The sequence below is a fragment of the Styela clava genome, chromosome 2 (genome assembly GCF_964204865.1).
Source record: "Styela clava chromosome 2, kaStyClav1.hap1.2, whole genome shotgun sequence".
Taxonomy (NCBI): domain Eukaryota; kingdom Metazoa; phylum Chordata; class Ascidiacea; order Stolidobranchia; family Styelidae; genus Styela; species Styela clava.
Window position 1 is genome coordinate 19,074,606 of NC_135251.1, and position 52,836 is coordinate 19,127,441.

A 52,836-nucleotide genomic window follows, 5' to 3' on the forward strand; every position below is an offset into this window, starting at 1 on the left:
CACTTATGTCAAAAGATCAACGTAATTCAGAGAGATAGAACTCGTAAGTCGGGAGTTCTTTGTTCTCGAGCTCGTAATAATTTAGCAGGTTTAGGTTTTTGCGCAAATATTATAAGTGAAATCACCAGTCGCTAAAGTTATTTATTTCAGTCACACGTAAAGCTGCGTCATATTAACCAGGACTGCCATTTAAGAATTATTGATTGGTATAATTCGGTTGATTTAGTGGTCGATTTGACTTTAATACTTCGTGTTGTTTGAATAAAATTACTGTTGGCAACGTTCAATTTAAAGCGTTCTCCAATACCAAGCCCGGATTCGAAAGTATCGCTCGACTTAAAATTTTAGTCAGTTTCCGTAGTTAAATCTACTTAGAAAAGGTTCTTATGATATCAGTATTTTTTGACTTGCCATTTTCAACAGTCTCTAAATAAATATGTCGTGGTTGGGTAGCGAAAATATTATATACATTGCTTCTACAATTTGGTGGATTGCTTTCTTTCAATGGATATATCATGTAGGATCAAAAAAGTTTCTGATGTGGACTATTCCAAATGAATATGGGAAATTATCAACACAGAAACAAAACATTTCAAGATCCGGGTAAACTTATGAAACCTACATGTAGATGGTAGATATAAGTTTCAAATAAAAATATTTATTGCACTATCAGACTGTGTACCTGTACATTTTAGATTCAATCTGATATGGTAGGCCTACTGTAATGTGGGTTTGTGTAACGAATATACAGCATCGGTTATTGTTTGAACTAGATTTTTGATGAAAAAAGTTTTTATACCGGAAATGAATGTAAAGTTATTAGCAAGCAAATAAGCAGTATTCAAATAAATGATTATAGTTTTTTCGAAATATATATATAGTTTCCATCTTTGTTATATCTACTTCACAGTATTAGAATATGATTCCATTCATAAACATTTCTTTTCCTATATGTATACGTTATAACGCGCTCTTCTCGACTAAGAGTTTTGCTCCTCCCTGGAAGCTTTTTTTTCGATTTACAAAATTGATTTTTGTTGTTGTTTCTCACTTCCATACAAAATCTATGCGCTTCCGTTTACACCTATTTACATCTAAGTTTGACTTTCTCCAGCCTTCTTTAGGCTGAGCGTTTCTTTGACAATGAAACATGAATTTCGATTGTGCTCTTTAATTTCATATATAAATTCTAATTTCTTTATCTTTAATTACAACTTTTCAGGGTCAGCTCAGCAGTCAATGGAATAATTATGTTTGTTTGTTCTTTATATCTACTTCTCAACCACAATTTACATGACGATTTATGCTGGTATGTAGTTGTTGTAAAAAATATTCCTAACAATAAAGCAATGCACAAATTTACGGACACAAAATCCTTGTTGACAATTTATTTGAATTCGGTCATTTTCTGGAGTACATAACGGCCCCAGAGATCGCAGACAAAAATATAATATGTAATCTCGTGAACGCTCTTTGCAAGGTCACTCTAGTTTAGTGGCCAGCACTGCTCCGTAATTTATATATTTGATTGTACGCTGCATCTGAATAGGCCAACATCCATTTTTCATAGTTTACACTTTATATTATTAATACTCATGTGTATGACAACTTTTTTCTCATTCTTACAGGAAAGATGACTTCTATGTTCGGCTGCTGGCTTGTGTTGAAATGGGTTGCTATTTAGCAGGTAACAGATATAAAATTTAATAAAAGTTCTGGGTTATCAAACACGGACATCATATTATAAATCATGTTTCCATAGAATCCTTTATACATTGTTAATTGAGTTTGAGTGCATCAATCAGGTTTGTATTTGCACTAAAGCCAGGATTGGGCGCAAGCCTTTTGCGGATAAACAAAGAGAAGCGAGAAAGTAACCAACAGAGAAAACTCATTTTGCTTTCCTTATTTTTTTCAGATACTTTCGTGCTTTTGACGGGTGAGACTGTGGAAGATACTGCATTTTATATATTCCATCATTTATGTATTGTATTTGGAAGCTATATTGTTATAGTAAGAAACTTGTTTAACTTTAGTTACATTATTTTTGTTTTATTCTGATTTTAAATGGACAGTTAGATGGATTTATGGTCGGTGTTTTAATGCCTACTCGGTGAACGTATATTGGCTGTCATTTAAATATTACATCACACGAATCCAAAGTCAAACGAAACAGGTGCGTCCATATATAACTTATAGTACAACTGATATTTTTTATAAACAAAATAATTACTTTCAGGTAAATAAAGTTTTCCCGTTTTTTATTTGTCTACGAGGACTGAATGAAATTTCGGTTCCATTTCAGCACTTGAGGTTTGTAGAAATTATTTCATTTTGTTTAAACACGAGACTTATAGATGCATTTATTACTATATAACTATAGTGATTTAAAAATAAAACTAGTTTAATCGATGAGGCAGCGGACCTCATACACAGTATATTTCATAGTATCAATCGCGAAGTGGACAATTTTATCAAAATTTATTTCATATAAACCCGCACGTTTGTTTTGACAAATATTATAGGCCTACTGCATTTGATAAAATAATTGGCATCCTTAAACTTGATACAATAATTCAGATACAAACTTTTGAAAATTCTGTAGAGATCAGCTTTTTTAATGCTTTCGAATGTAAAAAGTTATTGAATATTTTTCGCTCGCAAATGAAAAATTCCTTATTTTGATTCAGACGAAATAACGTCTTATTTTTTCCCTGTTGCAGCTAACACGATTTAAAGTTAAGTAGCATATTCACAAAGCGACTCGCGAACACTATAGTTTTATCTAATTTTTACATCCAGTTATTTCAGTCGTTCGAAAAAATGTGTAAATATTCATTTAGGCAAACGTTTTATGACATAGGATGGAAAAATAATACAATATATCTTGTCAATGGACTGGCTTTTCTCTTCACTTTTTTCTTTGGAAGAATTTGCGTCATTCCCATTACGATGTATTTCATATCCCAGATAGTTGGAACCGCAGAACTTGCCAGGTATAACAAATATGCATATATGTTTATATATATAGCTCATATATAATAGCATATATTAGCATTTGTCTTAATCAGATGTCCCGAATAATCTTCTGAATAATCGTTTGAAGTCAATAAACGTGTTTCTTCATATGATCTTATATATATTATTATGTAGTAATAAGTCATCAATGACATCAATTTTTGGTACTCCCGTAGTATGGTACCAGGTTAGGGTCAGGGAATAATTTTATTCCGATTTTCCTCATTTTAGTTCTATTACGAGTTCGGGGACTGTCTGTGTTAGCCAAGTGAATATACCCCCCCCCCCCCCCCCCCCGTCCATAGGTTTCAGTCCCTTTACACAACTTGATGTAAAATAGGCGAACAGTTATTAGTCACCTCCATATTGGTACCACACTATTGGAGCGCCAAGTTTTTTGCTTTTCTATTATGCATGCAAAGCTCGATTACCTCTTAAAATTATACCTGCGGACTTTAAGGGCTACCGACCACCGGTAAGGAAGCGTTGGTGTAGGACAAGCGCAAAACAAATTCAAATAATATTATTTACGTTTACATTGGTGTAATTTATTTTTTATAGACAAATATTAGCGTTTACGTCAGAAAACAAGTCTAAACATAGTGACTTTAGCTTTGTCGAAGAGAAATGGGAGTGTGGGCTGTTGCCATTTTATTGTTTTCAGTGCTTGAACTTGCGGTCTTTCCACTTTTTTCTATAATCCTAGCTCTAGATAAAAATAATTCCTTCCCAGTGATTTGTAAAAATGTTTATCCGACATTTTGCAGCGTCAGTCTATTCTGCAAGGTTGTTTTCCTCGGTGGAGTTGTCATCATCGACGCCCTCAATATTTACTGGTTCTCACTGATCTCGAATGGAGCTTACAAGATATTATTTAAAAAGAAACATGTGTGATAATGCAAATTATCTAGCATCGCAAATTGTGGTTCTTTTTCCAGTATATATGGGTATCTGGACTTTTGCAGTTTCAATAATAAGACGGTCGAATCGAATCAGTGAAGTTGATGCTGCTGTGGTTTCACTTTTAGTGTTCATATTTAAACACATGATAATGAAATTTTATTTTTTTGATGATCAGTAAACAAGTTATTGATGAACTTGTAGGCTTGCTTCGGCCCAAAATATGATATTTAGAATGAAAGGAACTTATATACTTCATAATAAACACAAATTTAATTTCATTTCAGTGGCGATGTCCGTTTATTCTGTTTGTTGTAATTATATTGAAACATATCATTATAAAGCAAATGGTCTTTTATTTAAAACGTTAGCATACATCACAAGATACACTCTTATATTTTCACTCGGCTCGGCGATAAGGTACGAGAAGACTTGTGTGCTGGACTCCAAGCCGTCGTAATTGGCTCGCCCAACCACTCGTCGGCTACAGCTTCCCCATCACCAAGCTCGTGCGTATGAAACAAAATACTGTTTATCTAATTCCATACTCGAAATGAACTGGTAAGCGGTCGTGAAACTGTAGTATGTCATGCAATTGAGCCGTCTAATCGGCTTTCCTCTCTCTAGAATATAATATGGAAAATCACATTCCAATTTCATTCTTTCGTGCACAAACCAGCGTCACGGCGTCAAGTCTTGATATATATAGCATGATGACCGCATTTCTCCTTACAACAAAAATACGGTAAAAAAAACTCGTGGCTAGGGTTGCCACTTCTGGATACATTTTTTTGGAATCGAATGTCGAATCAAAAATTTTCGAATCGAATCTTTCCGAATCTGATTCCATTAAGCTTTTTTTTTTGAATGCGTACGTTTGCTCAAAGTCACAAAGAAGCTCAAATCTAGAATAGAAAAACTTGGAGATGGAATATGCTATATAACAAGGATGACAAGGGTTTTTCAATGAATAAGCCACACTTATTTCCATCATGATGAAAAGATGTAGGTCATAGATATCACCAATAAATGCATTGTTGGAAAACATGCTGTTGCAACTTATTTGTGAGTCTTACAATACTAGGTTATTACTCTGTAGCTTTACACATGCAGTACTTGTATCAGGACTGAGGCAATTTGATGGAATTCATATAAGAAAATAAGCAAACACAGTTGTACTGGTATGTGATAAACACAGAAACAGCACTGCTTTCCCTAGTCCCACACCAGTATATCGTCACGCTAATAACCGAATTGCGTAGGTCATTTTTAGCGGTTTTGAGAAAAACGTAAAAAACTTCCTAATGATATTGTTATGCCATTGAGAGTCAATAATTTGCCATGGATCAATTTTTTGATCGTAGCCGGATTTAAGTTAATTTGTATGGCGCAGTTGAGTGACGTCATAATGGCGCACTGTGACTTAGGCAGAAATGTGTCTATGACTTGGAAACATACGCAATTTTGCAACTTTACTATATGCACCAGTCCTGCAAACTAAACATTCCAAAAACGAACGTAATTCTCAGTATCTACAATGTCTAATCCCCAAAATAGCTAATCAGTTTCATTTACATTATTTTTTATGTTTAAAAATATATATTTCATCAACATAACACGTTCTGCACACCCACCGGAATAAGACTAAGATTAAATATAAAGAATAAAACAGCAATGCACCCAATATAAAATCCAACCAAGGTGAATTGGACTCGGACAGTGAATATCACAAGTGCAGGCCGTCCAATACTGTAGTATAAATTCAAATTAATACGCGCTAAACTAGAATCCGAGATGCAAAAACTCGAAAATACTCGCAGAGTTTATTTTTGCCTTTGTGACGTCACAATAGTCCTGCGGTAACAATGATAATTCATTATGACGAAACAATTGCACAAATGTTCATGTCATACTAAATCTCCATTTTTATGAGTTTCGGAATTCTCAAAATAAAATCTGAGTTAACAGACAGGTGCGCAGCATTACATAAATACCTATTTTATAAAAAACTCAAAATCGCCAAAAATGACTTACGCAATTCGGCTATTAGCGTGACGATATGTGACTGTGGTATTTCACTTCTTGTTATATTAAATTAAGACCGGCCTTATTACCGATTTTTTATCTATAGAATTTTAGTACAATATTTTATATTTATGCTAGCAGCATAGAGTAATACGACAAAAACATTCTAATCGCATCTGAATTACTATAAATGGGAAATGCTTGAGGACGATAAAATTAACCTCGATTGAATTAAATTTATTTCGAGAAAAACAATTGTTCAACCGACTACGATTGCGAACAAAAATTTCCATACATATTAGAGATAATATTATATGTGGCTAACAGCGTTATTGGCTAACTCGGTCTTTATTATTATCGTGGACTACGTTTAATTTCGTAATTCAGAAAGTCCAAATGTGCATAAGGGGCGCCGCGCTACGGGCGATAATTTGTCGACGCCGTATCTCGATCAAACATGGTCGCTGGGGCTGAAGTGTGACGGCATTCGCACAGTATGCTTGGTCTGGTATAAAACCTGGCACGTGGTTATTAATGTCTTGGTTATATGTTAAGTTCTACACCCAAGCTATTATAGAATAAGGGTTCAACTGAAACGCTTACACTTCTTTATTACACCAGCATAACACACAACATAAGATGCTTACAGCAACAGAACATACTAGCGAGTGACGCAACTGCGACACGTTAACTCTAAACAGAAAATCAATTATTAGGGTCGTTACTCGACAAGGCATTATTAGCCATCATAAACACACGTGTTGATGTAAAACGGTGCACAGTTGCCATTCCTCAAGTATTATCTACTCGTCCGTTATGACATTTGCTAGAAATAATCCGAAATGTTTTATTCCTGCTTGTATCGCGCTAACAAAATTAATTTTTTTTTATATAACAGCTGAAAAAAGGCTTATATATATGTACTATTACATCAAGTCCCTCTGATTTCGTTTACCGCCACTCGAGTGGAAGCCTGACAAAGGCAAACAAAATAAATATATATTTTAGGGTGAGAAACATGATTGTCAATTAACATTGCCGGCCGATGAACTCATTCAGTAGCAGTTCTCTTCAAATGTATGCGAAATATTTCACTCAGAACAAAGTTTAAATTAAATTTCAATTAAAATTATATATTATCTAGAGTTAGACGTCGGTAGCTAATTCTTTATCCAATCATGTCAGGGCGTACAATAACTTAGTCGCAGCGCAAGTGTTCTGTTGAAAATTTTCATCAAAATTGTCCTGAATTTTCAGGTATACGATTTATTTAAATTTGCGCAAAATAGAAACTTAGGTCATTCAGTGGAAAACTGAACTCGCAGTTTGGGGGAAATTACGCCACACATCATCTCGAGAGATGCTCAATATTTTTTTTCGGCCCGTAATTTAGAGTGGCGATTAACAAACGTTCAATGCTTTTTTTTCTCGTAAATCGATTCGGAAAAGATGCGATTCGAAAATCCAAAATTGGCATCCCTACTCGTGGCCATCAATTTCTGTCTAGTTAGCGTCTTAGTCAACATGCTAGGATTTGCAACGGTAGTTTGCATATAAACTTATGTGAATGTAAGAAACTAACGCCAGAAGTTAAATGATTGATTAGCTTGTCTAAACGCTATCATGGGTGCAATCTATTAACACATAACAACCGTGATATGCCAACCCAACCCACCTCTATTCTTGAAAAGCAAAAATGTAACAAACGTCAAATTAACACGATATTTATTATAACTGCATATTTTCACAATGATAAAATTCGTTGTATATTGGAACAATTGTATCAAACAAAAAAACGAAATTACAATATATATTTATAGAAGTTTTATATCATCATAATCAAAGTTTTACAGTCAGTAAAAGCTATATTATATTTCAGGGCAAGATCATCGTCAAAATATATCTCCGTATTTGTATAGATCAGGAGTGGGCAATTATTTTTCGAGTAAGCCAGCTACAAAAAATAGACTTGGTTACTGGACGTCCAAACTCAATATGAAAACTATGAATAAAAAAAGTTTATTTACAACAGCTATGCTAACGTTTATATAATAATAATAAGAAGCACACTATAACAATCTGGATCAATATGACGTTTTTCCATCGAAATTTATATCCATAAAAACTATTTCAGCAGACACAAGTGGGACGGATCCAGCACATGATTTGCCCACCCCTGTCATAGATGGCTAAATGATTATATAGCTCATGCCGTGACATATAAAATCACCAACGCTTGTGATGCACATTCCAATAATTCACTCATTTAAAGCGAATTTTGAAAAAATGAAAATAATTTTGAAGAGCAGCTGAGGTATGACTGCAAATTACTGCACAATATACTACATATACAGGCTATATCACTTTAGCAGGAATATAAAGACTAATTTTGGATGAGCGAGAATATTCCCTATTGAGCATAGCACAGTGCAAGGGGTGGTGGGCTTGGATAAAACGAAGGTCTAATTTTACTGACAAAAGTTTACAGTTTAATAATAGTCTCCATTAAAACAACTGTTCCAGGATAAGAAATTCTCTTTATCAGTGGAGCAAAATGCTTCATTTCAAGCCTATGTCCAAAACAAATGGAATAATCTCATACATTTCAAATTGGGTATATTCAATTTAGCTATCTATGATTTTAGAAAAATATTTCAATTTGTCTCATTTCCATCGTTTAACATTCGTTGGTAAGTTCTTACACTGTAAGAATAGAATATCAATCACAGAATATTTATCTTATATATCGGTATTTTGCAATACATAGTTCAAATTTTATCAATTTACTAAGATTTAGATGTTGAACATTACACACATTACCAATATATTTGACAATGCATATTCATATATATTTTTTATGTATTCAGAATAGCACATTATTCGATTTGACCTTCCTGTACTTATAATTTCAAATTTTTACTCAGTCCTGATAATTCTGCAATACCAAATTCCATTTCTGTCAATTTACAGTGATTTCTGAGATTTCTCTGTTGAGCATGACTCCTTTTATTAATATATTCAATATTCAAATATACTAATTTATATGTATTCAGAACAGTAAATTATTCGATCTCAACCTTTCATAATTTCAAATTTTTACTTTGTTAAGACAGATAACGAGGAAAAGAAAAAAAAATCATGCTTCTAAACAGCAAAATAAATTCAATCGACTAAGCAGGGGTTGATGATGGGTCATGCCGACTAGGCATGCCCCATCATCAGCCCATGCTTGGTAAATATACAGACTTTGAATGAGAATTCAAAAATTTCGACCTTAAATTAACACTTCAAATATAAGCAACAAAAAAGTGAATAAATTACCCTGAAATTATATAAATATTTTAAAATAATAAGAACATTATTTTTATCACTTAATTTATATAATGAAACAAATCAGTGTTAACATTATTACTATTCTTCAGTGAATATAGGCTTTGATTTGAGTACGGAATCCTCTCCCAAAATAGAACACAATTCGTCCAATCTGCTTTGCATCTTCGGTATACCAGCAAGCGATGCTTCCAATTGCTATAAAAAAAACACAATTTGATAATATTTTCAGGAGTTTCTCATGTTTTTGCCGCTACTGGAGTAAAAGTTGCATTTCAACTCCCTGGAGTTAAAGAGTCAGAGCGACAATAAGAATTTTTTTTCAGACTTTTAAATTTTAACGAAGGAAACCGAACTCAAAATTTCCAAAGAAATCAAAAAAATAATGAGATGATGGGGTATTCTCAACTGTTAAAGCAGGCTCTCCTATGCCGAGTATTATGATCAAAATTTAATTTCAACAAAATTGTGAGCTAGCGTCGAAATTCAATCCTTCAATTTCTCAAAGCTAGGAGTCGTGGACCAAGGTTGTAAATGGTTTTCAAAATACCATAATACAGGCATATCTAGATATATTCCTATGCTTGATAAGAGGACTTGACCTGTGATCACCATGTGATTGCTATAATGTTCAAAAAATAATGAAATTAAAAATCTTCCAACTGAAAAAATTGTTTTAGGGTCTCAGTTAATTGTGATGTAAATAAATAGACGATAGAATAATCGTCAATCTGAAATCTGAATTCTATAAAAAATGATAGGATAGCAAAAGTATTGCAAACCTGTTTTTCTTCATTCAGAGACAACCTTGTATCAGTATCGAGTTCGCTAAAATTCCATCCGCCTTCACCATCAAATTGAAGTATATGAGTGTGATATTTCCTAAGTGAATAAAGCATAGATAAGAGAAGTACAATATGCAAAAAATTCAGCTAATGTGGAAAAATGTATTACACAAAGGGAAAAAATGCGGTTACTGTATTTTGAACAGAACCAAAATCTTCCAATTCCTACATAATGTATGCCAAGCAGTTTAGTTTACACTAGTGGGGGTAGAGAGCATGAGTTTGAACATGATATCTTAGGCGTGGATCTCAACATAATTAGGCAAAATATGCTAAAATCAATATCTTTTTAGACACCAGATTTTGCGTAAACAAAGATCTTTATGATCTTGTATAGGAATAGCACTTTGATTTTACGTAACAAAACCATCACCCAATTTTTGTTTAAATAAAGTCGGTCTGGCTGACTTTCTTTGAACATATAGAAACTAAATACTCACCAGAGGGATGGTCTGTGAGAGATAGATAGCAACACAATTCCGGCATCTTTGGCAGCTTGAAATATTTTTCCTTCGACATCAATACTAACAGCAGATGTGCATTCATCGAGCAATGCATAGACAGGTCTATAAAAAGAGAATCAAAAACTGACAGGACACTACATGATTTACAAGAAAAATAAACTTTGACAAGACAACTTTAACATGCTTCAAACAACTGCCCCAAGTACAACTACCAATTCAGGTTAAGTAAATATGGTAACACAGGCAACATTTATTTTGAGAACTCAAGAATACGCACTAATATAAAATGAATTTTTAAAAATTAGCAAAATCCCTAACCAAGTTTAAAACGCGAGAAATTCCATTCTCCGATCCACTCTCGCCAGCATACAAAGAATCAAGCAAATTAAGACGATTAATTTAAACTTGTCCCAGTACCATACTATCTAATGTGCAGATGTACAAAACTTTTCAAACTGGTTTACTCTTTAAAATACTAGGGCAGTTGATACTTTCTTTGACTCTGATACAAGGATAACAATTTGAAAAAAAGATCCAAATATACCAGAGCAATATCGATAGAATAGAAACACTATCCAATTCTAAATACAGATGCATGGATTTGGATAGTAGAGGCAGTCTGTAGCAATTACATGGGTCGTATTTAGATGGCAAGCAATCCCAAAATTCACTCAGACAAAATAGAATAGAGAACTCAAGAAACTGTGATTAAGTATTCAGTAATATGTTCGCGAAGGTGTTATTCATGCTCAAATTCACTAGTCTAGACAAGCATAACCTTATATTGATATTAGAACAGTCAGAGGCAAACATACTTATGATAGAAAAGTCTTGCCATTCCCATTCTTTGCTTTTCACCTCCAGATAAAACATCTTTCCAATCAGCTTCTGACTCCCAACCTAGAATGGATAAAGGCTTATTTGTTGATGCATCGGGTATAAATTATCAAAATTTCCATTTACGGTAGTTATAATGTTTCTCCACACAATGCTTTATAGAAGCGAATTCCATATATGTACAGAGATACTGGGGGTTTATTAACATAAAAGTTTTCTTTGAAGTTTCATTTCTGGTTTGAAATATTATAATTTTTTATATTCCAGGAAGTTCAGAGCCTAAGATTTATGCAATCATAGCAATCAGCGTTCTAACATTGTTTTTTGGTTTCAAATCTGGACCACTGCAGCAATGGAAACGTGCACCACAGCTAACGACAGCATTCAACATTTTAAAAGTTGTGTATTAGATTACTGTAAAGTGTGTCATGTTAACGCAGATTACGTAGTGACATACACAAGTAAATATGATGTTTACCTAAATTGTTATATTAACATAAACTTATGTTGCGTTCTTGTATTGTTATCGAGAAAGAGTTTAGTATGGTTTTGTAAAATGAGAGAACCTGTTTTAGTGAGATTGATTGATACAAAAGAAAAACGATTCTTAAAATTTTGAAGTTCACATAATAAGTTAATCGTACCTCCTTCTCTTTGTACAATATAATACAAATTGACAGTCTCTAATATATGTCTCAAATCATTATCGGTGACTCCCTTTTCCTTCATATCTTCCAATGTATCTGGATAAATTACTTGACTACGAAGTGTACCAATGGACATGTATGGCCTGAGATAAAGAACCAATATTAACAAGAGAGCAATGCTCAAATATATGGTCATGAAAGCCAAAAAGAAATCAAGTCTTTCACAATACAGATTTTGATCGGGCGTCGGAATTGGGTGTTATCTGTATCATACATAGCAATTTTTTGGAACTTGAAACGATTTTTAGCCCCTCAAGTAGGGATGGGCAATGTAGAATAATTTACTATTCTAGAATATTCTAGAATAGTTAAATCGAATCCAGAATACCGAATCCTATTCTATTTTTATACTTATTCAAATATTGGGAATTTCTACATTGCTGGATTTAGATGGTAAAAAATTGCAAATGTATTACTTACTATAAATGTATTATCTATTTGGAAATGTCCTGAACATTGGATTTCATTTGATACTAAACAGGCAGTTCCCAGGACAATAAAATTTAGGAATATTACAATATTTTTTGCCTTCAATTGTTCCAAAGGTGTATGTAATCCCTAAATACTAATAAATACTGATATGCTAAATTAAGACACGCTTTACACACTTTAATAGTAAGCGGTTAAATACAAAATAGACATGAAACGGCGTTAAATCATTATTAATGTAAGTCTGCCGAGTATACTAAAACGCTGAGAACCATGCGCCGTTGTAAAATATTAAATTTAACCACTATCAATTAAAATCAACCTTTTATTCTGTGAGAGCAAGACACGTAAAACCAAATTCCCGTAAACGCGATTTCGTACTTAGTTATTAGGTAATAACATCTGAAGACGAACTCATTTTTCCATGATTATCGTTACATATCATTATCTATCCAGACTTGGCCTTACTCAAATTCAATACGTCACTATCTTCGCCAGATGCGGCAACTTTTTTCAAAATTCATCGGCGACTAAAATACTACAGACTTCCAATTAAACGTGCGTCTATCTTGAACGATAGAAATGTTATCATTAATCATTATCTACCCAGACTTAGCCCTACTCAAATTCAATACGTCACTATCTTAGCCAGATGCGGCAACTTTTTTCAAAATTTATCGGCGACTAAAATACAACAGACACTCAATCAAACGTGCGTCTATCTTGAACGATAGAAATGTCATCATTAATCATTATCTACCCAGACTTAGCCCTACTCAAATTCAATACGTCACTATCTTCGCCAGATGCGGCAACTTTTTTCAAAATTTATCGGCGACTAAAATACTACAGACACTCGATCAAACGTGCGTCTATCTTGAACAATAGAAACGGACCGAAAAATATGTAATCTTTTGAGAGTGAAATTTAAATGTGAGAGTTGTTCGCGTTTTGCGATATAACTTTGTATTTCGGAAAATGGTATAATAAAATTATTCGTAAATAATATTTGATCTAAATTAATGGCGAGTAATGTTATAACATTTATAACGCCTGGCTTTTGGTTTACGTGCATCATTTTTTGGGGAAAACTCGTAGGTCGCGAAAAATCATTTAATTTAAAATGAGGCAAGGCACGTCTGTAATCAATTAAAGATTGTTGCATTCAGATTATCGGAATATCACCAATAAGTCGGCACAAATAACGCTAGCTGGGTAGCAAAGAAGGAAAACGCAAAAATGGTGCAATAACGAGTCTTCGCCGTGAGGTTATATTACCGACTTCTTGTCCTGAATATGCCGATTGAAATTACAGTGTTTGATGTTTACCGATTTACGGGTTCTTTGCGAGCAGACGCAAGTTTAATTAAACGAGAGAGATTTCCACGCGAGAAAAACGCTCGTCTATTAGAAACCCGAAATACAAAAATTGACGCTTGGCGCCAGAGAGGCGGAAACCGAATCCTGTTATCGGATCCCGTTGGATTCGAATACTTTGGGATTCGAATCCTCCGGATTCGGTATTCTATATTGCCCATCCCTACCCTCAAGACTCTAGAAAACCCACGTTTTCAGAACCCCTCCCTCTCGAAAATTCCTAGCTTTGGCACTGGTGCGAGACACCAAAGTACCAGGACTGTGGAGTGGAGTTTGACTTGTTTTATTTATGATGTATTTGCTGCGTTGTATTTTCAAGCTCCCATAAGCCTGTTATTATGCTATTCAGAGTCAAATTTTTCAACATTCTCTATAAATGAATTAATTTAATTGGGCGTTCAATTAAATAAACCTTGGATATGCAGAAGTATTTGTGGAAAAAATTGATTTTCTCGAAGTTATGATCTGAAGTCGGAATAACAATTTTCTTCAATCTGAAGCTGTAGTTGCCTCTGGACCAAAGTCATTTTCAAACAACTCCGAGTCTACAGACAGGTGTAAAATTTCCCTGACCTCACAACTTCATAGAGTTGCATAAAATGATCGATTAATAACATGCAAGTTTATTACTAGTTAGCACAGCTGTTTCCAAAGTTCGCCCCAAAACTTAAATATAACTAATATATGACTAAATACTTCAAATATTGTATTTAAGTTGTATTATGTTATGTTTGTTCGCTGATAATTTGGTGCCACATGAACAAAAACTGAGAATCGCTGGGTTAGCCGATTACTGGAATGATTATTATTATGAAGATTTGAAAAATACCTTTGTGGAATATAGAACATGCTTGAAGGAGGTGGTTTTGACAATTTTCCATTGTAGACAGGCCACAATCCACTCAATATCCTGAATAACGAACTCTTTCCACATCCATTTGGTCCAGTAATGAGAAGATGAACTCCAGAAGTAACCTAAAGCAAATTACTTATACTCAGGGGAAACTTGGTCTGTATTATGATCATTCAGGAAGTCATTATGTTGAAACCAATGTAAGAAAATTGTATTTTATGGTCGTTCATAGGCCACTGTTCCAATTATTTGGTACGACTACGAGATTACTTAAACAAACATGTCAAATGTCCACTTTTGGTGCCAAATACATAATTAAAAACATCTATTTCGAAAATCCACAAGGTCTTAAAAATAGTTTTTCCAATATCTTTAATTTTGGATTTCATTCATACTGAATCCTTAAACATTCAATAACCCACCTTTAAATAAACCCAAACACAAACAAAAACACTATTTAGTCCTTACATATTGTGCAATATCAGTGTCTGCTCGTAAGAAGAATTGTCAAGGAGAAAAGTTATAAAATATTCACCAGCTTCAATCCTTACCTGTAGATTAAGCCTCTCAACAACGATATCACCATTCGGTGTAATAATAGGAACATCTTCCAATGATATATCTCGCTCTGTTTCAATGACATCACCTGGAATAGTGTATTGAAAGATAAATTACAGAAAAATATAGACAGTAAAAAAACTTTTTTGAGCAAATACATATTCAGTGAATTGTAATGTTTAAGTAGTGTCAAAACCAAGTAGTTCGCCATTCTATCAATATCACTATTGAATAATATTGTAAATTACATTGTATATACACACTTGAACACAATTAAATCATATTAAATATAAGAAATGACCTTGAATATCCATAGACTGAGCAACATTTTCAACTTTTTCTCCATCCTTTCCAGAACCTTCAACGACAGTTTTTACATAGTTTCCTTCACTGACGTCTTTGAAAACCTCAAACATTTCCCAAACACGAGATGTATATCCAGCCAATTCCGTGATCTAGAAAAATCAAAATAAGATATTTCATATCAATCATATGACATTATTTAATTTATCTTTCACTAGTATTTCATATTCATATTTTGAGGCAAAATTTTAAACTATGGCTTAAGGATATAGTTACTGGTATATACCTATGCTAACCCCAATTAGGATATGAAAATCGTAAATAGTTCAAATACCAGATTAAAAGATCCGGATTAAGAGAAAGAGTAGATGAGACTGACTGCCCAAAGAGGAGTACACAAGATAGATTTTAGTGGATCTGTAAACTTTGTATTCAAAATATGAAAACAAATCAGCAAAACGAAACTACTTGGCATAGTAACTTGGCAATTTCCTGTAGAAAACTCTATAAACCGAGCTGTAACAAGAGTACTGAGAGAAGAGTGGGGGTAACAGAAGAATGAGAGAAGTTTTTGACAGAACATATGTTATATGATCCATCAAATTCTGTTCTCAGTTTGAATGAAAAGCATTGTTACTAGTTAGGACAACTCAGACTTGTACATATAAGAATAAATAAATAAATAGTATTGGGTGGGTTGAAGTTCCCTCAACATTAGGCAAATCAATGGCAATGTACACAAATTGTTCACAAACAAATTGCAAAAAAAAACAGAAAAATTCCGGTCTTTCAAACAATAGTGGTGCATAACATAATTTTAACTACTTAATAAAGCCCTGGTCTAGCTAGTAATTTATGAATGATGTTTATAATGGATGCCAGTTGTACTAATACAGTAATAAATATAAGTTTGATTAAAGTTTCTTCTACATTGCGACAAACTATCGATAGGCCCCATAGGGGTGAAAAAGTTAGGGACCACTAGTCTCACCTCAGCACTGTGTACCCAATATTTACACGATATTCCTGTTTGTCTAACTAAATGAATCTATTTAATTTTTGTCATAGATTGCAAAAAATCAATTCTACAATTTGTGAACACGGATAGCCAATGCCCAATGTCACTTAACAGATTTCTTCAAGAATGATTAGGAAACTCACTTCTTTATATGAACTCATTATCCTTTCAATTGCGTCTGCTGCATTCAGTAACAAGTTACGAGTCGCCATAAATGATTCCGTCCTTAACCCCATAGCTTGATCTTCCGTAACAGCTTCCCATTCAGCAATTTCTTCTTCAGTAGCTGGGATACAAAAAGAGAAAAATTAATACAAGATCTCCATTTGCAGTTCAGTATTGAAATCTGATCAAAATCAAAACTTGTTTACAACACAAGACAGGAATGAATATGAACAAAACACAATAAAATGTTTTTCTAGGAAATTACAGTTGTTCAAAATAATCAAATTGTTGCTTTGTACATCGTGTTAAGCATTAAAGAATACTTATGACATCGCACCTCTGATAACCTTACGCGAGTTTGCAATCTAGGTGCGAAGGACAAAATAAGTGCGGGAGGATTGCTGGATTGTGGTTCACATAATCTGAAACAAACAACATAATACAAAAACGATTCACATGTACACTTTCACACCACAAAACCAAAAATCCACACCAAAAAAATCTCACCCTTATCAGAATATCCCTTAGCAGTCAAAATAGGGATAGCGGTCATTAACATTCCTGAAGCCCCCCAGACGTATTTCATAAAAAATTGTTCCACCATGATGTACCATAATCTATGAAGATAAATTTTATGAGTCTGTTTCTCCAATGATTGATAGCATCGCTGTAATAAGTTGAGTTCTGCCTAAAAAAGAAACAATATGTGAGTAATGATAACAAAACTGAGAAAAGGAAACTGATTACAATTGAAAATATTGGCGCCATGTTTTATAAGAGATGCGCATGGACTTGCTGGTAGAGAAAATCGTAACTGACCAGCGGTTACGCGAAAAGACCCCACAACAGCGAGGAGTTTAGCAATCCTCTTGAATTATCGGCCAAAGAATTCAAACCTGCGAACCATGTAGGGTAATTAGAGGTGTGATAGCAAGCGTATTCCTAACGCTGGGCACGGTGTGGCACACTGCCGAGACGATTCATGGGCACATAAGGGCATCCAAAATAGAAACAGGATATAATATATCATAAAGATTAAAAATTTTCATGTTGAAACCTGAGTAGTTACCCCTTGTAGAAGGCCTTGGTTAAAGTGGAAACCATAAACATATAATAAAAACACTGATTAGTATGGAAATATAGCATTATTTAATGAAGCATTGAGTTCACAAATGATTTTCGATTTATATGTTACGGTATTTACAGCAATTTTGTCAATACATTCATGTGACTAAGCAATTAACTATGTAAATGTCATATATTGATTACGTTCTTTTAATGATATATCAGAGTGTTTACTATATTATCAGATACGCACCTTTTCTCCACCATAAAATGCAATTTCCTCTGCATTTTGTATTATTCTTGAATGAATGTACCGTAAATATCCCTTTCTCGATGCTCTTTCAGCGATCAAAGTTCCAAACTTTGGAGACACAGCTCTTAAAACTCGAGCAGTAACAAATATTGTAATTGTTGAAATTATTCCCGGTAACCTGTAATAATGGTATAGTAAAATTTAAATTTCTATTTTTCTATTTAACATGTTCCCTAAAAAAATTATCTCTTCCCCTGTTGTGGAATCAACTTACATATTTCAAGTAACCGAGTAAATGGTTGATCATTGATTCTAACATTTCGACAGTTAATCCTAATTATACGTATTTGCTATAATATATATGAGTATACTTCTACCTGCTGTTGGCTCCTTTCTCAGCAGCTCTTGTAGCAAGAGTGTGTGAAATCAAAACAACATCAAGAATCGGTTTCGTCAGATGAGAATATAAATGAGCAACAGAGGATGTGAAGTCGTTGATATCTTCAGTCAGACTGTGATCAGCATTTGCTATTCTGCTATCCATGTTGCTTATCCTAATGAAAAAAAATCAATAAAAAAATCAGCCAGTATATGTGTAAAATTAAAATTTGCCTGTACAGGTATGTTTTTCAATATTATTTACATCCACGTAAATATGTCAATTAGTATGTAATTATACTGAGAAGGTGACACCACTACTATTATTCGAAAATGCAGTTGATGTTTCCCAGACCCTTGACTCCAAAAAATTCTCCTTATACTTCATTATTGCAAAATTTTCGATGCCTATTTTGACAGTGTGTTAGAGAGTTGGCGGTTTACATGTTCAAAACAATCATTTTTTCATAAAAATATTAGGCCGTGTGCCACCTACAAATACTGATAGCTATTTTTATCCCAGTTTACTACAGCTTTTCTGAAACTATTTTTTGAATATTGCGAATACACTAAGCTTTTCGAAATACATGATTGACAATGCAGTTATTTGATTTACAACTAATTTTTGGAAGCACAACTTTATAAACATAAGAGATCATACTGATGCTGGCAAGAATCGAAGGACAGCAATTCACACCAGCTGTAATATATTGAAATTACCTGTAATAAGTCTGGTTTTTAAAATACATTTTGTATGCTTTTTTCACGAGTGTTGTGCTGAAAGCAAGAGCTTGTTTACTCTCACAATATCGAATTGCACTGTTGGTGAATGTAGCAGGAATAGCAACTAGAATCCATTTCCCGAGCTCAATAAGGAATTGACGAAGGTCCTTTTGCACTAAAATGAAAAATCATGAAATTGTATAAAAGGAACCAGATCGCATATTTGAAACAATTATTTTGGGAAATTCACGATGAAGTCAAATTATCAATCAATGTGGCTGACTTTGAGTATTGGACTTTGAAATTTAAAACTTTTTGCTTTGCTAACAGTGGTACAATGAATGGCAAAGAAGACCCGAAGGCTGTTTGACTAATTAAATATTATGCAATATGGTATCTGCTAATAACACATTTCCCGTAATTTAGTATAGTATGTATGTCAGTGTACATAAGGTAGTTACTCAGTAACTAAACAATACATGCTGAAACATGACTAAATAGATTTTCATAAAATTGTTGACTGCAGACTTCGTATTATGTACATAACTGTACTTTACACTTATTAAATGAGACCTTGAAACTCCGAGATCAAAGGTCGTTATTTATTTAAAAAAACTTGTAAAATTAGGTGGTAACATCGTCTCCGATAAGGTGAATGTTATTCATATCACACATATGACTTTAATAACAGTAATTTATCCAAGCAATTAGAAACTTGAAAGTGAAAAAATTATTCCAGAGCACAAGACAACATAGATTTGAGTGAAATTTTGAATCCTATGGAACTAAAGGGGCAAATTGAGAAAAAAATAGCTCTCGCCCCGCCTCAACCATATTCAAGTACATTAGAAATCGGTTGGTCTATTATTTGCGGAAAAATGCAATATTTTTTGCAACAATAATAACATGTAGTAAAACGATCCAAAGCCTATGTACTTTTTGAGTGAAGAAAAAGTACTCACCGACACTTCGTACCATTCTTCCATCTAAGTCAGCGACAAATATAGATAAAAATGTTCTGACGACTAAAGCTGTTGAATGGAGTGCAAGCCATAAAAATTCTTTACTCCAAATATTTGGAACTAAAATTCGAAGCAATTTACCAAGACGAAGCAAGAATTCTTTATCAACAGCAAGATTTTTCTTTTTCTGAAAAACAAGAAGAAGAAAAAAATTGCATTCCTAGATATATTAAATATAGTGTATATCCGCGCATATAAGCTGATCTTGCATATATAAGCTGACCCTCTAAAAACGGCCCTAAAACAGTGAATTTAAAAAAATTCTCTCATAATATGTCAAATCTACAAATTGTTTGAGTTGTAGCTGTTGGAATTAAGTTGGCATAATGTCATTCCCTTCAAGTGCAATCAATCGGAGTTATGCACATATAGGCCAGCCTATAGTGCTGTCAGAGTTATGCGCGTTTGAGCCAATTTTCAGCGCGATCAGAACAAGCTGATGACCCCTTAGTTTGACAGCTATTTTTGAGTTTTAAACTATGTTTATATGCGAGTATATACGATTTATTTCACCATAATATAGCACAACAACAACAAAAGCACACTAGTTTTCGCTTATTTCAATGGTAACAATGAAAAATATATTACAAATATGTGCTGGGGAAATGTAGCAAAGTATACCAATCTTCTCAATACGAGTCACAGATTGCAATAGATAATTCTGTTGAATGATGAATCTCATTTCGTTTTTACCTTTTGGGATTGTGTTTGTGATGCTCGTAATTGTGCCATTGATTCATAGTTGCTCTTTATTGCACCTTTCTTTCCTTTATTTAAATACCTACGAAATAAAATAATTTGAATTACAACCTGATTAGTGTTGGTCTCAACCTTTATAATAGTATTGGAATTTTGCTATTTCCACTCAAGCTGGAGACTTCTATGGTGATAAAAGAAGTCCAACTTTCCACAGGCATTTGAAAAGAATCAAGTTTACTCAGAATTTTAATAGTCTTAATTGAAACCTTGCATACACAAAAAGCTTTTCTTATCAAAATTGAATTTTATCTGGAGGTAAAAGCTGGAGTGGTATCTAACATAACAAAGATGAACCTCTTGAAGTCTCAATAAACAATTTATTTTGTCATTCAGCTCCTTTAATCCAAAAATCGCTTAAAAATTCTTCTGATTTTCAAGTAATGAACTAAAAACTCCGATTACTTTTGTCAAATTTTACCTATATACTGCACTCGGCAAATCACACCTTTCCATCTGAAGTCCGTGATACTATATTATAAGTTATACCTCCAGCATACCGGACATCATCGAAATCATCACAAGTTTCAATAATTCATCACAAGTTTCAATCATATCACAAATAAAAAAGCACAATTTATAATAATATTACCACCGGTTGAAAACTTTCAATTCTTTTCAAATTATGCCAATCTATTTCCAATATCAGTAACATTCAGCCTCTTTTATACAATGAAACAGGTTTTGGCAAACACCTAGCAGGATTACATAATAGAAAAAATCAAAAGATATACACACCAATGTAGTAAACGTAACGCTGCCACTGTTCCACCAACTGCAGCAATACGTCTCCATGCTTTAGTGCTAAGTCTCGCCTTCTCTACAAGTGTTGTAACTCTCTCAAGATTTTGAAGATTCATTTCGAACAAATTCAATTTCGGATTCCAGAATCAGTCCGAGAAAATCCTAAATTTATTTATTGCCAACCAGATTCAGATTCAGATTCAGATATTTATTTTTCGTCGTGCAAAAACATTGTACATTTAAACAAATGGTAAAAATTAAATAAATACATTGAAAGAAAGAGGTACAATATTTGGACTGCAATAGACGAGGGATCGCGAAAAGACTATCAAAAGTCAAAACCAGCAAGTTTAAAAATTAACCCAACATCCTGCAATAACCAAGTGCTATATCTATCTCTAAGAAAAAAAAGGGTTATTAATTGTGGTTCTGCATTTTGGTCGAAGTAAAATACAGGAATCCTTTCACAGTTTTACATTTCTCTTTCAACGGCATTGAGTCACAAAATGAAATAACTGGATAATGAAGTTCTTACTACATCCCACCTACAAACCTCTGAACCAATGTATCATTTAAACAAAAATATTTACATTATTATTATATACTCTAATTTAATTGTGATGAAGACTTAAATACACAAAAATAGAACAGTATATTCCAATTATGCAATTACAGGTGACATTTTCTATGTTTTTTTGGAAGTAACAACTGATCAGAATAGTATTATACTGTTATATTTCATGAATTGATTTATTTGTGTGATTTCACTTCGAAATATAAGTTTTTCCGTGCTTATTCAGTTCTTACATGAACCACATTCCACCTTTACATTTTAAAGTGGAATTCTACTTTTAGACAAGGTATGTATTTTCATATACATTCATATTATAGGCTATGGCACAGAGTTTCATTCCATTTATTGCATTTGAATATATTTCTGTATTCTGATACTTGTATATAAGTTTTGTATATTTTGTTGCTACCAATGTATTAAAATGATGAAAAATTGATAATTTGGATTCTTCAAATATCAGCAATATCAAATAATTGCGTAATTGGACATTTTCATGCCACAATAACCTTTTGGTTATTCTGTTATTTATTGCCTACTCAAAACAATATCTAGAATAAATCAATCACTAGTCTACCTATATGCCATAAGAATATGCTATCACTGTAGATTTGCGAAACTCAAATCTCAAAATCTAGTAGGCCTAGTCCAGTAGGATAAGATACTGGCACAGGATTTACATATTAATCCTGGCTGCCTGGGGGAAAGGGCAGCTGATAAGACGGCTTAATCAAACCTGTGAACCCACGCAGGATAATTAGAGGTGCGTGGCAAGCTTTTCCCAGCGCTTATTGTAAAATACTGAAATAGATTCTAGATTGTCAAATAGTATAACTCTTTGTATTATTAAAAATGCTAAAATTGTCATATAACTGTATAATAAAGAATTTCATTCGAAAAGCAAAAGTATAGCAAGTTCTGACTGAAACAATTGATGAAAAAAAAATATGGCTAGTACCGGTATTCGTTTAGTACTCAGTGTTGCTATATTTTACTATTGAAATATTGAATATAAATCATTAAATTGGAGGAATTTTTGCTTTATTGCAATGTAGAAATGCGCAATTTCATTCAAGGTCAAATAAAACTGAAACCCCAATGAATTATGAAAAAAAATCAAGGTGCCTGAATTTGCAAGTGCCTAGTTTTAGCCTTTTAGGAAGACCCCACTTTTTACAGTTTTATCAATTTATGGCCTTCACACTGTTACACGTTTTTTTTTAAATTTTTATCCGGAGAGAGTCGATGAGACGGCTTAATCAAAGGGCAAGCCACGCCTGCACGGTACCTTGCCGCACAAGTCAGTACGGTAAGTTTAAAAATAATCCAAGTTAAATTTGATTGCAGGATATCTGATTAATTAAATACTTTAATAGACTATAACCAATATCGCTACACCCGCACCGTATCCGACTCATATTTCACCATTCACATCTTTTTTTTTTTTTTTTTAAATGGATCCACAATGTGGATTTACATCTTACTTAGTAAACGACATTTACACAACCCAGCGCTTTAAACAAACTACACTTACCGACCTACCGACAACAACGACAACATTGAACATATGGAGAATATTTTGCTGACCCTTGACCTATAAACCATTATTTTTATTGCGTATCTTAAAGGTGATTTGGCGATTTGGCATTTACGAACTATTTCACCAGTTAATTCAAGTTTATTTTTCCAACTGACAATATTTTTCGCAATCAACATTCTGATTCAAATATTTAAATACATAGCATAACTATGGTGCAGAGCAATGCATCAGCCTTTTTACTGACTAAGCCGAGAAAATTCGTAAAACAACTACCGTAGTCAACTTTTCAACAGGTAGCTTTTTTATACATCGTTTGCATATTTTTAGTAACTTTGAATCTTATACATAACGAGAGAGCTATGCTCAAATATATGAATACGCAACGTCACCTAGTGGCAAATATCGATTACGTCTTGGCAGTTGGCAGTTGTATATAATTGCAATTAAATTGAAACTCCTAAGAAGACAGAGTGATCATTGAAATATCTGATTTATATTTAAGTTTCCGAAACTTAAAACTAACGAATAGAGTCCAAAAAGGGAACACGAGGTAATGTTTACGACCACGCTTGAAAATCCGTCTGAGTGAGGAAAGTGTCTGAGCGGATGCGAAAAGGGAGCACTGTTACGTCACTTTTTGTATCTTGCTGATTGGCCAATGTCACGAAGTAAACAAGAAAAGCGATGCTCGGGGTAAGGTTCATGGTCGAGTATAAAAATAATTTTTCGGGGGTCATAGGTCGGGGAAAAGTCCATAGATTTCAAAGGCAGCACGTCATTAAATTAAGGTGCTTGCACAAACAAACAATCAGAGTAAATCATCCCCTAGTAAATACGCATGTGCTATTTTAACAGGTTCGAGCAATTATATATAAAATGTGGAACTGAAAAGTTGGTGGCAGATTGTCATACCTACTAGATAACATTGGATTTACGAGGAGACATGTAGGGCATCCGTAATTTTGGGACTGGGAAATAAGAAACTGTGCAAATAATTGGTATTTTCATTTCGAGGCTATACAATTATTCAGTTATTGGACAACGTAGTGGACCTATGGATCGTATTTGTAATTATGTTGATGTTGTTCTTATTTCCTCTGGCGATCATGACTGACAAGAAGGAATTGAAAATTTTATTTCGTCGTTTAAAACTAGTTTTAAATCGGGTGAAACATATTGAGAGCACTCGCGGGAGCTCCAGGCTAGATGTGTCAACAAGGGCATATCCCCAATTTGTATAGGTAACACCTACAATCAGGTAATAAAACATCTGCGTAAATAAAGGAAGATTTTTGAGCAATCGACCGAGGGAGAAGACGTAGGCATACCCCCTAAAAATAACATATTCCCCTAGACTTGGATCAAATGTCGTCATCGTATGTTTTGTGTTGAATTGAACCTTGGAATGAGATTCCATTGTTTTACTATTACACCATCGAGTGCACATGTGGAATGTCCTGTGACAAGTTATCTTTAACGCCAATCATCGAGAGAAAATCAACACGAATCGAAGTGGTATATTGTTGTGTGAACAAATTAAAGCAGCGAAACAAACAAATAGACCAAAAGAATTGTTAAGGAGCAAAATTAATTTCATTCTCAACGTTTTTTACACGGGTACCAATGAAAATATTTAAATGAAGAATACGCATTTGAACTTGGCACTATTGTTATAAACTAAGGTGGAAATATAAATGGACCACATATGAAAAATTCGCTTTGCAATGCTACATAGTCCACCACCCCGAATATTGACAACATTATTGAATAAAAGCGGTATCGTACTTGACATTGAAATATCTATGTGTGGTAAAAATTTCGACTTTACTGTATTTTCGTATTTTCATTGTTCTTGAAATTTTGGTGTAAGGGTTTTGTTTGTTTTTTCATCAACTTGTGGTCAGTATAGTGAAAACTAGAACATAACTGCTATGTCAAGTGGCCCGCGCAATCATTCGTAAACTAAATGTGGCCCTTGGCAAAAAAGGTTGGACAACCCTGATCTATAGACTTCAAAGAAAACACGTCAATAAATTAATGTGCTTGCACAAACAATCAGAGTAAACGACCCCCCAGTAAATACGCATGTGCTATTTTAACAGGTGCGAGCAATTATATATATATAAAATGAGGAACTGAAAAGTTGGAGGCAGATTGTCATACCTACTGAATAACATTGAAGTTACGAGAAGACATGTAGGGCATCCGTAATTTTGGGACTGGGAAATAAGAAACTGTGCAAATATTTATTATTTTTATTACGAGGCTATACAATTATTCAGTTATTGGACAACGTAGTGGACCTATGGATCGTTTTGTAATTATGTTGATGTTGTTCTTATTTCCTCTGACGATCATGACTGACAAGGAGAAACTCAAATTTTATTTCGTCGTTTAAAACTTGAAGCTAGTTTCAAATCGGGTGAAACATATTGAGAGCACTCGCGGGAGCTCCAGGCTGGATGTGTCAAAAAGGGCATATCCCCAATTTGTATAGGTACGGTAACACCTACAATCAGGTAATAAACACCTGCGTAAATAAAGGAAGATTTTTGAGCAATCGACCGAGGGAGAAGACGTAGGGATACCCCCTAAAAATAACATATTCCGTTAGACTTGGATCAAATTTCGTCATCGTACCTTTTGTGTTGAATTGAACCTTGGAATGAGATTCCATTGTTTCACTATTACACCATCGAGTGCACATGTGGAATGTCTTGTGACAAGTTATCTTTAACGCCAATCATCGAGAGAAAATCAACACGAATCGAAGTGTTATAATATTGTGTGAACAAATTAAAGCGAAACAAACAAATAGACCAAAATAATTTTTAAGAAGCAATATTAATTTAATTATTTTATACAGTCACCAATAAAAATAAATAAATGAAGACTACGAATTTGAACTTGACACTATTGTTATAAACTAAGGTGAAAATGCAAATGGACCACAACGATTGTTAAGTAAGAATATTGCCTCTGTTTTCAACGTCATTCTACTTAGGGCAATCAAGAAAACTAAATGAAGTTAAGGCTATGCATTTGAAACTGACGATATAATTTATATATTCTATTTAAAATGCAACACACTTTTATGTGAAAAAATACCTTTTGCGAGTGCTGATAATCACGCTTTGAAATATCCAACATGAACTATTGCGATTTTTGTGAGTGTAACTTTTGCTATGCCCAAATAAGTATCATCGTCTCATGTAGGGACACAGGTTTCTAATAAAACATATTTAGTAACATAAAGTTGGAAGTTAAAACAATCAATTATAACCTGGCAACTGCGAATCACTAATTATGAAACTTTTGCGTCCTCGATTTTTGGTTACCTGTTGCGTTGCAATGAAGTGCATGAAATATTTGAAATTAAAAAAAGTAGATTATTACATCAAACATGCATTCCATATACAGCCAACTCATAGACATATAGAGATAATCTAGCCTACTAGATAACATTGAATTTATGGGAAGACATGTAGGACATCCGTAATTTTGGGAATGGGAAATAAGAAACTGCGCAAATAATAGTTAGTTTAAAAATTGAATTTTACGAAGCTATGCAATTAATCAGTTATTGGATCAGTGGACCTATGGATCGTTTTCGGTATTATGTTGTTGTTGTTCTTATTTCCTCTGGTGATCAGTGTAGCTCGTGAGTCGTGACTGACAAGTGGAAATTAAAAATTTTATTTCATCATTTAAAAGCTTGAAGCTAGTTCTATATTGAGTGAAATATATTAAAAGCAGGCGCGGGAGCGCCAGTCTGGATGTGTCAACAAGGACATACTAATTTGTATAGACATACTTGCGATCAGGTAACAAACACCTGTGTAGCTAATGGGAACTAAGTTTATTTGAAAATTTTCGAGCAATCTACCGGGGGAACACAGGTAGGAAAGGATATACCCTAAAAAGAACCCTAAATTTTTCTGTTCGACTTGGATCAAATTTCGTCATTGTATCTTTTGTGTCAAATCAAACCATGAAATGTTATCCCATTGTTTCACTATTACACCACCTCGTGTACATGTAGCCTACATATCCATTTATATTTTTTGCACAGGCTTTGTTCTTTCTCGTCACCGCTTGTAAATTAAGTGCCCAATTTAACATAAAAATATTATCATTTCTGCCGCCGGAATGTGGATATTTATAAGACGATAGTTGACCTTCTTATGATTTTACTTTTTTGTTGTGCCTGTTCTATTTTCGTATGAAATAGTGAATAAAACCCTGCAAAGTCATTGCGTGAATTCTGAATGATATTTTGAGTTCAAATGATGATTTAATAAAGCGGCAATCTTTCCCACTAGTCAAATAATTATACCTTGGTAAAAATTCTTCGGGAAAAATTTCGCATAATAATTTGTTAACTTGTTTGACGTTTCTGATTTTACGAAACGGTGTTGGTGCGCTTCATGTGAAACTAAGAATTGAAACAATACCCAAATACGACTTCACAAATTTGTCGTTTCTGTTTTTTTAGCAGGAGCCTTGGGTAATCTCTCGGAATTCAAGGGATCGGTTGAGCGACGCTCAGGTTCCGTGCCCAAGCTAATCGGCCTACTTACTGGATATATGAGTAATAAAATCACACGCTAATACTTTAGTGAGTGACAACGAAAGGTTATTGGTAGGTAACGATACACGGCGCCGTGCTTTTTTTAGTTGGCAATCCAAGTTTGCCCCCTTTCCCCCAAATTATGGAAAGCGTCCGCCCCTGGGTTCGGCGTCGATTGTCGTGTGCGCGGACACACACATTCCCCAAGTGACGCACATACATCTACTAGTCGCATGCTAAAAAATTGATTGGTACTTTTTTTTGAACAAGCCTATGAACTAAATATCAGCGACATAGCTAATTTAATCCAGAGAATGTTGTTTAGAGAAGGTTGACGGCGTCATCCGATGTGAAAAAGGTTGCAGTTTTTGGCTTCACCACGTGTGGCAACTTCCTTATTAATTTATCGTCGGCTAAAATACTGCCCGACACTCGGCCACGGATACATACAGCTACGTACCTCGGTGAATACCCATGTGCTATTTCAATTGAAAAAAAATTCTCCTTCCTCTTATGAATCTATATAAGCCAACCACGATCTCGGTAAAATCAAGAAACTGTCGAGATGTAAGGACACGTCAACGGGCGCCTCAGAAGTAAGTGTACCAATATGGAGGTTACTAATTTTGTTCGCCTATTTTACATCAAGTTGTGTAGAAAGACTGAAACCTGTGAGCAGGGGGATATTCACTTGGCTAATACAGACAGTCCCCGAACTCGTAATAGAACTAAAATAAGAAACTCTAACCTGGTACACATACTACGGGAGTATCCGTCAACGGTGTCCTTTGAGTTTATCGAACGCTTACCCGAACAGATTATTGAAATTAAATAACGTGATAAATCAGGAAGGAATTCTAAAAGAAAAAAATAAATAGTTTATATGTTATTTATATTTTGGACCAGTTATCGTAGAATGGGCTTTTAGACAATAAGTTATGCCTGAATGGTGTTTGAGCGTCGGCAAGGATAAAAAAGTTATTTTGGATGAGTATATATCTATATAATCAACAAAAGGCAAATTTTTATTGTCGGACTTTTGTCATAAACGGAACAGATATCGATCTACATGACATATAATATAAAGTTTACTTTGAAACCCGACAATGAGAATATGCAAACTGGCTATCTGTTTGGTTGTGTACAAAATTTGTATATAATATACTTGACGATCTATTAATTCATTCTCGTTTCAGCGCAAATTTCTCGCAAAATTAATTAACGATTTATAATTATTATAATAAAAAGATAACAAAACAGAAATGGATAACCAGAATGCAGAAGGTTAGATTATTTATGATATTATTATTTTGGGGTTGAATTCTCAAATATATGATTGGGATAGTTATTCACTTTCCCTTTTTGAGTATTTTACTCAACAGATTGATAACACTTCTTATAATAATATTAATATTCAACAGGATTCTTACTTACGAATAAAGCTTTGTTTGTAGGATTCAAGTTTAGTTACAAAAGTCAGACAAATTTTATTCAAAAACTTTGAAATGGATTGAATTTGTTGCAATTCATCTTGACCTCGTACCTGAATTGTAATCTCGTTATATGTATAATACCCTTTATATCCAGGAAAAGCAATGGGTGTATTGGTTCGTAACAGAGGAAAACTGACGATGACCAGAGGAGGCAATGCGAGGATGGTAGTTGGTAATATCATAAAATTGAATTTTGAGTCTGATATTCATCTGCAGAAGATTAAATGAATGCGCATCATAATTATGTTATATAATTTATTTAGAACTTCCCCATGGTATTATAGAGGAGAATGTCCCTATCTGCGTGTCTCATATTATTATACATACGTTAGCGGAGTAAACCCCCAAACTCACTCCTCAAAGCAGTCTATAAGCACACAATATAATATATTGCCCAACGTTTGTGTTGTAAAGTTGCATGTTTGAATTGAATCCAAACAGATATATTGAAATATACACTTAAATCTCAATACCAGCTATACGGTTGAAATCGAAATATGTAAGCAACACAAAGCATGAAAAACACTATATACTCAACTCTCGGACGGAGGCCGAAAACACTTAACAAATTGGTCGATACAAATAACGCTGATTCAAAGAAGCATGGAGAGCAAAGCCTTGCTACGATAAATCACCATCAGGGAGATTGTTGAAATGACCTATTTTATTTGAATTCAACACGATATTAATAAACGGTGTTAAATAACATAAAAATCCATAGTTATATTCCACATTCGGTACAGGATGAAACATTTACAATACAAGACTTAAAAACACAGGGCAGAAATTCGGAAATGTTTGCAAAACTTTAGATTCGGTATGAAACAAGAGGCATAAATGTACCACATGGGTAATCTCAGCTTATCACATAAAATATAAGTGAAAAAACACGATGAGATCCTTTGAAAAAGAGAGTTAGGCTTGAGAGATTTGTGACAATATACACCGGCGACATTGTGACAAAAGTAGCGGAAATAGAAATAATACAGCGATAAATGCAAGACACATATTAGCATTCTAGGTCTTACATTGTTCCCAAAACCAAACTAAAATATGATGTAAATGTTTTATACATAATGCAATAATCCATTATTTTAACTAAGTATATTATATTATTCAATATAAAAAGACGCCACTAAAGGCAATGAAGCAATTGGAATACTTCTTGAAAATGGAGGAGAAGCGAACATAACGGAAAAGGACAATGCTTGTATGGAAGGTTAGTTCTGCTTTATAAGTTGTGTTATGTAATTGCCGGTTGGAGAAAAAGAAAAAAGGTCGAAAGAAATATTTTCAGTAGGAAAAACATAAAATATTTACATATGATTTTCTTATTTGGAGTCATTTAATCTTCTTTCGCATTTAATAGACAACGTTACAAATTGGAACACGAAATTTCAGAAGGTAGTTACGAAATCACCCAGGCAGTTTTTATGATTCAATTACATATTGTTAACTTTTTAGTTGGAAATTCAAGACAAACATCGCAAGGCCAAATGGAGGCTCCCACAAATCAGCAAAAAGGTTGTAAATCTCATTAGCTAAAGAATAATGATGTCCTACCGGAATATATTAAAAACTTAGTATTAAATTATCTTACATATAGAGATGAAGAATTGCAAAAAGTTGTTTAATAATGTAATTTTATGCCGACTAATAAAACACAGCTAGAGATTGTAGATCGTTAAAAATTCAAGAAATTTCCATATTTTGATACTATGTTGGCGAAATTCTTTTTTTATGATCCTATCATCTTTGACTGCTGTTGGCTCAATTACAATGTGACCCTCCAAAAAACGTAACTCATATATTTCATAATTTAATTCTGTTCGCGCTTGAACTTCTTACTCCCAAAAGTTTCAGAAATCTATGACGCTTTGTACAAAAGTTATGTTTCTTCCAGAATATGTTCAAAATTGCTTCTTTGACATTAGAAAAAGACTCGCATCCATTGCGCAAAATTGTGAATGTTTTTATTGGTTTTCTGCTGAAGCGCAGTTTCTGCTACCAGTACACGTCAATAGCAACATGGCATGATCGGTCCGTATTGGTTTGAAGACGAAAATGAAAAAGCGCAAACGCTGATACGGAACGTCACGCGTCGAGGAAGTTTTGTATTTTACTTAGTATTACTTACTTGGTAGATGTGGGCATTCATTTATCGGACTTGAACCCCCACCTTTTAAATTATAAGGGTATTCGTAGGACAATGCGTATCAGGGCGATCTCAAACATGCAATTTCAGCAAAAAATCAAAGAAATACACAAAGAGTAGTGTGTGCAAATGATTGACAATTTTTAGCAACAATGCAGCAGTCTTTCTTCAACACCGACTCGTTCAACCTGGCCTGCCTGATGCTGTCATAACCAAACTGAAATAAAATGTTGATGTTTAGCTAAAAATAGCTCAAGGAATTTGTTGAGATTGCGGTTAAATTTGATTTTGGCACGAGGCACATTGTTTTTCATCTTTGCTTTGTAACACTGTAAATATTGTTCATAAAATGTAAATTTTTACGTCACACTAACATGGCCCGCCAGTCTAGGTGGAGAAAATTTTTGACCCCTGCTTCAAAAACCTTGTCCACCCCTGGTCTCGACCTAGGGAGAACATAACGTTTGTGCAAAACGTGTCAGATTTCTGTAACGTTTGGGTGCACGAACAGAAGTTCAAGTGTAAATAAACTTGAAAAATGAACTATATTTTCGTAGAAATATTTGAGAAATTTATGGGTTTTGTTTTTTGATTCACCCTGCACATACGTTTTTTTTTCGAAAGTCTAATTTGAATTCCAGGAAGAGCAACAGGAATAAAAGTTGGGGAAGGATGCAAACTGGATATGACAAGAAAGGACAATGCGATTCTTTCCGTTGGTAAAATTAATTCATTATACTATTTGATTTATCTAATATACTTAACATCTGAACTTAACATTCGTATGAAAAGAAACGATTTCCACCCATGTTTGGATTTACTCCCAAAATAAAAATACTTTATCGAACCAACACAGTTACATAAAATTTGCTAATCTATATTACAACAGTTCCAAACAGCGAGTGTTGGGTCGAAGGAGTTTTTAACGATGGAACAGCAGATATATCTGAAGAGGATAACGCTAAAATTCACTGTAATGTATTTTTATTTCGTAAATTGTATTATTGTACCTTATTTAAAAAAAAAATAGGAAAAGATAAAATCCTTTGTTCAGTAGTTATGTACTCCTTTGAAAACAATGATCTAATAGCGCGTTTCTCAAACTACGATATTTATCTCGCCTCTCAGAACACCAAGAATTAGAAGGTAAAATTGATAATAATAGAATTGTGTGATGGATCAACTTGCACAACCGGCTTATCACGTCTTCTTTTGAAGCTTCCATTGAAAGCCACGAATTCATTGAGAAGGGTGGTTTTGAAAAAATTTATGAATGGTAAAATTAAAAAGTTAGCTGTGGACATGGCATATAAAGAATTAGGCCGGCGGTCAACGATATTAAACGGTTGACGAAAATGCCATGTTTCCCACACTGACACGAGGCATGCGCATCTGTTTAGATAGCCATGCCTGCCCGCCTGTTTGTCGCCAGTTGACAGACAAATATGCGACCCAGAGGCGCCGAAGTACGGCCGATTTAAGCAATTTCGATCCCTGTCGCGCGCAACACTCCGAAGAAGCTCGCGAAAGATCACTGATCTAACAAATATAGCAAAAACAAGTACTTTTTTGTATAATATTTGTGGCATCCAATCTACTAGCCAATTTTCGTGTGCATTGATTTTTTAAAGAGATAAATTGTTTTCTAGTTGGACGCCAAGAAAAGGTATCGCAAAATCAAAGCGATGTTTCCGGAACTCAACAGAAAGGTAACTCAAACATTATGTATATATATTTTTAGTGGCAACAAAACGTTATCTTAACGATATATATAAAATTTCACTTTCAAGTAGAGGTAAATAGAGAAGGTATAGAATCAATAAAATAATTGGTTCTAAAGATAATATTATTTTCTCAATTTAAAGATGCATTGGTCGCACCACAAAAAAATCGTATCAAAATTAGAATCGTTGAAAAATCATTGGACGCCAACATAACTTTTGGCGAGAATGAGGTCAAAGAAAATGATGTATTGATGGTCGAAAAAGAGGTGGTTGTAACAAGCAACAACGGACAACAACGAAATTTAAAATAATAACCTTTACGTTAGACGAAAAACTAATAATTTATCTGCCATGCTATATGTACAGTTCATTCCAAGAAAATTTATCCAATTTTGTTTTAAAAAGCTCGATAACATAATGTAGCGAATGTGGACTGTAACTAAGATTTATCGTGTCAATTAACCATTTGTATTAATAGTGTAAATTCAATCCTGGTGGTGATTTAGCGCGTCAAGCGACAAGTCTTAGCAATGATTCTTTGTATCAAACGTTTTTTATACCGGCCGATCTGTGACATATTTCCGACCTCAGTTCGAAAGTTGAGAATAGGGGATTTTCATGTTTTTTAATACTGATCTTGATTTCAACCGTATAACGGGTATATATTTAAATATATCAGTTTTGTATTCAATTCGATCGTGCTACTTTACAATATACGACGAATCTTGGCGTTACAATCTATTGTGTGCTTATTGAACTCTGAGAAGTTGGATTGGGGTTTGCTCTGCTAACGTATTTACTATAATAATACGGAAGTATGGACACTCAGATAGGGACATCTATCCCCTATTATATCATAAACAATCATTTTTAATTTGAGCTATGAAAACAGCGAAGCTAGTTGGGGATGATTCCATTTTAATATTATTTTTTGGTTTTTACTTTGACGGGTGTGAAGAAGTGCTCTTTGTTTAATTACTCCTCTGAATTCATTCCTTTTATGCGCGATGATTTTGCTGATATCGCCGTTTTCCCGTCAACCAAGTCGAAAATTGAAATTCGAAGAACGCTATTGAGGTTGCAAGTCATTGGCGGGCCAAACATATATTTAGAAAGTTGAAAAACCGAACGGATGGTACTTTTTATAATAAAAATCAAGCTGTGATACATCTCTCGAATAGAATATAGATTTATTTCCTCATTGCATCTCATAAAATTTCATTTGAATATTTTCAGCGCCATTGAACCCTTTGCACTTAGCATCAACTTTTCTGTGCTTTGTTGCCATTTGCTTAATTATAATTAATCTAAAGAATATATTCGTAAAAACGGATGTTTTGTTACTATAATTCAGTGAAGCGTCGCGGGCCGGATTATAGTGCTCCGCGGGCCGGATCCGGTCCGCGGGCCGTAGGTTGCCGACCCCTGGTATACCACATACTCAAGAATGTCTACAAAACGTGCAGTGTTTAAATGAACTGGCAGTATCGGTAACCATCTCCTTGAATCCCACTACCGTTATGGATCCGCGCGATTCCAGCCATTTGGCTCCAACCGGTTGCTTGAGCGAAGGCGTCAACCGTTAGCAGAAAATCCTGGGCGCCTACCGGCTTGTTTTTTTTTATAGAATTTACTATGCCTTGACTCGACTACGCGGTGTTTAGAATTTGCTGGAACTGGAGATGACTCGTGAATCGAAACTCAAGGGTTATAAACAACACAATACTGCGCTCTTCGTGAATTCAAATTTAGGATACCCTGGCTTTGGCTAATAATTTTAAAATTCCCACAATGACGTATTCGGACCAGTAGGCTATGTTTTTGCCACAACTGGGGATCGACAGTATCACTGTATTTCCATTCCAAAACGGGCGGTGACGATAAGTTGCCTAACTGAATTTTAAGCTTGAATTTTGCAATTAGTTGAAGAAATTTGGTCATAATGTTTTGTGATTCTATGATTGATTAATACTTTTAGTCTTTTAATGTTTTGTGTCAATCTCAATTTTATTTTTGTTTGTAATAAAATTTTTCTGGCGATTAAGAGGTTTTATTTGTAGCAGCATTTGTACAATGATGGGTTTTCGAATATCGTATGCGATTGTTTTTCCATATTCGTGGGACACGAAATGGTCACAGGTATCGTTTTAGCGGTTGTCTACCCCTATGCGTACGCGCGCCTTCTCTTTTGCACTATTGAGATATTTTAAAATGTTATACTTTGAAAATATTATTTAAATTTGGAATCAGTCCTGTATTTGAAAGAGATACTAACAATGTCACCAACATAGTGCAAAGGCACGCTTGGCTTGTGAAATAGGCAAGGCGTATGGCGCGTTGAGTTTCGGATGTTTATATTGGGCTGATCGAGCTCTAATTCAATGTCATTCAATCGTATATTTGTGGGGATGTTAACAAAATACAGACAATATTACTAAATAGAGGAAACAAGTATTAAGATTCACGGACTGAAATGTTGTGGCCAAAAAGAGAATTTTTACATCATTCAATCATTTATGTGACAACCTGTAATTAGATTTTTGCGTTAAGGTATATTGTATAAAAATGAAATTTTGTACAATTTTTTAAAAATAATTAATAATAAGTGCAAGTTAGGATTAATTTGACTGATTACCTGATTACCTGATTAACTGATACCTCAATGCCGTTCACAAAACATGACATGGGCCACAGCGAAGATCTGATAGACTTCAAAAGCAGCAGCAAACGCCATCAAATTGAAGTGCTTGCACAAACAATGAGAGTAAACGATACCGTCTCCCTCAGTAAATACACATTGGCTATTTTAACAGGTTCGATCAATTATATATATATATAAAATGAGGAACTGAAAAGTTTGAGGCATATTTTGATATCTAGACCTACTGGATAACATTGAATTACCAAAAATATATAAAGGATATCCGTAATTTTAGGACTGGCAAACTAGGCGATTAATTATTAGCTTTAAAACTGATTTTTACAGGGTTATACAAATAATCAGTTGGTTTATTTTTTGATTTGTATAGTTCTTGGCTGAAAAAGAGAAATTGAAAATAATATTTCATCATTTAAAAGCTTGAAGCTAGTTTTAAATATGGTGAAATATATTAAGAGCAGTTGTGGAAGCGCCAGGCTGGATGTGTCAACAAGGGCATATCCCTAATTTGTATAGATAGCTCTTACAATCAGGTTTTAAACACCGCGTAGGTAATGGGAACTAACTTTATTTGAAGATTTTCGAGCAATCGATCGAGGGAAAATAGGTAGGGATATACCCTAAAAATAACTCGTTCTGTTTGACTTGGATCAGATATCGTCATCGTATCTATTGTGTCAATTTTAAAACATGGAATGAGATCCCATTGTTACACTATTACACCATTGAGTGTACATTGTGAATTGTCTTGTGACACTAGCTATCTTAAAGCCAATGAATTATCGACAGTAATTCAACAGGAACCAAAACGTTATAATGTTGTGTGGACATATGGAAGCGAAACAAACAAATAGACTACAACAATAAAGAAGCAATATTAATTTAATTTTTAACGTTGTTGTATATATAGTTACCAATGAAAATAAATAAAGAAGAATAAGCATTTTAACTTGACACTGTTGTTATAAACTAAAGTGAATATATACAAATGGTTCACAACCAATTTTAAGAAATAATATTACTTCTTTTTTCAACGTCATCCTACTTGGGAGAATCAATAAAACTAAAGAAATCAAGGTCATGCATTCGAAACTGACAATATATTCTATTCGAAATGCCACATACTGTCATGTAAAGAATGCGCCGTTTCGAGTGATGATGATCACTCTTTGAGAAATCCAAAATGAACAAATTGCGATGTTTGTGAGTATAATGTTTGCTATGAACAGATAAGTAGGCTATTCTCGTCTCATGTAAGGCCACGAGTTTCTACTAAAAAAAAATTAAGCAACACAAAGCTGGAAGTTGTAAACAATCAATGATAACCTAGAAACTGCAAATCGCCAATTATAAATCTTTTGCGTTCTCGATTTGTTTTACCTGTTGTGTTAAAACGTTTTAAATTAAAAAAAAGAAGATGATTACATCAAAAATGCATACATACGTACTTTGATGATGTACTTTGCGTGATATATGATTGTATCATACTAAAATTGGCAAATTTTATTGGCAAATTGACAAAACAGTTGTATGTTATTAAACCCAACATTTTGTAGGATTTTATAAAAACGAAACTAATTAGATGCGATATATCCTTAATCAAATTGGAAAAATAGAAAAGACACTTTGATAACGTTTACAAAAATGGAATGAGCCACAACGTGGATATAATAGACTCTGAAGGCAACAGCAAACGCCATCAAATTAACTATTTTGCGGAAACAATTAACGAAAAATGATATTGCTCCCTCTCTCGGTAAATACCCACGTGGTAACGCACTTGTGCTTGCACAAGCAATACCTATATAAAGCTACCTTTCTCGGTGAATACCTACGTGCTATTTCAAGTTAAATAAGCAGCTTTCTTCTTCCTCTTATGAATCTATATAAGCCAACCACGACAGGTCCAACGACTCGAGCAAGGCCAGGTCAACGCCTTAGTTTGATTTTGTCGAACTCATACCCGAACAGATTGAGGGAATTATATAACGTGATTGCATTAGGCAGAAATTCTAAAAGAAAAATATGAATAGATTAATATATGTTATTTATATTTTGAACAAGTCACCTGGGAATGGACTTGCGAGCGACAAGTCATCCTTGAAATGGAGTTTGAGCTTTGGGAAGAATCAAAAAGCTATTTTTCATCAGTATATATCAATATAATTGTCAAAAATAAAACAAATGCTGATTTCAATGTCTGTGGATTAAACGTTCTGGTTTGTTCGCTCCTGTGTCTGATATTTGTATTGTCGAACTGTTGTTATAAACGGAACAGATATCTATCTACAATCTACATGCAAAAAATTTCAAGTTTTCTTTGAGGCCCGATCGAGAGAATACGCATACTGTCTATCTATTTGATTGTATACAATATATTGCGTTGAAGATAAATTAATTCATTCTCATTTCAGCGCAAACGTGACGCAAAATTAATTAACGATTTATAAATTTAAAAAAAAAATTAAAATAAAAAGGTAACAAAACAGAAATGGCGAACCAGGATACAAAAGGTTAGGATATTTAAGATCTTATTATTTTTCAGTACAATACGCTAGAATTTTCTATCATAATTATGAAACAGATAATTAGTTATTTATTTTTTATTTTTGGTAGTTTTGCTCAACATGCCTTAGTTTCTACATATCTTTGCTGGTATGAAGATAATATTTTATTTCAAAAACATGATTTTTAGTTTAGATAGAAAAGACAAACAAACTTTAATCAAAAAATTCACAATGAATTGAAATTTGTATGATTCAACCTGACCTCGTACCTGAATAGTAACCTCGTTATATAACTATTACTCTTTTTAACAAGGAAAATTAATTGGTATGAAGGTGTCTGGCGAGGGAACTCTATAGCTGACACGAGAAGGAAATATGAAGATGGAAGTTGGTAATATCATAAAAAAATATTTTTTTTTAGTCTGATATTAATCTGTATACCAGTATATTAATGATCATCATACACATTATATATTTTGATAATTTATTTTAATTACACAATGCCATGATAGGAAAGACATTATATAAATTCAAGAAAGTTGCCAACAATTTGAATGAGGTTTACAAGAAGAGACATAAATGTACCACGTGTCTAATCTCACCTTGTGACATAGACTACAAGTTGAAATATACGATGAGATACTCTAAAATCGGGTCTCAAGCTTGGGAGAATTGTGATAATACAATCTAGCGACATACACGCAAGAGTAGTGTAAATACAAATAATAAATACAAAGCGACACCTATTAGTCCGGGCATCGTTATATTGTTCTCAAATCCAAACTGAAATATATATCACGTGAGAGTTGTATATATATTACTCTAATAGAACTAAATATATTATATAATTTCATGAAAAAGTTTCAACCAACGGCAACGAAGCACATGGAATACTTCTTGAAAATGGAGGAAAAGCGAATATAACGGAGAAAGCCAGTGCTTCTATCAGAGGGGAGTTCTGTGTTAAGTGCAATTGTTTTCTGGAGGAAAAAGCAAACTATTGAAAAGAAACAAATTTAGAATGATGAACATAAGATAGTTTAAAATGATTTTTCTATTTGAAGTTATTTATGCGTTTTTTCACATTAGACGTTAGGAATTGGAACATTCAATACGTAGTTACCGAATCAATTTAGCAAGTTTTTTATGAATAATTTCGTTTTGTTTATATTTCAGTTGAAAATCTGGAACAACCACCGCGAGGCCAAACTGAGGCTTCTAGAAATCAGAAACAAGGTTTTTCATATGATAATCTAATGATTTTTTGTGTATTAAAAACTTAGTATTAGGGCTGGGCATTTCCGAATACCTGATGGTTTCAGAATCGAATCGAATATGTTTTTCGAATCGAATCTCGAATACTTAGGTCCCTAAGGAGATATGAAATTGTTGTATTTTCTTATTGTATTAGGTACTCCAGACACATAAATTATTCTAAACATAAAATACATTACTCATGCAGTTTGCTGAGCGTTCACACACAATAAAAACACGTTTACATCAATAACTCACTACAGAAAAGAGTCATATGTCAGAATTGCGTTGAAAAAATATGGCTTCAATAAAAAAAAATTGAGAAATTTACTTCGACCATCCGCGGAAATAAAAAAAAAAGATGGCGGCGATTCGAAATTTTGCTCCGAACCGATTCGATACCTATTCGAATCGATTCGAATATTCGATTCGGAATGCCCAGCGCTACTCAGTATTGAACAGGGTGAATGCTTAGAATGAGCTACACATGCAGTAGAAGCATTAAACAAAAGTTAATAATAATATAGCAATTAGTAAAATACATCTAAAGATTGTATATTGTTAAAAATCCATTCAGCTTCAAAGATTCATTTTATATTGGTCTATATATTTTATTCCAACTCAAATAACTAATTGTAATAATTAAATTAAAATTTAGCCAAAGCAACTGGGATAACAGTGAGAAACGGAAGCGAATTGGTAATGACAAGAGAGGGCAATGCGATTATTTCCGTGGGTAAGAATAACTCAATATGCATTTTGATTTATTATTTACCAAATTCTGAATAATTGAGATGAGATGCAGAAAAAAAACAATATCCATCCACACTCAGAAAATTTTACTCAAAAAAAATACTCTATATCAGCCAAACACAGGCATATAAAACTCGCCAATTTATGTTACACAGTTGCAAACGGTGACGCTAAGGGCATTGATATTAACAAGGGGACAGCAGTTATAACTGAAAGGGGTAACGCTAGAATACAAGGTATGTATTTTTATATTTTTAATAGCATAATTTGTATTATTGTTCCGTATTTTGCTGAAAAATCAGGAAGGTCAATAGCCTTAGTTTACTGAACGCACTACCTCACGCGAATGTTTTAATTCGCAAACATTGTACGAGCGGTATGAAATTATACAAACATATATTTATATAAACCGCTTGACGCTTGGTAGTTAGTTGGTAGTATGACTTCCAACATTTCCCAAAGAAATATTGAAGCTGACTACGAAATTGGCATAATTAAATCGCATTGTTTCACTTTTGACAAGTAAAGTCGTCTACTTCATCTTATTGAATATTGAAAATGCGACTATCAAATTGTTTTGGAATCAGAATTTATTGTTATTATTTCATTACCTTACAATCTTTTTGAACAAATAAACTTTTTATAGTTGGATCCCAGCACCATATGCTGCAATATCAGAACGAGGTTTCTGGATCTCAACAAGAAGGTTAATATCATATTCTACATTTTAGTGAGCGCTAAATGTTGTCCTAAAACTATCTTTTTGTATTCATAAAAATAGATTTGAATAACTATAGAATTGAATATGATACTATTTTCAATAATGAATAAAAATGATTCTGAAGTTATTTTTCAAACAATTTAAAGATACATCAGTCCTGCAACAAAAGGTTTATATCAAAGTTAGAAACTCTGAAAACACGTAACTGAACCAAAACAAGTGAATCTAACAGACAAAGTTCAGAAACTACTGGATGAATACGGCGTTGTCGAATATTCCATCTACTCCGGAGAAAGAACATTAGACGCCAACATGACTTTTAGGGAAAATGAGGTCAAAGAAAATGATGTATTGACTGTCGGAAATGAAGTGATTGTAACAAGCAACAATGGAAAACCAAGAGATATTAAAAACTAACCATTTCCGTTAGACGAAAAACTAATAGTCTATCTGTTATGCTATAATTTTTGAATAGTTTATTCCAAAAATTTTGATCCAATGATTTTTATCACCTATCATAAAATATTATTTTTCAATTTGAGCTATATGAAATACATAGCTATTTGAGGATGATTCCATTTCATTGTTATTCCTTTGTTTTTATTTTAGCCGATGTGGAGAGGTGCTTTTTGTTCATTTTTTTTTCTGAATTCATTCCTTTTATGCGCGGTGCTTTTGCTTTATTACCTAATATTCCTGCATACAGGCAGGGGCGGATCATGTTCCTTCGGTGCCCTAAGCACTAAAGAAATTGGTGCCCTTCATGTGTAATCTGAAAACAATAAACCGCATATTATATTATAAGCCGTATTATCCATTAAAATCAACATTAAAAAAAAATTCTTACGAACATTTTTAGTTTTATATAACCGATATATATCGGCCGCAATGTCAGACCGATATATCGATTGAGTTCTAGGGAGGGAGATGGAGGGAGGGAGTGTGACGATGAAAATTCATGCGTCCAAACTCAACGTGAATCGAAATACCGAAGGATTCAATTTGCAACTGTACTTTAAAATTTTACCGGTGCTAGTAGGATGGTTCAAGATTGTGAGGTTGAAAGACTGCAATAACTTTTGAGGAGGTCTCGCGGACCGCAGTCGGGGAAAATTCAAAATTGGTTGAAATATCGTGAGTTTACTCACTTTTAATTTGATAAACAATGAGAGTTTATCGTTCCAATCAGCCTATTATTATGTTGCATAGGTGGCGTTCTTTTAAGGAGTGCTAATTTACTTGCCGCAATGAGCGGATTTGTTTGCTTGTCTTTAAGTAAAATGATATGGTTTGATTTATTTTGCATAAATTTATGTTGATTGCATATTTTAATTGAATATGTTATTAACCTGCCTGTTGGGTTGGTCGTAAACTTAAGCAACCTTCAATATTACTATATCAATTCATTTGGACCTCTACATTGCAAGAATTATTTACACGTCTATCTCTACCATACTGGTATCAATCATTTGTTTTTATCACCACACAATTTCGTCGTTTCATTTAGCACAATAACTCGTCTATATCGCACTTGTGCATGTAGACTGGTATTTCGTCGACTGCAATATATTTCAAGCATATTCACAGTGGTGGGGTTGTTAATTATTTAAAATATCTGGCAGGTTATACATCAAAGGAAGGTAATAGCGCGAAGTGTCACCGTCCAACACGTTATAGGCTTCTAAAGACTAATCATAAATACTAAGTCGCTTATGTTCTACGTAACATATCGACCCACTCTGTTGTATTAGCTCAACATATATGAACAAAATCGCGTCACGAAACTAAGGATTGGCTCATATAAATTGTCACGTTTCTGGTTTGAATATCGAGATCGTCGCCAAAGGGACCCTAGAAAGAGAATTCTCTATAGAAACGATTATTTGCACAAGTTTACATGCAGAATGAGATATACGTATGGTGGTGTTTGTAGTGTGGCTTACCATCAAACTATCTCTTTTGTTGAATATAAATTTTATTGGTTCTCCTCAAGCACGACTCTCTTGTCAACAATAAATTTTATTAATTCTTCTCAAGCGCGAAAAACGTTTTCCCCCTTTGTGCTTTTAACTTGCTATACTGCGTCATGCTAGTCAGCAATTTCTTTGGTGTATCTACGCTCACTCGTGCATGATGTTGCAAAGTAAAACTGACTACGCTCACCCAATTTTCAAAGAGATGCTAATTGTACAATATTCTGCCTAAAACTCAGCTATTAAACATTTACAACGATACTTCAAACACTCTTACGAAAATTTCTCCCTTGGGGTATTAGTGAGGAGGTTCTCAAAGTGCTCCGTGAGAGAAACTTGGGGCTCCGCGAGCCATTCGATAACTTATTAAAATAATGACTTGGCTAATTTTGTGACTGTCAAAAGAAGTAATAACATCGTTAATAAAATTTGACATCAGTAGCGTCGAAATATGAGAACTAGCCCAAATTCTAATGTGACATGAGTTAGATCGCAGTGGATAAAAGTCTTTTCTGGAGTAAAATATTCAATTCATAGCCGGTGCAAGCATTTAAAATGTCTTATCATAGTAATTTTCGTTACGATTATTAAAATGAGAAATCACTATTTAAAAACTGCATAAAATACGTCCCAAACTGCCAACTATAAGTAGACGGAATCATATTTTGAGGTTAGTCAAATTTGATTGTTTTTTAGGCACTCAAAATTATTTAAAAATATGGACAAAATACGAACGATTGTAATTTATATTGCAAAATAAATTGATTTATATATTTTGCATTAATTATCTTATATATCGCCACATACCGAGAAAAAGACGTATTGGGCTCCGTCGGTAGTTTTAAAATAGACAAAAGGTACATCGCGCGAACAATTTACTGTGTTTCGATTTTAGTTACTATATTGCATAGTTGTACACATTTTAAAGAAATCCTAACATATCACAAATTTACAATGTCCAAAAAGCGTTTTCAATCTGATACGAAACTGCTAAAACAAAACTTATGATGAAATTTTCCGTTTTAGATTTTAGTTTTGATATTTTATAATGCCGCTTTTCAATCAAGAAATTGGCTACGGATTCACCTCTTTATCATTTATTCTTAGCTTCTCTCCACTGATTTTTATAATATAGTATTCTAACTTGTTTCGCACACTGAACTCTTAATTCCGCACAAGAAAAAAAAGTTATCGTCGGCCTCGTAGAGCAATACAGGCATATGCCAAGGAAAATTTGTGATTCAGAGAGAATAAGCACATAAATTGTTTATTAAAAACACGTCACGCTGAAGAAAACTATCGGCGATTCTACCAAAATGTAATCGCGTAGGTTATTAAGACTTTTTCAGTATTTTAAAAACACCAAAAGGGACCCAAAATTTAATATTATGTTTTTTGAGTTTACATTCTTAATATATTTAATTTATCTATAAAATTCAAATTTATTTATGACTGGTATTAAGCCTATTCAAAATGTTCACCCTTTCAATTAAGTAAAGTAATTTTGACTTACTTAGGAATAGTAATAGATAACAATTTCAAACTTTATTGTGGGGATCCGTAAATCATGGTGATGAATGTAAATTAGGAAGATTCAAAAGATTATGATAACATACTTGCTCTTTAGACTCAAGGCAGCCACCTCTCTCAGTGATGCATAATCGGACGAATAACTCCGCATATCTTTAGATTGTCTTTCCCGCTTTCAAGAAGTGTTTCAGAAAGCTGAAATTTATACGAGATAATGAAATGTAGGTAAATTTTGTATAATATTGATTTGAATTAAATATAGTTGTTCGAACTATGTCATTATTAAGTTTTAAGTTTACGGGAAATGTAAATTTGACAGGAGCACAGAGAAGCTATGCTTATACTTTAGAACCTAAAGTTTCCCAGCGTTTCCCAACCCGAGTCCGCGGTCTCAAATGAGTCCGCGGAGCGTTTGAATGAGTCCGCAACAAGCCAGAAATTCACTGCGGGCTAAAAACGTTTTTGCGAAACTTAACTATCAGCCAAGTTACGATTTACGTTAGAATTTACATAAAACATAAAAGGCAAGTGTATTCACACATAACATTATTCGAGACAATAATTACAGGTTAATGAGTAGATTTTGGCATATATTCGAATATTCAACTCTTAGAATAGCAATTTACTATTCGAAAATTTAGTAACAGGTCACGCGTCGCTTAATCAAACGATTGGATTTCAAAACTCACTTGCGGATTTCCGACGAAAACACACGCTTCGATAGAGTTCGTGAGTACGAACAACGACGAATAATTTTTTTTCTGGTAGGTGTCAAAGGTGGCAACCCAAATTTTCTAAATTGAAAAGCGGCAATACAAAATACTAAAAACAAAACGGATACAACATAAGTTTTGTTTCTGATTGTCCGCGGCTCTTTTAGCATTACAAATTGCAAAATTTCGGGTGATACCGTAGTATACGTACGTACCAGGGCATTTTTTCTTAGGATACCTTGCCTTACTGTCTCCACATTGGTACGTACAGTACTGGAGCGCCGTAGATGTTGCACAAACAGCTCAGATTTGTCGAATTCACAAAAATACGAATCAAAACAAAATATAATCGGGCCCTTTACCACTTTGATATTTTCTGAGTATTATTGCTTTTTTTCGTCAACACAATGGCAAATTAAAATCATCACAATTAACTTAATAGTAAGGCAAAGCGATGAATATGTATTTTTAATCTACTAATAAACTTTAAATATATTTTTAATAAGTACTAAATCAAGTTGAAACGTTTTGGAACTTTATAGCAGAAAGTAGGATTTTCCTAACGGCGATAGCAAATTTGCAAGATCGCAAAAATATGTATCAAAACTAAATATAATCGGGCAATATATTCTCACATTATTATGTTCGCAGATTGCCGTAGCAATTCGAAAAATTAATGCTTTCATCTTGTCGTAAGTCGACGCAACCGCGAGTTACCATGAACACAATTGAATTAAAATAGAAAGACATTTTAAATTCTTGTCGTTGTCATGGACTGAATATTGTGCGACAGAAACGGCCGTTATAATACTACATATAATGCAATGCGTGGCAATATTGTGTCTCGACTATTGAGTGGGAACGAAAAAAGCCTAATTTTATTTCTAAAAAATTACCCCCGCCTTATTCACTTGGACGAGTCAATAGCCAGAATAAAACGGTAGTTGAGCGAATCATGTTATTATGAAATTTTGAGGTTGTAATTTATAGAAAATTATATTTGACAGACGGAACAAAACTAGGCTTATACTTAATATATTAAAAGTAATAATTTGTCTGTAGATTTCCCGAAAAAAAAAATTACAATATATATATCCTTTATTTATAGACATGTAAATTGGAAGATTTCAAATGATTTGGTTACATACTTCCTCTTCCGACGTGATAGGTCTCCATCTCACTCAGTGATGAAACTTGGAACTTGGCGAATTTCTTTTGGTGCAATGATATATTGTCTTGTTTTAAAACGCTGAAAATCAATATATGTCGTGATTTTGTGTAAGCCAATTCTAAATTTGAATTAAACTAAATTTCGTTGAGCCAACTATGGCATTTTCAGGTAGTTCATTTACACAAATGAACATATTGTACCTCATTGTACTGTAACATATTGTACCTCATTTTGTATTCTTAAAGTAAGACTCTTTTCTGAATATTTTCTTCAAAAATATACGTAAGTTTTAATAAAATACGTAACGGGTAAACGCCACCCAATGGCAATAATTTTGATGACGTCATAGCGAAAAAAAAGTAATAGCCTTCTGGAGAAATATTTTATATTTAACCACTGAAAATTTTGAAGCAATTGGTCCAGTATTCGAAGAGAAAAGCGATTTATTTAAAATGATGGAGACAAATAACAATAACAACAAAATTTTGAAACGATCGTTATGTCCACTAAACGTGTCCAACAATAAAACACTCAGTGTAGTTTTATAACTGTTTCATGGAGTATATGACTAATTACCTCTGATCAATAACTTGTAGCCTTATCACATTGTTCACGGTTGGGATCGCAAACTGGGGTTCGCTATCCAGCAGGGAAGCGCGCAACGAATTTTAGGGGTCGCAAAGAGTACACCAATTTGATACGAGGTATTATATTTATAGTACTTTTTTGGACTTCTACAATTATTAAAACTTGAGCAAAATCTGAATCTCACAATTTCGAGAAAAAACACACGATCAAACAATGCTGACTCTGATCGCAAGACCCGGGACGCGGTGCGCTCGCATCGAATTGTTTAGCATTTTAAACTTAAACAGTGGTATACAGGAATCAATGAGCGTCGAAAGTCAAATAAAATGTTTAAATAATATTTACTTGTAATATTTCCCGTTCGTTACTTTGTGTCTTTGAATCTTCAACCTTTAACATTTCTGCACCTGAAAAAAGTTAAGATATTGATAAATAAACTATCGCAGAACTATAGCTAGCATATTCAATGGACAGCGAGACTGAATCTATCGGATCTTTTGCACAAAGCTCCCGCCACGTTTTAAAATGACATATTAGTAATTATTCATTTGGGGTTAGGAATGATTGAAAAATTTGAATTTCCAGCGCAATCTGCATTCCTAACCTACTAATCATCTTATTTTGAACGTTGGTAGGGTCTTTGTACAAAGATCCAATCTATACACAATAATATATCAAAGTAAAAAGGCTACCGCGAATCTCTATTAAACCATGGATTTTGCACTACTTTTGCAAAAGTTTTGAAAGTTATGCATTACATTCATGTAACGCGTACCATGTTGAATGCAGCTTACGTAGTTACGTAGATCAGTGCATTACGTTTAACTTTCTTAATATGATAAGTTTATGTATTGCCATATAGCATTTAAGTTTGGCCTATTTGTGAGGAAACGATGGAACCCGCTATTAGTGAGTTCGATACAAAAGAGAATCATCCATCAATCTAGACTTCTGTATTTGGTTAATAATTTCAATTCGTATAGGCCCGAAAACCTCTAATTTACCACTTATACAATAGTAAAATGAGAACAATATAATAGCAATGAAAACACTAGGTATAAAGAACATTTAGCTCACCTGAATATTGTTTCGAACTCACTGTCATAACCCACAGTCAGCCTATTCATACATCCTACACAAAATCAAACCTCATTTTACTACGAACATTCGTGACTGACTAAAAGCGATGTCGCTTGTGGCTTCCCGCGCAAAAGTATATGACGAAAAAGGCTAACTGATTGTTTGCAATCAAACGTTATTAACTGATTACTTTAATTATTCCAGGTTGTAGTTACGAGCCGATCACGCTTCTAACGCGTGATCTCAAAGATGCAGAATGCAAATGACGATTGGGATTTGCTTCATACATCGTATAATACCTAGTTTACAGTAATATTCTCAGGATCATTTGTACCAAGTCCTACCCCAAAACAACACCCCGCCCACGCTCGAATTGAATAGAAATAGTAAATATTCAGTTGAGGTGAGGGATGCAGATTCAGCCGGAAATTCAAATTTTCAAATCGTTTCTAACCCGAAACCCTAACTGCATAATTACTTATTTTTTATTTTAAAACGTGACAGAGGTGTTCATCTCAGATCACACATTTTTGCATCAGTGACAGAAGCTTAATACAAAGAATCCAGCAATTCCATTATATTTGTAGAGTAAACGCGCACGTGAATGTCATCAAAAATGTAAACCTCCCACAACTCAATGAAAGAATAACGGCCTGTACAAGTTTAGCGTTATATCAATGCATTCTCTGCTTTGGCGTACAAATCTTAGCTCATTGACTTGCGCAGCCAAGAATAATTTTAAGTTTTCGTACATTAACGTGCCGGCGATGTCGTTTAAAGGGAGGTCATAATGTGACGTTGTTTCGATGCTTACTGTATAGTAATTTCTTCGCCCAAACCAAACGGCGGAGACATAACATCAGCAACAGCATTAAAGAAAATATATAAAGCCTTCAGTTATTTTGCCGCTTCAAATTATATTCTCTCGTGACAGATATATATTAGTTGTAAGCAAACCAGACACTGTGGTCTAGGCCTAGGGTTATGGTGGGCAAGAAAATGCGTTTTCTCCTAGTTTTCCAAATGTCAACTTTCTTTTGACACTCATTTTATTGCAAATTGTTATATTTGAGTAATTTAAAAATTTGTAGCTTGAGCAGGCATAGTGCTATCGTCAAATAACAACAAAGTCCGCTTAAGTTGGGATTTCGGGACCTAGCTAAAAAAAAAAAACGGAATTGCGTGGCGCTAAGTCAGCTCTGTGTTTCGTCACTGTTGTCACATGGCACACGCTCGAAAACAGAGCAATGTACTTATTAAAATAAAGACACAATACGTCTATACAGATTAGGAGTTACCTGACGCAAGTTAAAGGTGCGAGTTGAGATGAGAAGCGCGACTCAACTCATCGGCTTGGTCCTGTCTTCGCAAGACAATTAATTCTCATTGTACCGATCACAGCTCACTGAACGCCATTCTCATATTGGCATCGTCTTGACGTTTATAGACACAGCATTGAAATCCCGTGATTTTACCAAACATCATTCATGAAATCGGAATCAGTAAAAGGGTTTGAATTTCGGGATCCCAACCCCAGTTTGAATAGCTAAAATAACTCAAAAACGTTCTGCCATTATATACAAATATATACACGCTAAAATTGTTCTGCGGACCGCACGGAATGTGTCCGCATGCCAGGGTTTGGACCGGTCTAACTTATCAAAACATTCGCGACTTCGCTGACCACTGGATTGTTGAAATGCGATCGCGGAACCGCCACATAGTGCGACATTTTTAATTATGATGATGTCGCTACACGAAACTTCCGAGTGAATACGAATCCAATGGAGCCCAAAGAAATTTTGAAATAAATAAAATAAATAGCCTAGTTGTAGCGGCAAAAATATTTAACCATAATGCAATTGGTCCCATACAAAAATGCAACAACACGGTTAAGGAAACGACTTATAGGTCTATTTCGTGTCCAAGAAATAAATTTCAGTGTTTATTTTTAATAACGAAGGTGTACTGTATATGATACTTGAAGAGGAAAAATGAGCGACCGTTTTGAAGTCTGAATCGTCTGATAAACTTTCTAATAACAGCGATAAAACCGACTATATAAAATTATGCTATATATATTTCTGTCGTGCCCCTCTCTGCTTGGTGCCCTAAGCACGTGCTTATATAGTTACTTATCAATTTTAATAGGTAAGTATTGATAGGTATTATTTGTCTGTCTGGTTGTTTGTCTGTTAGATGCACGCGATATCTCACGAAGGCGTGGTTGAATCTGCGTTTGCATGTGCATTCATCATATCTCGGACCAGAAGCCTATTGATTTTGGATAAATTATGTCGTATAATTAGCGAGTTAATAATTAATTAGTGATGAAGAGATCTAGATTTTTACAAAGCGAGAGATTTTCGAGACGCGCTGAATGTGTGTGTGCGTGTTCGATGCGCAAGTTTTCACGCTAGCGAGTCAGAGCGAAGGATACACGCCGCGAGATCGTATCTCGTTACTTATAATTACTCTTTAAAGTTTAAGCAATGTCCATATCCCTCTATCAGGTTCGGGGTTGCAGAATTCCTCACCAAAACATCGCTAGGCTGGGCTTGAATAGCCGTCGCAACCCGGGTTAGCGCCGTTGTATTTGACACAAAATAAAGGATTGGTAAATAGGCTATTGGCTGGAAACTAATCGAAACAATCCAGTTCGCATTTGCAGAATTCTTCATAAAAGTATTTCCTCGAGTAGTATTTCGACGACGACATGGAAGTTGGCTATTGTTTCCTACTTTTTTGATATTGACTGAAAACTAATCAAAACAATCTAGTTCGGGTTTGCAGAATTTTTCGAATCGAAACCGCAGTTTCTGTTTTAGGGGAACCCCTAACTTCCGATAGATAAGTCTTCGGTCTCTGACCGATATTCTCGTCCAATGGTTAATCCAGCGCTGCATACAGGTATTAAACACCTGCGTAAATAAATGGAGCTTTTTAAGCAATCGCCCGAGGGAACAGAGGTAGGGATATACCCCTAAAAACTTGTTCTGTTTGACTTGAATGAGATATCGTCATCGTATCTTTTGTGTCAAATTATACCATGGAATGAGATCACATTGTTTTCCTATTACACCATGGAGTGTACATTTGAATTGTCTCATGACACAAACTTAAATCTTGCGACGCAATCTTAGAACTAACAAATTATCGACAGGAACCAAAACTTCTTTATAAGGTTGTGTGAACAAATTAAAGCAAACAAATCGACCACAACAATATTTAGGAAGCAATATTAATTTAATTTCCAACGTTATTTTATACAGTTACCAATAAAAATAAATGAATGAAGAATACGGATTTGAGTACGACACTATAGTTATAAACTAATATGAAAATGAAAATGGACCACAACAACTTTCAAGAAAGAATAAAAGAATATTACTTTTGTTTTTAACGTTATTCTACGTTGGGTAATCAATAAAAATAAATAAAGTTAAGGTCATGCATTTGAAACTGACGGTATAATTTATATATTTTTTTTGAAATGCAACACACTTTTATGTAAAGCAAATGCCTTTTTGATTGCCTCATGTACAGACAGAGGTTTCTAATAAAACATATTTAGTAACGTAACATAAAGCTGGAAATTGTGAACAATCAATGATAACCTAAAAACTGCAAAACACCAATTATGAATTTTTTGCGTTCTCGATTTTTTTTACCTCCGGCTTTGCAATGGGGTGTATAAAATATTTTATATATATTAAAAAAAAAATTAGAATATTACACCAAACATGCATACATATATAGCCAACACATAGACATGTAGAGATAATGCCATGTGCATATCTAGCCAACTCAATATACATATACAGCCACCTGAGTGATATTTATATATATATAAATATATATGTATATATTAGGCCAATGTCAACGTGTACACACACGGCGAATATGCACGCATATAGTCAACTCAATATACAAGTAATGTATATACACCTCAAATGTCATATGTTTATATAAGCAACTGAATACACATAAAAAATCATTCAAGTGGATTATAAAAAAATCCAATGTTATATGAACATTCAGCAACTCAATATGCATATACAGCC

At 34.0% G+C, this 52,836-nt stretch overlaps 4 protein-coding genes and 1 long non-coding RNA gene across 7 annotated transcripts; 3 read left to right on the forward strand and 2 right to left on the reverse strand.

The window, feature by feature from the left end:
• Window positions 1–402: 402 nt before the first annotated feature.
• On the forward strand, window positions 403–4,481 carry LOC120335916 (TLC domain-containing protein 4-B-like). The gene is made up of 7 exons (XM_039403536.2): window positions 403–603; window positions 1,223–1,309; window positions 1,629–1,687; window positions 1,919–2,013; window positions 2,240–2,313; window positions 2,844–2,996; window positions 3,786–4,481. The coding sequence occupies exons 1-7, from the start codon at window positions 437–439 to the stop codon at window positions 3,910–3,912; spliced, it is 762 nt and encodes a 253-aa protein (XP_039259470.2). The 5' UTR covers window positions 403–436; the 3' UTR covers window positions 3,913–4,481.
• Window positions 4,482–7,651: 3,170 nt separating this feature from the next.
• LOC120335857 (ATP-binding cassette sub-family D member 1-like) lies at window positions 7,652–22,188 on the reverse strand. The gene is made up of 17 exons (XM_039403475.2): window positions 22,110–22,188; window positions 21,765–21,950; window positions 20,964–21,051; window positions 20,211–20,397; window positions 19,246–19,423; window positions 18,525–18,701; window positions 18,148–18,325; window positions 17,337–17,517; window positions 16,808–16,950; window positions 15,645–15,798; window positions 15,337–15,431; window positions 14,762–14,907; window positions 12,064–12,209; window positions 11,398–11,482; window positions 10,559–10,684; window positions 10,056–10,155; window positions 7,652–9,471 (listed from the first exon to the last, which is right to left on the reverse strand). The coding sequence occupies exons 2-17, from the start codon at window positions 21,884–21,886 to the stop codon at window positions 9,355–9,357; spliced, it is 2,223 nt and encodes a 740-aa protein (XP_039259409.2). The 5' UTR covers window positions 21,887–21,950; window positions 22,110–22,188; the 3' UTR covers window positions 7,652–9,354.
• Window positions 22,189–29,592: 7,404 nt separating this feature from the next.
• On the forward strand, window positions 29,593–34,560 carry LOC120335928 (uncharacterized). The gene is made up of 8 exons (XM_039403554.2): window positions 29,593–29,735; window positions 30,039–30,116; window positions 31,074–31,163; window positions 31,409–31,468; window positions 32,741–32,818; window positions 32,989–33,072; window positions 33,749–33,808; window positions 33,965–34,560. Exons 1-8 carry the CDS (start codon window positions 29,714–29,716, stop codon window positions 34,132–34,134), a joined length of 642 nt encoding a protein of 213 aa, XP_039259488.2. The 5' UTR covers window positions 29,593–29,713; the 3' UTR covers window positions 34,135–34,560.
• Window positions 34,561–35,995: 1,435 nt separating this feature from the next.
• On the reverse strand, window positions 35,996–48,891 carry LOC120335945 (uncharacterized). Of its 2 annotated transcripts, XR_005568734.2 has the most exons (6): window positions 48,770–48,891; window positions 48,038–48,099; window positions 47,082–47,182; window positions 45,307–45,415; window positions 42,405–42,489; window positions 35,996–38,494 (listed from the first exon to the last, which is right to left on the reverse strand). It is a non-coding gene; the product is annotated as an uncharacterized LOC120335945 (long non-coding RNA). The 2 variants fall into 2 exon arrangements; XR_005568732.2 differs by lacking the exon at window positions 42,405–42,489.
• LOC120335923 (uncharacterized) lies at window positions 38,918–42,515 on the forward strand. 2 transcript variants are annotated; one of them, XM_078109682.1, is made up of 8 exons: window positions 38,919–38,995; window positions 39,303–39,380; window positions 39,851–39,938; window positions 40,164–40,225; window positions 40,902–40,979; window positions 41,152–41,232; window positions 41,643–41,702; window positions 41,864–42,514. In XM_078109682.1, the coding sequence occupies exons 2-8, from the start codon at window positions 39,365–39,367 to the stop codon at window positions 41,920–41,922; spliced, it is 444 nt and encodes a 147-aa protein (XP_077965808.1). In that variant the 5' UTR covers window positions 38,919–38,995; window positions 39,303–39,364; the 3' UTR covers window positions 41,923–42,514. The 2 variants fall into 2 exon arrangements, with proteins under 2 accessions (XP_077965809.1, XP_077965808.1); XM_078109683.1 differs by lacking the exon at window positions 40,902–40,979 and having other exon boundaries at window positions 38,918–38,995; window positions 41,864–42,515.
• Window positions 48,892–52,836: the final 3,945 nt, after the last annotated feature.

Excerpts from the sequence above, each read along its gene's own strand:
- LOC120335923 (XM_078109682.1), top strand. Across the intron at positions 39,939-40,163 it reads AAAGCCAGTGCTTCTATCAG|AGTTGAAAATCTGGAACAAC; the intron begins AGGGGAGTTCTG and ends TGTTTATATTTC. Across the intron at positions 41,703-41,863 it reads TTCTGGATCTCAACAAGAAG|ATACATCAGTCCTGCAACAA; the intron begins GTTAATATCATA and ends AACAATTTAAAG.
- LOC120335928 (XM_039403554.2), top strand. The coding sequence starts at position 29,714 with ATGGATAACCAGAATGCAGAAG. Across the intron at positions 33,073-33,748 it reads GGATAACGCTAAAATTCACT|TTGGACGCCAAGAAAAGGTA; the intron begins GTAATGTATTTT and ends ATTGTTTTCTAG. Across the intron at positions 33,809-33,964 it reads TTCCGGAACTCAACAGAAAG|ATGCATTGGTCGCACCACAA; the intron begins GTAACTCAAACA and ends CTCAATTTAAAG.
- LOC120335916 (XM_039403536.2), top strand. The coding sequence starts at position 437 with ATGTCGTGGTTGGGTAGCGAAAATATTATATACATTGCTTCTACAATT. Across the intron at positions 604-1,222 it reads CAAAACATTTCAAGATCCGG|GGTCAGCTCAGCAGTCAATG; the intron begins GTAAACTTATGA and ends ACAACTTTTCAG. Across the intron at positions 2,997-3,785 it reads GGAACCGCAGAACTTGCCAG|CGTCAGTCTATTCTGCAAGG; the intron begins GTATAACAAATA and ends GACATTTTGCAG.
- LOC120335857 (XM_039403475.2), bottom strand. The coding sequence starts at position 21,886 with ATGAATCTTCAAAATCTTGAGAGAGTTACAACACTTGTAGAGAAGGCG. Across the intron at positions 15,799-16,807 it reads TAATGAGTTCATATAAAGAA|ATCACGGAATTGGCTGGATA; the intron begins GTGAGTTTCCTA and ends TGATTTTTCTAG. Across the intron at positions 15,432-15,644 it reads TCAGTCTATGGATATTCAAG|GTGATGTCATTGAAACAGAG; the intron begins GTCATTTCTTAT and ends ACACTATTCCAG.